Genomic DNA, 72089 nt, shown 5'->3' with positions numbered 1-72089 from the left:
TTAGTCTCCCAGGAGACTGACTGTGGTAACCCGGTGGCTCCTTGTTCCTTGATTGCTCAGGAGTGCTTGTCGAGAGGCTGTCAGGAAAATCACCAAAGTATACACTCGAGCTCAGCTCTCAGTGACTTTCAGCAGGACTGACCTTTGTGGCTCTGAAAATCTACCCCTTGTTCTCTGCAAAGTGGTGATTTTGCACGGGGTCTGTTTACAGTTGTGCATGTTTGGCGTTTCTGTGGCCTCCTCACTCATTACCACTGCACTTAATATCATGCCAAAAGAAGATAATAAATATATATTTTTTTCAATTATAACTACAGTGCTGCCATAGCAGAGGGGATGTGTTGTCCAAGGTCTTTATTATGCAGCTGTATGTAGATCACCGTGAATTGCATCATTCATCTAGTTCGGTGGTGCAGCACCAAGGTCATCAGGCATTTTTAAGTTAACGTTGAAACCATAAGTCTAATAAATATTCTTGGTAATCACAGCAAACATATTGTCACTGTTACAGATGTTACTCTTTCAAAATTGCTTGGCAAACATGACTAAAACGTAGCCCTTGTGCATTCTCTGACCTCTCTTAAAAATGCACCATCAGGAACCTTGAGCAGGTGAGATTGTTTAACCACATGAGTCATGGCCTACAGCTAGAAAATCAGTACTAACAGCATTGTTGTAGTTTGCTTAGAATAAACATGCAGGCAGCTAAATTAACATGGAATCAGTGAAGGACAAATTTTGACAGAGAACAGATTTTGAAAAGGAACATATCCGTTAGTATTGCCAACACAGGTAAAAGTCAGTTTCGTATTACAGTGATCTATTCAGATTGACATTAATTATCCAGTTTATGTTTGTAGACTTTATATAACAGTAGCCCATTCCTTGCCAATCCAGTGTTTTTTCATTATCTATCAGAAAATACAATAACCACCAAATGCATCATGTCACTGTGATCTTTGCCATTATGTGTAGTGACTCACCATAAGTCTTATCAGATGCTGCAACCACTGATTTCTTTGAAAGAATGTACATCATCTTCCAGGCTGGGCCACTAGATTGCTAATGTTATGACCTCAGAAGCAGTGTCCAGAACTTGTTGCAGCTTCACTGCCTTGCAACCTATCATATATATCCATATTTTTGGCTACCAGGCATGAACAAGCCCACATCAGTTTGACCACTAAATATGCTCCTGACAGTAGGGGAGGAAAAGGAAATTCAAAGCAGACACAATTTATTGAATTTTGCCTTCACTCATAGCCATTATGGATATGAATAAAGGTCAGTAATTCAACATTACTGCAAAATTCACTTAAGCTCATTTAGTGGACAGAAAATGCCATCATATAAAGACAGCTGTTTAGCAAGGGACTAAAAAAAACATGGTGGCATGAGAGGTCTAGGACAAGACACAGCTGTCATGTTTTGTTCTCATATGACATATTCAATGCAATCGTGAAATCAGTTTCACTGCTTTTGTATATAATCCTGTGTATATATATATATATAAAAAAAAAAAAAAATCACAGAAAACATTGCCCTTTGTCCCTTTGTTAAGGGAGCTATTTCACCAAGAAGTGCAGCATGTGCCCAATTTACTGTGTCAACAGCTTTCAATCGTCAATTCAGTTCACCAACAGTTAAACTATTCTAGGCCTGCGTTATAACCTTTTAAAGATGACATCTGACAAGATGATTTTTGATAAATAATAGGACCTTGTTACTACTAACCTGGGCCTTGGCTTGCCAAGGAGACCAGTTCTCTAGATGCAACCTGATGATTTGTCAGCTGTGGCTGTTCAGATACCCATTTTACCATCACTGCATACTCTGAGCCAATGATACAGTCTCCCCTTACTCACAATATGCTCACTTTAATACTCTCCTGCATTTTGACACAATACAACAGCAAAATGTTTAGAGTACAGCAAAATGCTGCAGGCTAGTTTCTGAGGGTGACCTTGAAGACATCTGGCACACAGCAAATGCGATAGAAGACAGGCAAATACTTTGTCCTCTGTACCACCTGGGTCCAGTGCTGGTACCACCATTTGAAAAAAAAAATAAATAATAAAAAAAATAAAGAAACTAAGTCACAACACATTTTTGTGTAAAAATTTCACATTCAGAATTGAACTTTCATGTGCATGGTGAGGAAAATAAAAATAAAAAATAAAAAAAAAAAAAACATAGACCAGCAACTTTCCCCCTCCAAAACTGTATTTCTTTTCCTTTTTCTTTGAAGCTTATGTTTAAGTCTTCTGTTTTTGTAAATTTTCAGGGTGGGAAGCATGAATTAAAAATCAGTCTTTGACCCATTACTATTTTATAATCCTCTCTTTGGCAAGTTGAAAGCAATAGCTTGCCAGGCTTGTATTTAAATTTTCATGGAATGATGTGAGGGAGTGAAATACGATGGCCTAGACAAGGTACAGAAAAGCTAGGTGGCAGTGGGAAGGCCTGCTCAAAGAGATTGTGTTACTGAATATATATGTTTTGAACTGGTTTTATTTTAGATCAAAATAACATTTATTTTACAGGAAGTAACGGCTTGTAATAGTGACCATAATATTTTTAGATTGAGGAACCACAAGAATACTGGGGCCAAAAGCAGCACCATGGCTGTGTTCAACTTCAGAAAGGTGAACTATGTTAAAAAGAGGACTCTTGTTTAAAATAAGTCAAGGGAGGATGGCTAAGAGAGTTATATCCTCACAGGTGCCTCATGGGTGGCATAGAGACCCCTGAAGGACACCAAGCTGGGAGGTAGCACCAGTGCATATCACTTGGTGGAAATATGTTGGGAAAAGGTAAAAGGAAATTAGCATGGCTAATGAGTAAAGACAGAGAAATAATTAAAATTACGAAGTTGGTATATGAAATGAGACAAATGTATCTTGGTGACGGAAAGAAAAATGTTATAAATTCTGAGAGAATAAATAACAAACAACACTGTAGCTAGACTAGCATTTGCTTTGTAAATATAGTGGGAAATTTTCAAGGTGCTCATTTTCTTTGTAAGTAATTTGACCCATCTATGACATCAAAACACAAAATGATGGCTCGATTCACTGGTTCTCCTGCCATTCATATTACGTAGATTGGGATGAAAATGAATATAAAGTGCTGTAGAACAGAGGCATTTTATACTTGTTTTAGTCTGTATGGATGGTAATATGAAGCGTGGAACAAAAGTGGATCTAAATGTTTCTCAACAATCTTTTATGAACTCCAGAAGTGAAGCCATATCAATCTTTTCCTATTCAGAAGTAAGAATGCCATTAGTGCATAGTAAATCAAACTGTCTGATTTTATAACCATACCCTTGAGTCACTTGATGTGTTTTTCTGCACCTCATTAGTGGCAAATTTACTCCCTAATGCAGCAGGGCCAAATCTGTTGTGTTCACATATGCTGATCTTCTAAATTCGTGATGTTTCCACTTATATACAGCTAGATCCTGTGTAGTTATATCCAGAGTTTGCTAGGGTATATCCACAGTTTGCCAAGGTTATATGTCCAGCATTACTTCTCCGCACCTGTGTTCCTAGCCTTGCAACAAAGACATAGGTAAATGCAACAAATCCTTTTATATAAATGAGTTGTGATTTTTAAGGATTGGTTAAGTACACATGATCTTTTGTTTACTTCTTAAGACCACTTGTATGAATTAATTCCACTGGAGTTTAGTACAATGAATTCCAAAAAGGTTTCCACAAGCGCTCTTAAAAAAAAAAAAAACAAATATGGGAGCAATGGGAAATATTTTTTACCAAAGGCACTTTCAATTCAGAAACAGAATCACTAGTATGAGGACAAACTGATTATCTAACTTACCTCTGACCTGAAAAGGATGAAAAAGATTAGGAAGAGAGTTCTTTCCACATATTATTGAGCAGCTTCTTCATGTTAAGCTTCTGCATAAGTGCTTTTGCAGTACCAGGACTCTTTTACTGAATCATTGGTCCTCTGTCTAGACAGAGAAATATTTTGCAGGCATTTCACTTAACAGCTCAAAATAATGACTAAATTGGAGAATAATTAAAATCATAAAAATATTAATCAAGAGAGAAGACACACTAAAACACTGATGAAATAGTCTGCTGCCATTTATTTCCTTCATATTTCCCTTTATTTCATTTATTTCTTTTCCCTAGCCTTTTCTACAGCTACATTTATTTTCTCTACCACCGCCTGCTGGATTTTTCACTTGTTATGACTGCACTCACATCTCTGTTTCCTCTGGATGGCTTGATACTTCTACTATTATATTTTGAAACATCATCTTGTGTATTCTGTACTTGATTGCTGTTATAAAAATGTTGGGTTCCTGTAATACTGAAAGCAGCAAATAGATGGGGGGGGGGGGGGGGGGGGGAGAGGAGGCAGGAGAGCAGATAACATTGTGGAGGTTTGTATTTTGTTTGCTTAAATACAGTTCTGCCTTTCAGGAGACATTTTTAGGAGCTGCATTTGCTTTGTGTGGTGCTTTTCTGCAGTGACAGCAGGCGGTGGTTTAGTGGCAATTCTAAAATGTAACATTACTGTACATTAAAAACAGTACAATAATGTTTTGGACAGCAACACCTCTTAAAAATAAAACAAGATGACATTCCTAGTTTCCTTCCTCTGTTGTAGCAACCTGTTCTTCCTGTTGCTTGAACAATCCTTCAACATCACAAAGCAGAGCCACTCACTCTTCTGTTAAAAATAAAAATAATAAAAAACATATAAATTCAGTAACATTATTAATAATCATATAAGCAGGTTTTTTTTTTCTCTCTCTCTCTTTTTTTTTTTTTGTGAAACAAATGTGTATTTTCACTTGATTTACTAGGTCCATTAAATATTTGCATTATTGCTTCCAGTTACTCTCTGCTTAATATATTAGATATATTAAACATTTAGAAGACAACATATTTTTAAAAATTAACATTTATTTATTTGTTTGCTCTTAGTACCTTCTCAATACAAACGTTTTTCTTTACGCTGTAGGATTTTCAAAACATCAGCAATGTAGTCATATACCTGTTACTTATTTTTTTATTATTATTTTATTACAAGCCATTAGGCAAATAAAAGGTAAGTTGCATAATCTAATTTTGTTAATAGAACTTAATGCAATTCTAGGCAATCTAAAAATAAATAAATAACCTTTTACCCCTCCAACAACCATAAACAAACTGTAATAAGGCTATCAGAAAATACACTTCAGAAAACTGCCAGAAGTGCAAAGAGTCCATACAGTAAAGCACATGGGTATGCAATAAGAAGCTGCTGTCCTTCCATGGCCAAGGCAGAAGTAAAAATTTTGGACGCTGACAAACTGCACCATCCAATAATAAACAGGGCTAACAAAGTTCCCAGGATCCCCCTAGAAAATAAAAAAATAATAATAAAAAAAGAGTACAATTTTTAGCACATGTAGTATCAAATCTTACCAAACTTAGAAACTCAAGCTCACGTCTGGCAACTCATTACTGGTAAGGCTGAAGGCAGTGGCAGAACCAAGGACTGACTGACATAACAGAAGTCCAATCAGAAAATAAATAAATAAATAAATAAATTAAAATATTAACAGGTAATTTCTTCAGTGTGGATAAGAATAGCAGCTTCATCAGTCATACTGATGGAAGGAGAAGTGTATTTCCAGGTAAGTCTTCTGGGGCTCCATCAGATGCAGCAGCTGAAGATCTTTTTTAAGTTAGTGAAAATCTTATTGCAGCCAAAAATCATCAAGCAGAATTTGTTAGGATTTGTAATGGCACTACAAACCTAGTCTTCTATCGGCAGCCTGGTGACCTGGAAGCAATATATTTTTGTAATATGTGTCAAAGGTTTGAAGCGTGTCTCAGATTCTGAGGTGCAGCAGTGTGGCTCTTAAAGACTTACACCCTGGCTGACCATACAGTAGGTGTCAACTGGCTCCCAGGAGAGAGTCCAGCTGGTCTTTTGCTCATGAAGAAATCCTTCTCCACACTGTGGCTTTCTACACGGCCCTTTGGTGACAGCTGAGCTATTCTGAAGTTAAATTTTGCTGTTTCTCAGGTGCAGGGTGGCCAGGAGAACTGATAATTATGGGACTGTGGTCAAAAGCCCACTGAAAAATTCTGGCAGATTATAAAGACCTCACTATTAAACCCTGTAGGAGCAAGACCATGCCAATAAATAATGTTTCACATATGCTTTATTTGCACTCTGTATTTGCAGTCTTCTTCTGTAAAATGCATGAGCTCATGTGTGTAACATGCTGCTGAGGTGCATAATGAGATCTGCTGCATTACACACGTTCACTGTGTCAATCTCAAAGACCTTCAGAATGAATGAACCTTTGCCACTTGCTAAATGATTTCCTGGTGCTCTATTCTTTCAAACCATCAGCAAAACAGAAGCAGAAGTGAGAAACAGACTACATATACCTCCTTAGGCTCATTTATCAAAAATAATCTCCACTAATCTTGTTATTGCATCTAAACCATGATGAGTAAAGCTCTCCTTATTTAAGGACCTCAGTTTACTTAATGCAGTTGCATCACATAAAATTATACTACACTTCTTGGCAATACAGTTGCCAGGCCAATACTTGGTGTTCTCAACTCTTGTGACTTTGTGGGAGAAAGGAGAAAACTGATTTTAAGATGACTCAGCACCTCCTTGCAACTCCAGTCCATTAGAAATAAAACATTAAAGACTGTGTGGTTTAGTATTCTCAGCTGAAGTGTTCTTTTATACCTGTACAGTGGTATTCAGGGAAATTAGACTGGGCCCTGAAAACCAAGCCTCTGCTCCAAGTAGAGATTCTACAGTGCTCACTTAAACATCTAGCCAGAAATTCAGAGCTGGTATGTATGGCTCTGTGAGCAGGCACCCATGGTGTCAGAGGGTTAGGATGTAACAGGAACACACTGCCCAATGATAATTTTCAGCTAGTATAACGTCTGTTTATGGGGCTATCATAATAACGTCTGTTTATGGGGTAGCATAATTTAGAGCTGTGGCTGTTCGACCACAAGGCCTCTCATGGTTTGTTTCAGGACTGAAAGTGAGCAAGGATGGAAAGGTGACATAAAATCATTTTGCAGCCGAGATATGTCTGTGCACTTATATATTCAGTCCTTGATCTAACAGTGATTTAACTGCCAATGGGAATGGTCTAGCTTTAGCAAAGAGCATGTGTCTGGTGTGTCCATGAGGCTCAAATCCTCATGCACAGGAGAGGGACAAGAAGGAGGTATTGTGCTCACAGTGACCAAGAGGACTGAGGGTGTAATGACATGAAGGATGAGTTGGGGTAGGCAGACATAAGTGGTGCCTCTCCACTTTTCTCTCTCACAACTTTCAGATATGGTCACCACACGGGTCCTTTTCATCAGCTGGGTCTAAGAATTCCTTTTGCCTGTTTTACACTCACTTCCTTCACTGTTTAGTCAAGGAGATGCCACGGCTAGTCTGTTCATGGATTTGATAGTGAAGACTTACTCTTTTTTTTTTTTTTTTTCCCAGGAAAAACATGTTCTGATATTTCTCCCAAAAAGGTTGCCTAATCAGCTTGGGCTCTGATATGATATGAGCATACATGTATATAGGCACAAGTAAAGCTCTGAGGCAGTCTGTTTCCACACAAGTCTGAATAACAGAAATGGTCTTCTATTTGGTGCCATTCAACAACCAACATATGTCAACGTTTCATTTTTTTGCTTCATTCCTATTTAACACTGAAATAGCTAATCATAAATACCACAATTGTTGCATTACTATCTGTCTTTGCATTTGAAAAAAAAAAGATCATTGCTGTATCTCCTCTGCTATTTTAAATAACTTTTAAAATTAAAAATAATGAGACATTGGATTTAAAAGTTGCCACTTGATTTTAAAAGCCTTTTTGGAATAGATAACCTCAGTACTTGCTATGTTCAAGCAGTTTAATATAGTGAATGAGAAAGGACTGGAGAATGCTGTAGACAGCCACTAAACATTCATTTCAGAAATAATGGCTTAATTTTGTAAAGCCTACCTCAGTACACTATTTATGGATTTTCAAAAGATGTGTTTTCTCTAAATTCACAGCATTTTACAAGCAAATAGTCATGCTTGGGAATTCCTTGTATAGACAACAGTACCCTGTGCAGTTCTAACAGCTGGTTTCGAGTTAGCCCCATCTGTCCTATGATTACATATCAACACCTTTTATTCAGGTGGATTATTAAACAGGTTAATCAAGCAAATATGGGAAGCATAGGAGAACAGAGAGTGAGTGGTTTCTTTGGTGTCACTGCTGTCCATCTTGTCAAGGACAGCTCAGAAACACTTGAATACATGGAATATGGTCAGGCTAACCCATCATAGCACTGCAGAAACATGCAACAAGGATTGTGCTAAAATCTTGATACCACTATATCATTTCTTTAAAAAATAAATACATACATAAAATTGCTGCTTTACCATGTAAAACAAGGTCAAAACAGGGTCACCTTCTTGCTCATCAACTGGTAAGTCCCATAATTTGCAGACTGGAAGGTTTAAAACTTGTTCAGAAAGACTGAGGAGGAAAACCATTATTAACTATGTGTTAACTACAAAAAAAAAAAAGCACTGCTCAAAGCCTTCAGGCAAGACCTGGAGCTTCCTTGTACTTTGCTGTATGTGAACAGGGAGGTCAACAATCTGTATCTCAAGAGGTTTACAGAATGAGAAGAAAGGAAAGGCTTGCATGCAAATTTCCTAATTCATATGTATATTACTGAGAACTCCTACACACACACACACACACACACACACACAAATACATACAACACTGCATTTGTTTTTTTCAAAGCAATTATACCATTACTATTATGACTATTATATCTTAAGTGTTTGTCCTAATACTCCAGATCATTAAGGGTTGCCTGATTATTTCATTCTGTCACACAGAAGTCAGTCTATAGAAGGAAAGGAAATACAAGGATGGGAGCTTGATACTATGAACAACAACAACAACAGCAAAAAAAAGGATCAGGAGAATCGGCTATATAAAACCAAAGTCTGTGAATTGCTTTTAAAATTGATGCTGAGTTTAGACACTGTTGGCTCTTCAAAATAAAAAGCACATTTGAGGCTGCTGCAAAAATCAAAGCTACTCTCGATCTAAGTGGAAAACAATGGATTTAAGAACTTTTATTAAAATAATTTTATACAACCTCTCTCAAACACAGACACCCCACCCTCTTCCATTTTGCCCATTTTCATCTATTCACACATATTTCATCTATTCACACAGAGAGAGAATGGTGTTTTTCTTCAGTAAAACTTGGAAGCCCAAATTCACTAGACAACTATTTCCAAAACTTTTTGCATGACACTAGCCTTCTAACATTCTGTGCTTCATATGAATCCTGCTGCCATGCACTGATACTTACTGTAGTGAGAAGACAACTGCAGCAGTGGACAGAATCACCATGGGTAGCAGGCAATATCCCAAAACACTTGCAACACAGCCATGTGAGACTCCAGAGATGCTCATCAGGTTCAGTAGTGCATGTATAGCAAGGCACCCAATGGCACTCACACCATACACATAGCCAAAGTGAACTTTTCCTGCCTGGAAAAAATATAAGCAAGTAAGTGTAGGAAGTGAAAAAGAGATTGAAAGATAGTGGGCTGTCAGAAGGCAAGCACTAAGTTTGTTCCTTTTTCTTTTTGACAATCCCTTTCTCCCCACTTTGCCTACATTGGTTCAAATGTAAATCATGACTGCTCCTTTTGGGTGATTTTTGCATCAAAACATTCCAAGATGAAATTGTGAGAATGCGCTTGTCACTAATGTAAAGTTATAAAGCTGTTTCTCAGTCTTACTGTCTTTGGACTCTGAGGTACAACATGAGTTGGTTAGAGAGCCTTGGAAAGGTCTAACTTGGAACAAACTGAGAAGAAATTATGGACATGGAAAACACATTTTTCCATTAGGAAAAAAATCTATTCTTTACAATTTCAAAGATATTAGAAATTAAAATCTTTACAATTTCAATACACAGGGCTGTGGAAAAGCATCCTAAGTAAAATGATAACCCCACTGACTTTATATGCTTTTCATTTTATTACAGCTTTAAGCAGGCTTTCAAACAAACAATCAAAAAAAAACACCTGTGCTTTTTTTTTTTTTTTTTTTTTTTTTTTTACACTACTGTAGTAGTAACTGTCAGCTTGTGTTCTTTTGTGCTTCAGTGAAAGAAAAATTCCCCAGGTGTTTTGTTGTTGTTGTTTGGTTGTTTGTTTTTCTTCCAGGTTTTATTCCTTTGTGTGAGTTTAGTGCCTGTGAAAGGTACCAGTCTGACAGCCTGGAGCCTGATGTTCTATAATTTATACACAAAACTAGTACAACAGTGGCCACAACACCACCAATTTCTTCATCTGCTGCCATAGTTTCAGAGGATCACCTCCAGACATGAGAGCATTGCTCACTCCCAATAGATTGTTAAATCTTTTCCCCTCTCTTCAAGGTTCTAACAAATGAACTACTGAATGCCAGGTATGCAATACCGTGATTTTAACATCTGTACATCAGAAATAACCAGTGATCTGGGATAAATATGGTTTTGTTCGTTTTGTCTTAGAACTTTGTATCCTGAAGATAACAAGCATTTATGAAGGAGATAGATCAAACCTGGGGCTCAACTCTCAACTCTGTACTGTGAAATAAACTCCTCAACTTAAAAAAGAAAAAAAAAAAAGCTGGTGGCAGTGGTGCATCATCTCTTTAACACATAACAATACATATATACACACTTAAACCACAGGTGTGTTTGTGTATATACCTATATATTGCACATGTATTGCATAGGATAAAATTCATGAGAATCAAAACTAAGACAGGTTCCCAGCTTTAAATTAATTTTTTAGTTTAGGGTTGGATTCTCTTGTGACAGATAAGGTGGAAATATTATTGAAGATTTTTACTGGTTTGGAATATTTCCAAGTATCTTCTCCATGATGGTTAAGGAGGATTGAGAGGATCTACTCATCCACGTGTTTTAAATAATCCTGGGGGAAATCAACCATTTTTGAGAACCTTCCTTCTCTGCCCCACCTTCCTATATCGTTCTTTTGGTGGGAATCGATCACCATTTGCCAACAATATTTGAGCTGGGCAGATATAAAGCAATGCAGAGGAGAGAGCCTAATGTAGTGGTGACACAATATTGGAAGTCCTAAAGTTGCAGGTTTGTGCCAGCTCACTTACCAAGATAAGTGCCTCAGCTAGTAAGGCCTGCCACTCCATCAGCACTCTCACCCTGTAGTTTGACTCAGCCTGGCTCATTGCTGAACTCTCCTCTGGTTCCAGTCCTTGGGCTGAGGTTATGTACAGCCAGGTTGCCCATATCCTCACATTGTTCCAAGTGCTGGCCTTTCTCCTGACAGTGCATGCCACCATAAAGCATGGATAGAATAATCCATCCCTGAACTAGCAGCATCAGAAATCTTATTTAGGTACAGAGTCCTTTGCTTGCATTTCCATACTACTGGTCTAAAACATTTAGGAAAGAATTGTTCACCAAATAAAATTAATGACAACTAGAGAAGGTGTGGAAGAGCAATACTAGCTCAGACTATCTTCTGCCACAATTGCAGTCATTAAAGTTTTGTAGTAAGCATAACATCTGCAGCTGTTTGGGGCAGCATTTACTATCAACCTACTAAGAAAAGCTCTGCCTCAAAGAGATACAACTACTGTAAACTAATATTTTAAGCTGTTTGTTTCAGTGTTTTTAATTATTCCACACAGCACTGTTTAGCAGCTTAATCTAAGACTACCAAATTACCGAGAGAGGGATGGCAGTAGCAGGAGCAGCCAACTGAAATCTCCACTTGGTGCAATGCTTGATTTGTGGTGCAGGGAACCAAGAGAGTGAAAAAAGCAGCTGAACGTGTTGGTTCCGATTCTCGCTGTTCCTAACTTATGTAAATTCTACACTGACTCACGCACATGGGAATACTCCCAGTTCACAGCATTGTAAGCAAAACCCGAATCAGGCTTGATTAGCCTGGCAGGCTTTGATGAATTGAAAGCACTAAATTTGTCCTGCACAAGGAACAAGGTTAGAAGAAAGTCAGACCTTGTTTGCATCTGCCTGGAGTGGGTACTGCTACTCTTACTTTCAGGGTATGGAGAAGACCGATGACAAATGACTATGTAAAATGCAAAGCATGCTAACTTTCGCACTGCTGTTGTTTTTCTCCCTGCAGTGGGGCTGCCCTGCTTGCTGCCAGCATACAGAAGACCAAGTCTTGCTGCCAGGTTAACAAAGCCTTTCTCCTTTTCTCTGTGTTTCAGAAGTAGTGCTACTGTTTGAAAAATATCTTTGCATATTTTTCAAAAATTAAAAAAAAAAAAACACCTAAAAATAAATTATAAATTATTTTTGAAAATGAGCTCTCAACCAGATTATATTCCTGCTGTTATGAAAAAAGAATTCTTCAAGTACAGAAGGACATCATGTTGACATGGCTGAAGAGCCACTTTAGTATTCAAATGTATCCAAAATAAAAATGAACAGCATGAATTTATAAGATGGTGGTGGAAATCTCATATACATTTTTCTGTGAAGTTGTGGCACAAAAACACTAGACTGTGTCAGAGGAGCTCTTCTGACCAAAAGCTGGAGTACTGAAAATAGTTGTTTTTCTAATGACACTTAAAATGTTTAATATCTTAGAATAAATATCGTAATTAAAATGCTTTATTTTGATTATAGTAGTTAAATATTCATTACAATTTTTCACTGTCCATGAAGAAAAATCAACAGCAACTGTCTTTTTTTTTTTTATTTTTTTCCTTTTTGCTTTCCTTCCATCCTCCTGGCTATAATCAATTCAAAGCTTTTCCCATTATGCCTGTCTTCTCTGGCTTCCTACCTTCTTTTCCCTTTATTCCATTTCCTCCTGATGCTTTTACCCTTTTAAAAGATTTTTATTTTTATAGGGGCATAAATACTAACACTTGCCTTTTATATCGCAGTTCTCACATTCAAGGTACTGGACTGCCATTACAAATTGAGTAAGAACTTGCAGGAGTCTCCTGATTCAGCACTATTTATCATACAGGAAATGGAGAATTAGAGTCCCATTTCTCTCACCTCAGTTGTTAGAGCAGCAAAGCCCTTCCCAGAACAGTCCCATCTTATTCCAGTCCCATCTTATTCCTGTCAGACAAATTGTTGCCAACAATCAGAGCTGTACTTCGGCAGCACTGTAAAGCCCCTGTTGTCAGTGATAAATAGATGAATTTGGAGTAGTGTACAGTCTCTGTTTCAACATTCCTCCTGTATGAAAGCTCTATTCATAAAGACAAAAGAGGCTAAATCCAGGCTATCATATTTGTTTTTGCAGATGATATAAAAAATGAATATAAATTAAGAAAGTGATAGCAAAATTTATAGAAAGGTATTGCAAATTTGAGGGGGAAATGGAAGAAGTTTCTGTTTTATTTTTGGAATTATTTTAGTTACATAAAAGTATTTTTGATATTGATTTCTGAACTCCCCAGAATAACCATGAGGGAAGGTAATTTAAAAACAGTAGCAAGAGCATTAGAAAAACTGGTCTGGTGTGCCACACCTTTTTATTCCCTCCTTTGAAAACTCCCTGTAAGGTCCTATCTAGGTCACACTGCCATGTGTCAAGTGCTCAGAGCCTCTCCAATATATACACAGTGCAAATCTGTCCTTTGTTCATATCAAACACACTTCCCCCTCGTTCCCCCTCAAAAAAAAATAAATAAATATATTATTTCCACTGTAAGTGATGTAATACATCACTTCACTTGTATTACATCCACATTACAATTAAGCATTATGTACTTTAAAGCAAGGAGACCTTTTATATAAAATCTCAGGACAAATGGCAGCAAATGACTCATTTTATGCCAGTACTACATCTTCTGTTATTTCACATACATTATCACCAAGGTGTTATCTTGTTAGAAGAGGAATCCCGTAAATTTCTAGCACATCCTACCAGCAGCAACGTTGCTCCAAGGGCCAAACAGAAAACCATAGGTCCTGTGAGGTCCGTCTCATTCATAATGCTGCCATCTGCAGGTTTCATCGGATTTAGAACTGTTAAGGTTTTTTGCCATATATGCTCAAAATTGATCCCAAGTTCTGCAATGAGAAATTCCATGACATTTAATTGCTTACAAGAAAACAACACTTTTACAAAAACTCATTACATACCACAAATCCCCAAAAGAACAAAACAAATTAATCGCTTTAATGAAGATAATATTGTAGGATGACATATACTGTAGTATGAACATGTTGTACCTGCTCATCCAGTATATTTGAGAGTCAGCTCTGATTTCAAATTGGCAATATTTATTACATCCAGTGAACCAAAAAATGCCTTTAGCATTTTGGAGTTAATATTTGTTTTCCTACATATATTTTTTAAAACTTATATATATATAAGCTACACTAAGTCAGATGTTGAAAAATATGTTAATTAACAGTAACTGCAGAATTCAAGATACCCTGAAACACTGAAGACACAGATATATGCTTTAATTCTGGTAAATCTGACAAGAGATGTATCTTAAGCCTGAAGTGCCAGAGGCACTTAAAAATGGCATTCTTCCCTTCAAGGCAAGTTAATAATTCTTCGTAGACTGCTTTATAAGCTTTTTGCATTTAAAAAGTAATTACTGAGAACCCCTGAAAAGAGAACAAAATTCTTCCCCATTAAAGCCAATGGGAATTCTGCCACTAACTTTACTGGGGCAAAGATTTCTCTTAAAACTTCTGTGGAAACACTTCAGCTTGCAAGAACAATCATTTTCCTTAAGATGCTCCAACAAGGAAAAGCTAGGTTCAGAACTGGGTGCCAGAATTACTGAAACTGGCAATGTGTTAGAATTGTTTGGAAAGTTAAATCTTTACCTTATTCCACCAATTCATCATTTCAAGCTGAGCCAAAACATTATATAAATAAAGTTGTTCTGTATTAAAATGTTTGTCTTTAGTCAGATTTAGTTGGCACACAGTCATGAACATCTCTGCAGCACTGTGGATCAGAAGCAGTTGTATTTCAGCATCCTTTTCACAGGGTGAGCTGCCTCTGGAGTTAAACACTTGGAGAACCAAGAACTGGAGGTGTAGCAGCTACCTGTTTCAAATCAAATGATCTTGCTATTTTTAAGTGTTTAGTAGTATTTTTGAAGAAGCAAAATATTCATTTGTCTTCTAGAATACAAGAGCAGGCTGCATATGCTCTTTTTATATGATCCTGAAGTAAGCACCAACAATTTCTCTCTCTCTCTCTTTTTTTTTTTTTTTTTTTTTTTTAAATTTAATGCAGTACCAGTATTTTGTAAAGTAAATGATCATCTACAAATCAACCACTAACAGTAGGATGGTTCAATCATCATAAAGAATGATATTGTTCATGTAGATAAACGTTCAACTAATTGAAGCTGAATGCAGCTTTTTCAATTTCTTTCCCACTGAAGCAAACTATTTAGCATCTTTGAACTATTAAATTTATGACTAGATATGCAAAAGAAATTGTTATTAATGTTTATTAATTATAGATGTTCCAATATGCATGTAGAGTAAACACAGATTGGAGAAAATATTTGGAAATGTGAATGCAAAAATTGTTGTTATGCTGTCATCTAGTGGTAGTAAAGTATACACTCTATACGTCATAAGAACAAATGAATCCCTTCAGATCTCAGAAAAGAAAATGTAGGCTTGGGGACTAGGGACTGATGACTGAATTTCATACAGGCTGCATACACAGAAACAAGCTTAAGAGCCAGGCAGGGTAGTTCTGCTGTAGATGCTCTAGTGAGTGATGCAGGTTAGCAAACAAAAGCACATGTACATGCATCGTCCTTAGTTTTATTTTTTACCTTCTAGCAAAGGAGGTTCCTCGTCAAAACCATCAGTGTAGCTAAGGTGAGAGAGTGTGTTGGGACTGTATGTCGGCTGTAAAATCTGACCCGTGTAACTCTGAGAGGGCAGAAGCATTTCCGAGGGGACAAAAGCATTGGCTGGAGGTTGGTCTCCTCTCTGGCACCTGAGACAAGAAACAAATCGCAGTAAAACAAGTAATGGCAATGAGCAACTTCATGGCACCTTAGAATTGCTCAGCTGTGTGCCATGACTTACATTTTCAACTATTTTCAATAGTAGCACAGATACCAAAACTTTAGGGGTTAGAAAAGGTTTAATTTTAAGTAATTATGACATGGTGAAAGTCTAGATGATCTGAAACTTCTTCCTGCTCTATTTTCTGTGATTCCCTAATTATTATTATATATGATTTTATTTCTGTATGACCAGAAGGCACAGGGACAGCTAGAGCCAATCTCTCATCCTTTAACTTCCATCTCAGTGCTTTAGCATTCTTTGTTTCCTTAGATTCTTTGTTTCTATTCTTTGTTTCCTTAGATTTTCCAGAAGTGATATGCAGGTTCTGTAGAGCACTACCAGCACAGGCAAAAGTGACTAAAGAGCCTTGGCTGTTTAGCTTTAAGCAGTGTTTTTTTTTGTTCCTTTTTATTTTTTTTTCTTTTCTTTTTTTTTTTTTCTTGCCAGGATACCTAACAAGACAACGGGGAGGAACGCTGTTGATTTGACCTGGTCTGTGCCATTTCAACTCTCTGCAAGTCCTGGAACCAGCCAGATCCATCAGTTGCTGAACAGGAAGACTGTAGCAATGTCCAGACTCCTGCAAGTAGAAATCTCCTTAAAGGGAAACTCAGAACTTCTTTTCTTCAGTGTCCCTCTCCCAGGGACAGAAGTCACCAAAAGATTTCAAAAAAATATATGGAAAAATGAAATAATGGGATTCTTTCCATTTGTCTACTGCATTTCTATTTCTCCCTTAAAACTTCAGCTGTGTTGATTACACAATCCTTCTGTTGCAATTGCATGCTTTTGTCATTAATTTCATCTGAATTTTTAAATATATATAAATATATGTATACATAAGCATACTTACTTTCTTCTTGCACTAAGATTTTCGCTAGACCCATAACTGTTGTAACCTTCTTCTTGGTCATCTATGGTGTAATTGGACTGGTAAAAGTCACAGTGAAACTGCTCAAAATTTGACATTCTGGTGAGAAAAAAGATGGTGAATATTGATAAAATAGTATTTTGAGCAAGGAAATATCTATGTTTTGACCTTTCCTAACCTGAAAAGGAAATAGTAAACTTAAAAGTTTACTACTATAACTAAGCCACAAACTCAAGAGAGGTTTTTTTTGTAGAAACTCATGATAAATTGGAACTTACAAAAATGGACTCTCTATTTTTTTCTTATATAAAAAGAGAAATTAAACATCTGTTACCACATTACTGTATAAAAAATTTACATAGAATAAGAATGGAGAAATAAATTTACTCCAATAACTACCACTTGACATCCTGCTTTGTTAGTGTTATCAAAAATTACTTAAGTAATTTTGAAAGAATGCATATCGAGTAAACTCTTATTTTAAACCCTTCATTTTCTTATTTTAAAATAAAACTGTGGTCAAGTCTGAATGCTTACAAATTAGGGGATTTAAGAACTATTTTAGTTTTTAAAACCAATTACTATTTTTATCTTTCTGTGTTTTGCATTGTTACATATGACCATCTGAAAATACTGGGGAAAAAAAAAAAAATATATATATATATATATAGTCACAGAAATTGTGATTTACTTTCAAGGAAACTATATCTAGAATATTAAGAATACCAGGGAAACATTCTTACTGGTTAGCTACATGACTTTGAAGAGGATAGCATAGGAGGATTGTATATTAAAGAAAACAAGAAAAGATGTGGTAAACACATCTTTCATTCCTGCTGACCCATACTCAGCTCTGTATTCACAGGCTGATTAGACTAAGACAGGAAGAATTAGGCTGTTTTCTCTTCTATGAGGTAACCTAGGATATCTTTGAGGACTCACTCTTGTACATGAGGGTCCTTCCTGGTTTTGAACTATTTTAATTTTGCACACAATGGGACTACATTGCATATCCTGTGTATACGCAGGACTGGTTGTCTAGGTCATAAGTAAGCAGCATAAGAAATGAGGCACATTGGCTCTTGAAAACATCAGGTACCTTTGCTTTCATAGTCATACAGTGTCTTAAATTGCACAGATGTTTTAGTAATTCTTAGATTAGGTTTAGCTGTTTCTTATGTTATTAACACAGCTAACTATAAATCCACAGAACATCATCAAAATTACAAGGTATACTAAGATAATTAATTCCATGCCCTGAGTAAGAGTATCCATAAGATTAAGAACTGACTCTGTTTTACCTCATTGTTATCTTTATGATGGTCTTTACTTTTACTTCACTTTTTTTTATTATTATTATTTTATTTTATTTTATTTTACTTTGTGCTCATCTTTAGTCCCTCACATCAAGTGGCTAAGATCCCCTTGAGCCTTCAGACTTTGGTGTTTTAAGCAAAGTTCTGAGTGGGACCTTTGCCTAGATGTATACATCTATAATGCACAGATGAGGTATGTGTTTCACCAGTCAGCTAACATTTAAGTGGATAAACTCTGAAAACATATGAAGCTAAATGACCTGACTCATAACCATAACCATGTATGATTCACTTAGATTTTCACGTACGATATTACTGTCCCCTAATATTTCCTCTTTTCATTACTTTTGTCTTCTTTTCCAACATCCCATATGCCATTGGCCAAACACTCTTTTCACTTTTAGTGCATATCTACATTTATCAGGTACATAGTGCTTACAGAAAAGATCTTTGCAAATCTGTTTGTAAGGTAAAAGTTACGCAGATTAGTATTTCATCAGGGACCTTGAATACTGCATATTAAAGTTTCTAAACTGTATTCCATAGTCATGTTAAATCTGTGGTGTCCTAATTTCTTCATTTACCTGGAACATTCAAAGTAGAAATTAGACTTATATAATATTATTTTCTTTACTGCTGAGCAATCACGCAGGATTTCTAAATTTAGGAAAGAAAACAACTTCTATATTGTAAACATGAATTACTGCAAATTAATTGTACTAAATTATTGACTGTCATTTTATTTGTAATTTCAGACCAATTATACATTTGTTTAATAAAGATTTTACAAGGAATATATTTAAAAATTATAGTTGGTACTTCCAGCCTAATAGTTCAATTACAGTAAGTCTCTAATGTCCTTTGCTATCACTATGACGAATTAAATAATTACTTAACTAGGTATGCTGCAATCTGTGTGGTACAGTTCAGAAAAGATAAAAGTTATTTTCAAAAATGTTGGGGCTAAGGTTACTTACTTTTTAATGTATTCGATGGGAACTCCAGTCTGTTGAATTTACATGTTGGAAAACACCTAAAATATCCTCTTTCTTTTAACAGAGATGAGCTTAGTTCTATTTATAAGATTCTAAATTTGATCGTTGAACAGATGCATGCAAAGGAAAAAAAAACACACAACCTGTCAATATCATGGACAGCATTTAACAACACATGCAAAGGAGCTAACAACAATAAGCACAAAGGATAGAAATCTTAAAGGAAAGCAGAACAAAATGAGCAAACTGTGTTACATATATTTCAGCCCAATAATCTAGATTGCATTTTAGAGCTTCTTCATTATGTAGGTATTTATAAAGATCCTGCTAGAGCCCTCATAAGCTAAGGTTTTAGACATTAAACAATTAAAACAATACATAGTATTACCCCTTAAGGTAGTAGAGTAAATATATTTTTGGGGGGAGGGGGTATGCTTCTCGCAGTTATTCCTGTAGGGTATATTTTGGGCCTTGCATATGTAGCCTTAAAGCTGTTCTTTGTGGCTGGCAGAAGGACATTTTGTGCATGCATCTTGGAGGGAACATGATGCTTGCTGGGACCATAACAGCAGACAGAGAAAGAACAGAAGTGTTTAAAACACAGGTCCATCCCAAAGTCAAAGGCACATCGAGACACATTCCCCTGCCCCACTGCTTCAGCCCTAGGGTTGAAGAGGGTCTGTCACAGCACAGCACCCACCACACCACAGTTGTGGCAAGTCTTCATTTAATAGATGATGAACCCTCTTCATTACTATTAGAGGGCCTTTGATTGTACAGACATGAAAGCCTAGTTAATTTTATTTTATTTTTTTCTTCCCCGCACAGCACCCCTCCACTTTTCTGACCCATTATACACAAAGCCTTAGGAACTTCTCTTCTACAGTCCTAACAGCTAGAAAACCTACAGCACAAATTTTGAAACAGTACTTAAATTTCAAAGAAAGCTTTCTATTTCCAGATACTTTAATACCAGGTACTCAACCAGTCATAACAGGTGCTGCCTTTTTCACTTATTTATTGGATAGTTTCTCAATGAGCACTTAGACTGGTTAATTTAAAGAATGGGGCATTAAATGGGATGCATTATCAGACCGTTAATCTGTGCCTCAGGTGCATACTAAATTCTGTGAGGTTGAAGGCCAAATGACTTCCATTTCATTAGGAGAATAATCATGCCCTGGTGGTACATGACCTACAGACAATTATAATATAGGTGCATTTTCAAAGAATCAAAAATGAAGTATACTAAGTTTTAATTCAGTACGTATCCCCAAAAGAAACCAGAACCGAGGGACAGTGGTAAGTAGTAAAATAAAGCATCTATTTCTGCTAATTTGGGGGTAAGTTAACTATGGTATTTGTTATAGCTGTTGTTAAGAGTCCCTCATGCTGTTAATTTTTTTGTCACGCCATTTCCATGTTGCTGTAAGGTGAATTTTCAGTTCTTAGCAAATTGTTAATTTTGAGAATGGTTAATCATCTTTATTTAGACAGTAGTGTTTAATCTTATTTATAACAAATCAGGGTGGGGAATGATAAAGGATTAGCTTCTACCCTTGGGGAAGATAATTCTTTTTTTTTTTTTTAATTTTATTATTAAAGGGATAGAAGAATAAAGAATACTTGCTTGTTAGGGTTATGCCTCTGTAATTACAAATAATGGTACGGCTACTTTTACTACTTTCAATTAGAAGCAGCCATACAAATAAATAAATATGCACATACATATATGTATACATGTATACAAATATGTGCATACATATATGCATACTGGCTGCTAGATAAGGACTTAGAATAATTACCACACTTTGAAGAAGGAATAGCAATAGAAAAAAAAATACAGTGACTGGGAGAAGGGACTTGTTGAAGAATATTTTAATAGCTGTCTAACATATAAAAGTTAGAAAAGAAAGCCATGGGTAGATTTAAAATATACATATTTTGAGAAAATAAAATTGAAATATGTATATATTTAAATCAATATATAAAATTGAAATACTATATGCCTTATACATATTATACTTTAACTTACACTTACTTTAACTTAACTTACATGAATATCCCTGTGTATATAAACATATAAATGTACAACTAATATATAAACATGGAAAATGCTACTAGTTAGAAATGATGATGCAGAAAACTGATTAAACAATAAAAAGAAGAATAAGTATTTGATAGAAAAATGATCGACAGAAACAAAGAATTTCCAAGTTTATTAGAAACAGGCAGAATAGTACCAATACTGTCACTCTTCTACCAGAAGAAAAACTGATCAATAAAACAAAAAGACAGAAATGATCAATTAAAAACTATAAATGATGTTTTATATTCTATTTACATAGAGCATATTCAAACATTTTCTTTCAGATACATATTTTAAAATTCTGCATCTAAGAGTTTTGGAAAAAACTAATTAAGAACTTTCTACACTGAGAAGTTACAAATAAACAGAAAAGTTTGAAAAGACCAAAAGTAAGTAAAAATGCCATTTTGTAAAAGACTAATGAGATGCCCTGAGTAATTATTGGCCCTTCAACATGAGATTAATCCCAGCAAATTATGGGCTCAAATAATAAATAACTGAATCGATGAATCCAATCAAAGTGGTCTTTTGGAAACTAGGTAATTTCAAACTAATTTATTTTTTAAATGAGATTTGTATTTGGGAAAGGTAACCACGGATGACCTATATTTATACAAGACATTTTACTTGATTTTACTTCAATAAATATAGAACCATCACTACTTAATAGGAGAGCCATTATACTGATTAAATACTTGCTATCTGACATCTCTCAAATGCAATTGTAAAAGGGGGAGGTGACTTTCTAATGGTTTCTTGCAGGACAGAAGTTTTGCAAAACTAACTTTGCAAAACTTGAACCCTTGACACCTTGAAGCAAAATCTATTAATCAGAGACAGTTACAGGGTGATTTTGCCAGAATCTGTTAGGATAAAATAGACAGCAAATAACTAGGAGATTCTTTACTTTTAGAAGAGATTCTAAAAGTAAAATGAAACTCAATGAGTTTGGAAACTTTCACAGTGACACCTACATCTGACCACAGAGAAGTTTACCTCTGTGTTCATGTACATGTGTTCATGCTCACAACAGATGACTATCACAAACACTAAATACTGAAATTTGGTCTGAAAAGAGCACATACTCAATATTTATTGGCACAAGGCAGTAGACAGAGCAAAGGGATGCCTGAGCTGAATATTCCTTCAGGTGACAGATGTCACTGACCCACCGCAATGAGGAAGGCTGGCACACATAAGGAAAAAATAAAGTGCTGTACCTCAAGGTTTTAGAATACAATGAATACAACTGTAGAACACAAAGAATACAACGACACTTTCTTTGACTGACAGGTAGACAAGATGTTAATAATTCAGTGGAAAAAATAAATGGATGAGGTCTAACCATGAAAAATGAAAATAAGGATTGAAAATGGTGAGTATTAAAAAGATGACTAACATACATGAAATACGTGGAAAAAAAATCTACAAGAAAGACAGAACCTATTCTCTAGTTTTTTGTTGACTACTTTTCCTATGTATTCCTGATTTTTCTATCACACACACACAAAAGAATGAAAAGACAAAGCAGGAAAAAATAAAATAACATCAGTTTTCAAAGAAGACAACTTCATTTTCCTTTTTATTTTTTAATTAAAGTATTTTAAAAATTTGTAATGATTTTTTTTTTTTTTTTTTTTTAAATTTAGATAACACAAGATTAAATGGAACAACATAGCCATGGAATGGCTATAGAATTCTGGCTATATAGAATGGCCATGGAATTCTGGCTATAGAATGAATCAGCTGCTTAACCCTATATTTATTACTCAAATTTAACTGATGACCATGGCAAATCCATTATAATAATTAGTCAATTATTCTGTATTTTTTTAAATGTAAAAATTAATCACGTTAAGGATTAATTCAGTAAGCTTTAAACTGAATTACTTACATTAACAGGTCCTATGAATAATTTTATAAGTGGGACATTATTTAAATATGTTATTAAAGAAAAGAGGAAAATTTAATTGCTGAGAAATATACCATTTAATACTTCTACAAAATAATTTTTTACCAAATTAATTATTTAAAGTGTCTACTAAATTTTATGCATACAGGGCTCACAGCCATTTTAACATCCTAATTCTTTCTTATGATAGGTCTTCAGAGAGTGGGTAAGAGGACGAAGAAAAAAAAAAAAGGAAGTAAAATCCAAATGAAGTAGCAATTGCATTCTCTATGCTGAACAGTTTGTTACATTTGAACAAACAAGTGAGAAGTTATGTGTTTCTGCATGGCTGGTTTTATGTATCAATACTCACTAGCAGTCAAAAACAATGGAATGGTGTTTGAAATTATTAGGAAAGGAGAAGACAATAAAACAGAACATCATTACACCACTCTATAAATCTGTGGTTCACTGACAGCTTGAATAGTGCATAAGTCTCATTCTGCTATCTTATGTCCTGAGAGAAGGGCATGAGAGGAGGGGCATGGAATAGGTTCCACATGAGGAACAACCAGGTCAGCAAGGAGCTCTTGGCCTGGAAAAGCAAAAATTGGTGGAGGGGTTATATAAAGTGGTTTACAAAATTATGAGTGGCATGGTGGGTAGGGATAGACTGACTCTATCTTTTTGAAGAATAAAACCCACAAAGTGATAGTATTAGGTTAAAAAATAAAGAAACAAAAGGTAAAGGTGCATGGGTTTCACAGGAAGTTATGCACGTAGAATATTTGTATGAATCTAGAACAAGTCCATGAAAGATAAATCCACTAAGACTTACTAAATACAGACAAACAGTATGCAATTCAAGAAGTCCATGAGCTAGTAAGCGTAGAAGACTAAGAAAGTATTGAGAGGAAACACTCATATTCTTTCCCTTGCATCCAGTCACTGTCCTTAATGAAGACAGAAATTTAGCCTAAACAGACTTTCTCTTTTTACTCATATGGTCAGTCTTACTGTTGATAAGCAGCATGGTGCAGCAGTCTTTTATCTATAGAAAACAAGATTCTCAGAAAAGAAAAGCTAATAATAAATAAATAAATATATATTTGGTGTGTATGTGATTTATTTTTTTTTCCACATACTTTCTGTTGTGTCACAGTCTAGTGCAGTTTCTTTCAAATCTTCTTGTGGAGACATTAGAGAGGCATGAAAAGGATATGTATCTACACTCCAGGAGAGCTCAAATTTGAAATTAAAATAAATCACAATTAAGGAGGAAGAAAAGAAAACTCATTTTCTGAGGTATACTTTTTGAAGTGAAGGTATCTAGCATTATACTAACAGAATTTATATTTCTAGTAGTTAACACACAAAAATACATTAATCTTTTACCTTTTTCTGTAGTAACTTCTGCACATTAGACCACGAAGTTGTTCCCCCCCTCCCCCCCCAGGAAGCCAGTAATGTTACTGTTTTAGTTTAAAAGAGAGTTTAGGCAACCTATTAAAATGTACTCAGTCAACAATGTATGTGGGAACAGAATTTTAAACTTCTGAGACAGACCTAGGACAGACTTTTACTACTATTCATAGAAATGTTGGTTCTGTGACAAGTTTTCTATAAGACCACAAGCTTTAAAATAAAACGTCATGCTTTTTAACAAGCACAAGCTATTCAACATTTGAGAAGTATTGTTCCTTACTTATCATAGGGGTTTTCGTAGGGTAGCTAAACTGCAACCATGCATCCTACATAATCCCCATGAATCTTCTGAAACTGTACTGAGAAGAGGAGAGATGATAACATTTCAGCAAAAAGTTTTTTCTATGTGGAGGTCATAAAGCTCCTAAGGGCAAACTGTAATTATTTCTTTAGAATAAGCACACATGGGCTCATATGCTCTAAAGGTTTCACAGGAGCAGCTGCAGCATTTTGTGTCCATAATCTATGGATCACGAGTTGCCTAAAAGGAATGTTATCTCCAGAAAGTGAGTTTGATTTTTTGGAAAATACATAGATGTATTCAGTATCCTTACAGGGCTTCTCAGGCAAAATTTCAGTTTCCTTCCTGTGCCTAAAGTAATTATGCACAGAGTAGTGTAGCCAGGCTTGGAGATATATAAAAAGCAGAAAAAAAGTTGTTGATGATTTGTAAAACAGACAATTGACCTCTGGAGATATATGCTGCTTTGTTGCTGTTATTTTATGCATATAGTGGTTGTACAGGACAGAAATGATAGGAGAAGAGAAAAGCATGTGACAAAAGACTGAAAAGACTGTTGTTATTTTGCTCCCACAGGAAGGGAGGAAAGGGAAGAGGAAATAAATCCAAATCTTGGAAATAAACCTAAATCACAGGGAGAAAGCCTTTACAAATAATTAATCTGGGCCTCTTAATTAATTTCTCCTTAGCTGACCTTGCCAAAAGTCTGAGAGGTGTAACATAGGTCCTTCAAGCTCCTAACAGAGAAACGGGATAGTGGCACAGAGCATGTTCCCTTGTGCAGCAAAATCACACGTGAGGATGGCCTTTTTGGACCTTGTACAATTTGAATAGGAAAAACATAACCCATGTTTGTCCAGAAGTAAATTCCATACAGTGCCACAATGCTGGATACCAAATTGGAGCAAAAGAGATCTGAGTTCAGCATTCGTCTCAGCTAAGGTCATCCAGGGTACAGGCTTGTCGTGACACAGTGTGTGTTCAGTCATAATCCAAGCAACAGATTAGTGCTGTAACCCGTGCTGTAATTAAAGACCTTATATAAAGACCTTGTTGCTTATAAGTTTGTAAAATCTTAAGTATTGGGGCTTAGGTGCCCCATGCATCTAATTTTCAAGGCAAAGAAAATTCAGTGCAAAAAATCTTACTATTTTCTGATAATTATATTAGGAAAAATAAGATGTGGTTTATGAAAGAAAAAGTATTTAATCAAATAAATGTTAATGCATGAGAAAAAAAAAAAAAAAAAAAAAAAAAAGTGAATTTAAATCATATTTGTAAAGAGAAGCACACACCCAAACTTTTCAGCACCTGAATATCATTTAATATTTGTTTAGCCCAGTTCTTATGTGTTGTTACTTTTTACATCACTATAAGAGATGGATATAGAAAGAATATAAAAACTTAATGGCTAAGAGCCAACAGCATAAGTTCAAGAAACTAAGAGACTAAGGTATTTTTTCCTATCAAAACAGAAAAGATCCACAACAAAATAAAAACACAGTTATAGGTGTACAGATATCAGATACAAAAGTCTAATGGGAGAAATGCTTTTGGAAGTGCTTATTAAAATTATCACTATTCACTAGTAACTGCATTTAGAATTAAGCTGAGTAAGGAGAGAACAATAACTAGGAAGGGAAAAAATGTAAAAGTTTTATGGCAAGGTTTACTAGAATTCTTGTTGTATATCAGTTTATTCTTTTTGAATCCCGTTTTTGAAAGATAAAAAAGAAAAGCTTGTCATGAATTACATCATTAACCAACTCTTATTTATTGTTACTGATCGAAGAAGTACCCAGAAATATAACATGTAATTTTCAAACACATTCATTTATCTGGCTGGGCAAGTCAGGCAGCTTAGATATTGCTAGCTCAAGGGAAATCTACATGGACAATAATAATAATAATAGTAATAAACAATGGTACAGAAGACATGTATCCTTCTATTATTGTTGAAAATATAAAGTAGAGTTACAACTCTAATTCACAAGATATTAGGTTTTAAAAATCAAATCCTCAAAGCTGTCCTTTTGGAATATCTTTAAGTCTAATAGGAACAATCCTTTCTCTTCTGCTCAGAAACTTTTTTTTTTTTTAACTTGTAACTGTTTTTTAGGCAATAACCATCAAAAAGATTTTAATTGTCCCTTCTCCACAGCTGGATGAATCAAGCTTTCTATCACAGACAAGTTAATGGGAAAGAAAAGCAATTAAAATAGGGATTAATGACCTTGGCCTGATCTATGTCTGGAGGAAATTGAATAGAAATAGCAAGGAACATGGATTTTCTTCCTCCAGATATGCTTCATATGCCCTGCTGAATTACTGTTGTCATCCTCAGGACTGTCCCATATAAAGGGCCCTCATTTTTAAACATGTGCTAAATTGTCTTTTCTGCTTCAGGAAAATAGGGCCTTAAGAAGAGATGATGATCCACTAGAATTAAGAAGGGATGGCAATAATAATGACTAAAGGGATGCAGCTATTTTGTGTGTTTAAAAAGGCTGGGATTCTGCATGCTGGAAGGAAGGCAGAGAGGAGCATGACTGAAGGCAAGGGGATTGATTGTACTGTCCAAGCTTGCATGCTACTGGTAAATAGTATGTCCTCCTACTGCCACTGGGCAGCACACTGGGTTGGGCAAACCATTCATATCGCCCTGTGTGAGTTATCTTATGCTCTTATTCTGTTGAACTGCTGTGATAAATTACCTTAAATAATATATCTAATTAATTAAGAGATAGGTGTGAGTTAGGTCTGTCAAGTTATGTAAAGTCTTGTTCTATTAGACAAATGGGGAAATTAAAGTGAGGCTTTTTCTTTTCTTTTCTTTTCTTTTTTTTTGAAAATAAAATAAGCTATATTAACCCGTATATACGCAAAATATGACTTAAGAATTGACCTATAAAAATATGACTTAAGAATTGACCTATTTTTTATTTTATTTATTTTTCTGAGAAACCTAGTTGCTGCTGTTTCACTACAGTTTTGAGAAGTCACGTAGCTGCGATGCTGGCTGAGGTGGCAGGAATGTAGTGATGAAACTAAGACACTACACAAACCTATTAGATATGTTCTCCACAGGCAACTGTTGCATAGGTTAAATTAAGTCACGGGCTGGCCAACTTTCCCTTTTCTAGGAGAATCTAAACTCATTCTTCTAGCAGTCTGGCAAAGTTTGTTCCTATCCTTTTGAAGCTGAGCTGCTCCCAACTGAACACTAGTTGTGAGAAAACATTATTTGGTATGTCTGTCACGGGGAAGTACTGAGTCTTTGAGGTAAGCACAATGACTGCAGTACCACATTTTTACAATATTCCCAGTTAATGCAATTGTGACTCCAATTATTTTTGCTAGTAAATACCAGGGAAGGGTAAAACTCAAGTAGCAGTTGGGCAGCAGGTGAAATGGATCCAACTAGAAAACAGAAGACCTTGGGGTGGGGAGAAATGGGGATGTGACAGTATGTTACTGCGTGACACACTTCATGTGGCATGCAGAACATTTATTCCCAAGGCAAAGAGTCAAGCGATCCCTGAAATGAGGACAGAGAGCAGACGTGTGTCTTGGAAGGAAGCCTAAGGAAGCCTGAGCAGCTGCAGCAGACAGCAACTGGCATAATCACAGTGACACCAAAAGAAATACCTATTCCCCAGGGATCTTAGTAACAGAGGAGTTCCTCAGACTTCAAATGCAAATTGGGCTTAGAGAAAGTGAAAAGTTTCTCAATAGACTGTAGTAGCTCAGAAGTTATTTTTTGAAGGTGGACGTGGACCAGGAGCACATGATAGGATAGCTGTCCTATTAACCATAAGCATACTTGAATTGCTTATGGACACTCAGGAAAAAAGTTCCCGACCTGTCTTGAAACCTGAGCTTGGGATTTTGACAATGTGCCTGTAGCTGCTTGACATAATTTTCTTAGTTAAACTATTCCATATATATATATATATATATGTATATATATATATATATATATATATATATATATATATATATATACATATACCTGTATAAAATTTGTAACAGACATTTCAAGTTAAATAGTTAAAATTGATATATTTCTGGATATCATAGTGAGTGGTCTTCCTCTTCTCTCTTTTAGGTGTGTCCTTCTCTAATGAGACCTGGCTGTCTTCCATGCCATCTCAAAGACAAACACTACTGCAACAAAATGAATTATCTCCTTTGCAGACTCACACTTCAGAATCTTATTGTTTTAGTGCCATGGAAAAGATGCTTTAGGGATATGTAAAATGCATTGATCAACACATCACTGAGTAGACCTCTGGTATTCTAAAAATACATCTCCAGGCCTCACATATTACAGACATGACAGAGTAATACAGGTTAGCAGTGTTTATTCTCACCAAAGCAGTGGTAATTAAAATCACTGTGTGTACAGAGATATTGACAGTTTCATATCCAAAGCAAACTTGAAAAAAGCATTTTAATATGAAAGTCAGAATCTATTATCACTCTGATGTTGCAGGTTCTCTACTATTCAAAATATCAGTAACTAGTATGTACTCATTCTCACGGATGGCTGGAGCTGAAAGGTGTTCCTGCTTCAGTGACTTATTCACTCTTTGCCTGACTGGAGTAATTTTAAATAAAACTATTTATTTATCTTTTTACACAGGTATGTGGTGGTTTTACCGTGCTGGGCAGCTAAACCCCACAACCGCCCTCTCACTCCCCCTCCTTTAGATAAGGAGGGGGAGAAGTAAAGCAAAGAACAACTCACGGGTTGAGATAAGGATAATTTAATTAAAGGGAAATAATTATAATAATTAAATAAAGACTACCATGAACTAAACAACTTAACTAAGGGGAAAATAAAAGGGAAAGGGGAAAAAGGGAGGAAAACAAACAAACAAAATAAATGAAAGCTATATGGAAGTGCAGAGGAAAGAAATTACTCTCTACTTCCCACAAATGAGCGATGATTGACCACGTCCTTGAAGCAAGGCCTCAACGCACGCAGCCGGTGTTCGAGAGGAGGACCGACGTCTTCTCAACGAGAGCCCACCCCTCCCCTCTTCTCCCTGTTTCCACCTTTTATTGCTGAGTGTGACACCACATGGTATGGAATATCCCTTTGATTGGTTTAGGTCAGCTGCCCTAGTGATGTTTCTCTCCTCACTTTTTGCCCACCCCCTAGGAGGGTTAGAGAAAGGCCCAATGCTGTGCCACTGCTGCTCAGCAGTAGACACAACACTGGTGTGATAACACTGCTGTTCCAGCTACAAGTACAGAGTACGGCACTGAATGGGCTGCTGCCGGGAAAGTTAACATTCCAGCCAGACCCAGTACAAGGTAACATTGGTTACAAATATTTTATATAAATATAATATATAATAAACTTATAAATATATAAATATAATTAAAAAAATAAATTTTGTGCTGCCTTCTGTTAACCATTGAATCACCTGTTTTCCAGGTAACTATTGTGAAGATATACATGTAAAATAACATTATACTTGTTTGTTTTATACAAACAACAAAGAACCGAATTCTGTCCTGAAAGACAGTTCACACTGACTTATGTTGACTGAAAGCCTCTGTAAAAAGGCAATATCAGAGCCACTACTTTGGAAATAAATAAATAAATAAATAACTCAGGTCAAACTGGAAGCAGTATTAACAAGCCTAAAAAAGTTGTATACAGGGCTGAGACATGTTGATGGAAGATATGGGAAATGTGTGGTATGAAAAGTTTTTTTTTTTTTTTTTGTAATGTTTATGAGGCCCCAAATCATTAAAAGAGTTTATTGTTATTTTCAAAAAGTTTAAGCAATATATTTGTTAAATGGTTAAAATAAATGGTTATGACAGATGAGGGCTCACTTTTATGTTCTACAAGCTAGGAGTACAAGCACAGAAGATCGATCTTCTATAGGAACAAGCAAATCTGTTGCCTCTCCTAGCTCTGTTTGCACTCATACCTAATTGCAGAATGTCTCTTGCAGTATTGCTATTACTATTAAATTTTAACTCAGAAAAATAATCACTGAATTACATTAACAAAGGGAAAGACAGCAAAAATGGTTCCTGAACTAAACAAGCTAAAATATTCTGCTCTGGGGACTCTGCTTCTAATACCCATTAACTATAACAGAACATAAATGTGGGCCTAGGGTACAAGGCTCTGTCTGAAATCCAGAACCAACAAGCATTTTGTTAGCTGTTTAAAGAACCACAGTGTAGTCCCTGAAGACAGAGGCTAGTTAAAGCTAAAGATTAGTCTCAGAGGGGAAGTGAAGGTATGTATTGGGTGTACATGGCAAAGTTGGTAGCAGGTGAGGCACTGCAGTGGTGGCCTCTATGAGAAGAGCCCAGAAGCTGCCCTATGTCAGAAAAAGGGACCAGCTGCTGGCCAGAGCCAAGTCAGTAAGCAATGCTGGATAGGACTCTGGGAGAGCAGATTTAAGAAAGGGGAAAAAATCAAACTGCTGCACAACAGCAGCTGGGAGAGCAAGAAGTGAGAAACAGCGCTGCAGACACCAAGGTCAGTGCAGCAGGAGGGCAGGAGGTGCTCCAGGCACGCAGCAGCAGTTCCCCTGCAGCCTGTGGAGAGGCCCCTGGTGAAGCAGGCTGTCCCCCTGCAGCCCATGTGTCCCACATGGAGCAGATTTCCCCACTGCAGCCCATGGAGGAGCCCCTGGTCGAGCAGGTGGATGTGGCCTGGAGGAGGCTGTGGCCCATGGAGAGCCCCCACAGGAGCAGGCCCCACTGGAGCTACAGCCCGTTGAGAAGAGCCCACACAGGAGCAGGAGGTCTGGGGGGAGCTGCCACCCATGGCAGTCCCGTGCCGGAGCAGTTTGCTCCTGGGGGATGGACCCTATGGTACAGATTTGTGTTGGAGCAGTTCTTGAAGAGCTGCTGCCTGTGGGCAGCCTGCGCAGGAGGATGGGATCCCGTGGAAGGGACCCCACAGGGAGCAGGGGCAGAGAGTGACCGTGAAGGAGTGGTGGAGACAAAGTCTTAAGGACTGACCGCAGCCCCCATTTCCTGTTACCCTGCCCTGCTTGGGAGGAGGATGTAGAAGAGGGTGGATGAGGGGGAAGATGCTTTTAGTTTGCTTTTAGTTTCTCAACACTCTATTCTATTCAGATTATACTAATCAGCAATAAATTATTTTTATCTCCCCATGCTGAGTCTGTTTTGCCCGTGACAGTAATTGCAGAGTGATTTACCCGTCCCTATCTCAACCCTTGAGCCCTTTTCATTGTACATGTACATGTATTTTCTCCTTTTTTTCCTTTGAGGAGGGGGAATGAAAGAGCAGTTGTGGTTCAGCTACCCAGCTGGGTAAAACAATCGCAAGGTAAAAGAAAAAAGTAATCCAGAAATTAAAGAAAGTGAGTTGATAATAATTACTGTAAATAAGGAGATAAGAACAGTAGACGCATAAGAGAATTGTTTAGCAGAATTAAAGACGGTAAGTGCTGACTTTTTAAAGTTTTCAAGGAATGAAGTCTATTCCTCAGGAGAAGAAGACTTCCAATCATATTGACCCATTAGGTGATCGACTTTTTGGATGAAACATAATATTTTTTATATAGAACAGTTAATTTCTGTCCAAATACAAACCAGGAAGATACACATACATACAGAATCACAGAATCACAGAATTTCCTAGGTTGGAAGAGACCTCAAGGTCATCGAGTCCAACCTCCAACCTAACGCTAACAGCCCTCCACTAAACCATATCCCTAAGCTCTACATCTAAATGTCTTTTGAAGACTTCCAGGGATGGTGACTCCACCACTTCCCTGGGCAGCCTGTTCCAGTGCCTCACAACCCTTTCAGTGAAGAAGTTCTTCCTAACATCTAACCTAAAACTCCCCTGGCTCAACTTAAACCCATTCCCCCTCGTCCTGTCACCAGGCACGTGGGAGAACAGGCCAACCCCCACCTCGCTACAGCCTCCCTTGAGGTACCTAAAAAGAGCGATAAGGTCACCCCTGAGCCTCCTCTTCTCCAGGCTGAACAAGCCCAGCTCCCTCAGCCGCTCCTCGTAGGACTTGTTCTCCAGGCCCCTCACCAGCTTTGTCGCCCTTCTCTGGACCCGCTCAAGCACCTCAATGTCCTTCTTGTAGCGAGGGGCCCAAAACTGAACACAGTACTCGAGGTGCGGCCTCACCAGAGCTGAGTACAGGGGGACGATCACCTCCCTAGCCCTGCTGGTCACACTGTTCCTAATACAAGCCAGGATGCCGTTGGCCTTCTTGGCCACCTGAGCACACTGCTGGCTCATATTCAGCCGACTATCAACCATCACTCCCAGGTCCTTCTCTGCCTGGCAGCTTTCCAACCATTCCTCTCCCAGTCTGTAGCTCTGCTTGGGATTATTGCGCCCCAGGTGCAGGACCCGGCACTTGGCCTTGTTAAACTTCATGCAGTTGACCTCAGCCCATCGGTGCAGCCTATCCAGATCCTCCTGCAGAGCTTTCCTACCCTCAAGCAGATCGACACACGCACCTAACTTGGTGTCATCTGCGAACTTACTGAGGGTGCACTCGATGCCCTCGTCCAGATCATCGATGAAGATATTAAAGAGGACCGGCCCCAGCACCGAGCCCTGGGGGACGCCACTAGTGACTGGCCTCCAACTGGACTTGGCTCCATTCACCACGACTCTTTGGGCCCGGCTATCCAGCCAGTTTCTAACCCAACGAAGCGTGCGCCAGTCCAAGCCAAGAGCAGCCAGTTTCTTGAGGAGAATGCTGTAGGAAACAGTGTCAAAAGCCTTGCTGAAGTCAAGGTAGACCACATCCACAGCCTTTCCCTCATCCACCCAGCGCGTCACTCTGTCATAGAAGGAGATCAGGTTCGTCAGGCATGACCTGCCTTTCATAAAGCCATGTTGACTGGGCCTGATCGCCTGCTTCCCCTTCAAGTGCTGCATGATGACTCTCAGGAGGATCTGCTCCATGAGCTTTCCTGGCACTGAGGTCAAACTGACAGGCCTGTAGTTTCCCGGGTCTGCCCTCCGGCCCTTCTTGTAGATGGGCGTCACGTTTGCTATACATACCTACACACGTACATCTGTCTATCTATATATGCAAAAGATAATGAGGTTTGAATTCTTTCAACCCTCTTTCAATAGCAAACCAGAAAATGTTGTAAAGTTAAATTTCAAAAATCACTGTAGTCAGGTAATTTGCATACAAAACTTTTTAAAGTGCTGTCTGATAAGACTCTGTGCATTGCTCTTCAGTAACTCTTGAAATTCTGCGTCAGTTCCAGAATGCTGGTAGACAGAAAATGTGTTTCAGCTTTAAAAAGAACAATTATACGCCTGTCAGCTTAATGTCAATCATATGCAGAAAAATGGAATGGATATAACGGGACTATAATTAAAAATTAAAGGAGGATAACATAATTAACGCCAATCAAGCTGGATTTGTGAAAAATATCCCATCAGAGTAACTTATTTTTTACTTAAAGTGAGGTTACAAGTTGGGTTGACAGAGGTGGTAGACAACACTCGCAATAGAAAAAGTGTAGATCTCTGTAAGGGAGAGGAAATGACAATTAAGTACTTGTGCTTCTAGTGGAAGTCCAGCAGAGTTTTTCCTTAGCCATATACATTTGAACAATTCTGTCTATTGTCTCTAGAATACACTTCTAATAGACTTGAAGATAACAATAACTTGAAGGTCATCTAATAATAAATAAATGACTTGAAGGTCACTCCAACAGACTTGAAGATAACACAAAGACAGAGGATTGTTTAGATAATGAGAAGGACAAGTGTTACAGATGCAAAGCAGACTGAATTCTACTGTTAGGCAAGCATAACCAACCTGGGTATTTTTGAGGTTGTCAAACAAAAAGTTACTAATCCAGGAACAAAGAAAGCAGGCTTTGCTTTCATAGTGGCAGCATTAACTTCAGAAACTTTATGGCAAAAATTTATCCTTGACACATAAACAGGTTAATAATGAAGGGAAGATTATGCTACCAGCCTTTTCTCATTGAAAAACAAATAAGCAAACAAATAAAGGGAAAACTATCCAAATATGATAAGAAAAATAACTAATTAGGAAATAGAGAAAGAAAAACAGTAAGAGAAATGTAATTCCATGGATCAAAAACTCAAGGAACTTAGTCTGGTTTACAAAGTGGAGATTAAAGGAAGACTTCTAACCATGTAAGAACTTATATGGGAGAGAAACTTTGATGATGGTCTTGGCAACAGGCAACTGAAAGTACAGTCAGAACAGAAATGAATCCCTTTATAAAAAGATTTAAAACTAGCTAGCTATTAGAGTAATTCCCCCATGTGGAAAAAGATTCTATGTCACTGACAGCCTTCTAAATCAAGATGTCATCCTTTAATTACTGAATGTATTCAAGGGAAAAGAAGAACTAAATCCAGAAAGTCTTAGAGACTTTTTTTATGTTTCATTAGAAATAAAACTTCTCTCATCAGTAATCTTTACTGTTCACGTATTTTTTCTCAATATGCAGTTTGTTAAAATGATGCTACCTATAAAACATTATTTTGTAAACCCAAATCAAGTGAATAGAATCACAGAATCATAGAATGGCTTGGGTTGGAAGGAACCTCGAAGATGACCTAACTCCAGCCCCCCTGCCGTAGGCACCCAGTAGATCAGGTTGCCTAGATCAGTAGCCTAGTCCACCCAGTAGATCAGGTTTGCCAAGGCCTTGAACACCTCCAGCAATGAGGCATCCAAAACTTCACTTGGCAACCTCACTACAGTGAGTAGTGCCTCACTACAGTGAAGTATTTCCTCCTAATGGATGAGAGTCCATCTAACATTCATTAAGCCTCCTCAATAAAACCTTAAAGCAGGCAATTTTCCATTAGACTAGTAAACTCATGCAAAGCTGCTGTTATTTTAATAACCTAATTTGGGGGAGAGGTAGGAGAAGAAATATTCATCATTACTGCTTAGTAAAATGCATCGGAATTATAAACCCAGGGAAGTATACAGAACTAAAGCATTGTCTTTCTAGTAAGTAGAGTGTAGAAGATGAATGTCTTAAATGACAAAGCTATCCGGTATGAAGAAAACTAACAATTATTCTGTTAAATTATGTATTTCACTATACTCTTTTTCCTCCGTAGGCTATGGCCTAGAAGCATGTAATTTGGCATGACTTATGGGGAAAAAATGAAGCTGTTTTTTTTTTTTTATTTTCTTTCCTTTTTTTTTTTTTTCTTTTTTTTTTTTTTCATTAGACAGACTATAATAATCTCAGGTGTTTACTTTCAGAGACTAAATCACTGTTATTTCACTCGGAGTCTGCTATGGCTTTTGAAGATTAGACAGGAAGATTCTAACTGCCTTTTCTATTTTATTTTTAGGGCAAGAAATACATGTGTTTTCTACTTCTGTCAGCTTGGCTACAGCAGAAATGTTTGGCAACTGTCACCACAAAGTGCTGAGAAATAGAAGTTTAAGCTGCATTTTCAAGCACAACTTGAGAACAAGTTGACATATTGCAGTAATGTGACAAGTTAATGTCAAGAAAAGGCTCCAAAACAGAAATTCACTGTCAACTTGAAGAGACGAAATAGTTACTCCAGCCACTGCCTTCACTTTGCACCATTGTCCCTTCACCTTAACTTTGGCTGAGAAAGGTATACAATGGTATAAGGTATACAAAGGTATACAATCACAGATACAATGGCAAGTATTGTTTGGACATTGCACTTTACATTTCTGCTTGCAAGAGGAAAAATAAGGAGAAAAAAAAAAATCTATTTTTTTGTCCTCACAAGAACAACAAGGACTTGTCAAACTCAAACAGGTAACCTGAGGCAAACGGAGTGACTCTCCTTCTGGTTAAGAAACTCTCTGGCTGACCAGATTACTTAATTCAGGTGTCTCTTCAGGCACCTCACCCTGCTGTGTAGACATACATTGAGAAGTTGAGTATTAGTGACCTGTCATATGAAATGTTTAGAAGTTCCAAGGCTGAAATTTATTAACTTTGGTTTTACTTGTGTTTTGCTGTTGTTGTTTTTTCCCCAAGGTAAATTTTATTCTTTTAATTCAGTTCATTACTATGCAATTGAAAGCCTGTGAATTTGGCTTAGAAGAACACATTCTAGAGAAAGGGGAAAGTTCTGCCAAATTTATCAGTAAGGAAATCACCCCTACTCACAGCTGTGCCTCCCAGTGACAGAAAAGGTTTTTGGCATGGCTATTTAATGTGCAGTTAACTACAGGTGGAGAATAGAAATCTTTGATCTGCTTTACCTACCTTCTTGCACAGAAATCCTTACAAAGGATATACAGAAACCCTTCCCCCCCCTTTTTCTTTTTCTTTCCCTTTTTTTTTTTTTTTTAACAACCACCATGAAATCTTATTCTGTTTTCATTTCTACATTTCCACAGTCCCATAGCGTTATCAAAGATTGCTTCTAAATTTGATATGTTCCCGATTGAATAGAAAGTGTTATACTTTCTGCTGTGCTTCATAGATACCGTTCATTATCAATCTTGTGCATGTATATATATATATATATCTTATGCTAAGAAACCTAGGCTGCATTTTATCATCTCATATTTTCCTATCGAGGGAATGCTTGTTTACCTTTCCTATTCTTCACTGCATTGTGATATGCTATTCCATTCTGTGTGACCGTCACACTTAAGGAAGTTTAGCAGATGACTAAAATCACTGAATGTGTAAACGCTTACTTCTGCAATTTTGTCAGTTTATAGGAAAACATACAGCCCCTATTAAAATTCAGGCTGTGATACCACATCAATTAGAGAACATATTTGCTTCTATTGAGCACAATTGCCAGGAAATAACACAGAATACTGACTGATCTGAAACTATGTCAGAATTATATTAGCTCTTAAACTGAAATAATTATTGATAAGACTGCATTCATGCTTAGCTATACTAAAATTCTTGTCTTAGGAATTACACAAGAAATTTATGTTTCTTTCTCTCTTTTTTTTTTTTTTTTATTTCTTCTCATATTTTCAGTCATGAATTGATAAATATTTGAATTCATCATTCTATGTAGTTGGCTTCAATGTTAGTCAATACAGCTAATGGTAGCTACATTTAATTTACCCTCATTATAACTAATGGCTTTTGGAGTACAGGAAATGTTAATTGTGTACATCCATCCATCACATTTTGACACATAAATGGATCACTTGAAAATTCATGTTTATGCCACTAATACGCTGTCCTGTAAATACTTTAACATTTATTATTTTGCTGAACTGTAAGTCTTTCCATAAGTGTTCTAGTAAATATACTTCATTACATATGGAGCTCAAAGCAAATAGCTGAAAAATCTTTACATTTGCTTCACATATTTGTGCAAGCTGAAAAATGAAGGTAAAGACAGGTGACATTTTTACTTTGCTCTACTGTGGCTTAATGAAAGATCAGTGATCTGAACTTGTTTAATATATTGTTGTGGCATGACTAGGAGTCATACTTGAAAAGCAGGCCCATTCCTGATTATCCTAATTTATTTCAGAATACTAAAATAGGTCAAGTTGCCAATAGCTCACTATTAAGGACCAATCTCTTTCTGCATGGACCAGCACTCACTCCATAGTTGTTGACACCATGCCACCAAGGGAGGTTCCAGCATGAAGATGCAGCATCTGAGCTCATACAGCAACATCTCCAGCACACCTCCTTGAATCACAGCTATATTCAGCCAGCCTGGTGTGCAGGTTCTCTAAGGAGCAGGTGTGGAGTGTAAGTGCAACCTTAGTCACACTATTTGGTTTGTAATAACTTTTGCTTCTGCGGGTATTTTTGTGACTACACAATTTTGTGTGTGTCATTACACATAATGAAAAACGTATGCTGCTATTCTGAACGTGCGATTTAGCTACCTCTGAAGGGTTTTCCTTTTTTGAATTCCTCAAACTTTGTCTGCATTGCTCTGTAGTGGTGACATTTCAAGATATTCTATAAAGCATAGTTTAATTCCTACTAATAAAGAAATTTGACTATATAACAAAGATTTAGATTTGTTTGTATTCCCGTCTCTTAGGATAGCGAAGATAATATCCATTTAGCAGTTACAGGATTGCTATGTATTTAAGTTCTTTGTTACTACACTTTGGTAAGTCAATGTCTGCAGTGCATCAAACATCCTATGTTGAGCCAGAACAAAGTTTTTCTCCAAAAATGGCTGCTATACTTCTTTGTATGCTATGGACCATGGCTTTGGATTCATGGATCTTGTCACACTCATTGTACATTCAAGAACATGCTTCTCCTTCCCTATACATTTTCATGAATTTGCTAAAGGTCTCTATCCCATTACTACCTGAGTTCAATGTGATCAGCACAGCATAGTAAACTATCCTAGCAAATGCATGCTCCTACTGCATGCTCTCTGGCTCATATACATAGAAGAAGTCTTGCGTCGTCTGGACTATTTATCAGATACTTTTATGCAGCTTGTTGAAATGAAATAATTGTAACTTAAAATGAATTTATGAATTTTGTATTTATATTCTGCTATTAAACTTCCTTTAAATGGTTTTAATCTCAAAATACACTATATCTTGCTTTATTTGGTATGACTTTAGATTGTGAATCTGACAAATACATTTGTAGTTTTCTTAGCTAAGTGACCTATTGGCATTTCCGAAATATTTTATGTAGCTACAGCTGAAATTCTGATTATATTGCCCAAATGAGAAAGATAAAGCCAGCATATGTAAGCTGAGGAATGACCTTAGGCCTGCATATATTTTCCCAAGTCGGTGAAACCTTAATGCAAAATGTTCAAATAATAAAAAAAAAACAACCAAAAACAAACAAACAAACAAAAAAACATGCAGGTAGTACTACAAGCTAAATTTGGAAAAATATAGACTAGAAGAATATCTGGAAAAGGCAATGTTAACCCATGAAAGTCTTTGATAAAGACTAATGCATGAAAAGCAGCTCTGAGAAAACACCATTCTTCTGTTCCTAAAATTTTACAAAGCACAACTGAGAAGGCCAGAAAGCTGTATGCTGACAATGCAGCAGGCATTGACAACAGATCCCTCTGTAAATAAGTATTTCAGGAAAAAAATATCATAGAATCATAGAATTCACAGAATCATAGAATGGCTTGGGTTGGAAGGGACCTTAAAGATCATCTTGTTCCAATCCCCCTGCCATGGGAAGGGACACCTCCCACTAGACCAGGTTGCCCAGGGCCTCGTCTAACGTGGTCTTGAACACCTCTAAAGATGCGGCATCCACAACCTTTTCCAGTGCCTCACCACCGTCTGTATGAAGAATTTCCTCCTAACCTCTAGTCTAAATCTCCTCTCTTTTAGTTTAAAGCCATTCCCCCTTGACCTGTCATTGTCTGCCCGAGCAAAAAGCTGTTCTCCATCTTTTTTATAAGCCCCCTTTAAGTACTGAAATGCTGCAATAAGGTCACTCCCGAACCTTCTCTTCTCCAGGCTGAACAACCCCAGCTCCCTTTGCCTTTCTTCATAGGAGAGGTGCTCCATTCCTCTGATCATCTCCATCTGGGCCTGCTGTATCTACAGATCAACATCTTTCTTGTGCTGGGGGCCTCAGACCTGGATGCAGCACTCCAACTGGAGCTTCACAAGGGAAGAGTAGAGGGGGACAATCACCTCCCTTAACCTAGTGGCCATGCCTCTGTTGATACAGCCCAAGATGGAGTTGGCCTTCTCAGCTGCAAATGTGCACTGCTGGTTCATGTCAAGCTCAAAATGGAACCGTCTAGTTTGATCCTTAACCTATCAGAGCTTTTCTTTGCTGCTTCTTGCTGAACTGCCTGCATAAAGCATATCTGAAGAGCAATTCTAAAATCAGTATTAACAGCTAGAGGCCCCTCTGTTGTGAAAGCTAGAATTTGGACAAAAAGACAAACATATTTAAACACATTTTCCTTGTGTTTGAAGAATAGCCAGTAATGATTACAGTAGCACAGTTCCTAAGGTATGAAAAAGGACTGTTAGCAAAAGCAAAAAAATAATGGAGACAGTTCTGTGGTATGCTTGTAATATTTGAGATTAATAAAACAAAATATCATTTTGATAATGAATAAAATTTATGCTCTCCCTCTCTCTGAGTACTTCATGGAGGTTAGAAAAAGAGCTACAGAAAAGAAGTCCAAGGAATGTTCTTGCTAAGACTTTGGGTACAGGACTCAAATGAATACTAACTTTGCAGACAACACTAAACCAGGTGAAATTGTTAACTCCCTTGATGGTAGAGAGGCCTTGCAGAGAGATCTTGACAAATTAGACGGCTGGACAATCACCGGCTACATGAAGTTCAACAAGAGCAGATGCTGGATTCTGCACTTGGGACACAGCAACCTTGGCTGTATCATAGAATCATAGAAACACAAGGTTGGAAAGCACCTACAAGATCATCTAGTCCAACCATCCTCGTATCACCAATACTACCCAATAAGCTACTAAATCATCTCATAGCACCTCGTCCAGGTGCTTCTTAAACACTGCGAGGGAAGGGATGGTGACTCCACCACCTCCCTGGGCAGGCTGTTCCAGTGCCTGATCATTCCTTGAGATAATTTTTTTTTCCTGACATCTAATCTAAATCTCTCCAGGTGCAACTTGTGGCCATCTCCTCAGATCCTATCATTAGTTATCTGAGAGAAGAGGCTGACCCCCTTCAGGAAGTTGTAGAGTTCAGTGAGGTCTCCCCTGAGCCTCCTCTTCTCCAGACTAAACAAGCCCAGCTCCCTCAGCCGCTCCTCATAGGACTTGTGTTCCAGGCCCTCACCGGCTTTGTAGCCCTTCTCTGGACATGCTTCAGGGCCTCAATGTCCTTCTTGTCATGAGGGGCCCAAAACTGAACACAGTACTTGAGGTGCTGCCTCACCAGAGCAGAGTACAGGGGGACAAACACCTCCCTGCTCCTGCTGGCTACACTATTCCTGATACAGGCCAGGATGCCATGGGCCTTCTTGGCTAGAGCACACTGCTGGCTCATGCTCAGCTGAGCATCAATTAACACACCCAGGTTCCTTTCCTCTTCACAGTCTTCTAGCCACTCTGCCCCAAGCCTATAGCGCTGCATGGGGTTATTGTGGCCAAAGTGTAGGACCTGCCACTTTGCCTTGTTAAACCTCATCCCATTCAGCTCAGCCCTGCAGTCCAGCCTATCCAGATCCCTCTGAAAGGCCACCCTTCCCTCAGGCAGATTGACACTACCTCCCAACTTGGTGTCGTTTGCAGACTTACTGAGGGTGCACTCAATCCCCTCATCTAGGTCATCAATAAAGATATTAAACAAGATAGGCCCTAGTACCAACCCTTGGGGGACACCACTTGTAACGGGACACCAGCTGCACTTAAGTCCATTAACCACTACCCACTGGGCACGTCCCTCCAGCCAGTTCTTTACCCAGAGAAGAGTATGCCTGTCCAGGCCATGGGAAGCCAGTTTTCCCAAGAGAATACTGTGGGAGACCATGTCAAAGGCTTTGCTGAACTCCAGGTAGACTACATCAACAGCCCTTCCGTCATCTACCAGTCTGGTCACACAATTATTGAAGGAGTTGAGGCTGGAGAAGCACGACCTGCCTTTTGTGAACCCGTGCTGTCTGGGCCTTATCCTTTGGATGCCACACAAGTACCATGTGATCTCACCCAAGATGATTTGCTCCATAACTTTCCCTGGAACTCAGGTCAGGCTGACAGGCCTGAATGTACAGAATGGGGGTTGAGAGGCTAGAGAATAGCTCTGTGGAAAAACCCCTGGGGGTTCTGGTTGATGTCAAGTTTAATAACAGCTGACGGCATGTCCTTGCAGCCAAAAGGGCCAACCATATACTGAGTGCATCAAGCATGGCACTGCTAGCTGGTTGAGGGAAGGGATTGTCCCACTCTGCTCTGCACTGATGTGGCATCACTATGTGCAGTTTGGGCCATCACAGTATAAAAAAGTTGTAACACTATTAGAGAGCATCCAATGGAGGGCAATAGATGTGATGAAGGGTCTAGAGTGCAAGATATGTGAGGAGCAGCTGCGGTCCCTTGGTTTGCTCAGCCCCAAGCAGAGTACGCTGAGGGGAGGCCTCATGGCGGCCTGCAGCTCCCTCACGAGGGGAGCGGAGGGGCAGGTGCTGAGCTCTGCTCTCTGGGGACAGCGACAGGACCCGAGAGAACGGCATGGAGCTGGGACAAGTGAGGGTCAGGCTGGGAGTTACGGAAAGGTTCTGCACCCAGAGGGTGGTCGGGCACTGGGACAGGCTGCCCAGGGCAGCGATCACAGCACTGAGCCTGACAGAGCTCAAGAAGTGTTTGGACAACGCTCTCAAACACAGGGTCTGATTTTTGGGTGGTCCTGTGTGGAACCAGGAGCTGGATTCGATGATCCTTGCGGATCCCTTCCACCAACTCAGGATAATCTACGATTCTGTCGGTAACTGCAGCGGGACCGAACTACTTTTTACTTTATTTATTTATTTTTTTTTTCGCGAGGGGCGGGCAGGAGGCGGAGGTGTTTTCCATATAGCTTCCTCCACCACCTATGGGCGCTTCCAGCGGCTCCTGTGGCGGCGGCCATCTTAGGCGCCGGCGGGCGGGACGTGAGGCGGTGCCGGGGCGGGAGGTATCAGGGAGCCGCGGCGCTGAGGAGATCGAGCGGAGGCGGGCCGCCATGGGGGCTGAGGCCGCGCGGTGAGGGGCTGAGCCAGCGGCGGGCGCCATGGCTTTCGGCAGCCGGGCGGCCTCGTGGTGGGCCCGGCTGCTCAGCCCTGGCCCCGGTGTCGCCCCGAGGGGCCCGCCAGCGGGGCTGGCTGCGGGGCTTGCGGCGTGCCGGCGGCCCTACAGCTCCGGCGGCAAGGTGAGTCCCCTCCCGTGGCGGCGGAGTAGCGTGCGCGGGGTTTGCTTGGAGCGGGTCCCTGATTTAACGGCCCTGCGTGTAGAAGGCGGTTTTTCCAAACAGGTGGTGTCTTCTCGAGTCAGACTTCCCGTTGCAGGAGCCCTACCCCTTCACTCTGGCAGTAGGAGGACTTGGACTTGCAAGCCGAGGCACCTGCAAGTGCTTAAAACGTATAACGTGCCTTTATGCTGTGCACTGATGCTAGCATAGGTCTCGAGGCTTTGCTAAAGATCTCCAGACATCTGTTTCTGTCAGGCCTGGAGCTGTAAGCATGGTCTGGGTAAGAGAGATGAGTAAGTGTATCTCTGAAATTAGGGATCAGTTTTTTCAGCAGTTGTTACTAGGGGTCTCCTGGTACCTGATGAAAAAAGGTCTTGCAAAAGCTTTGAAAAGCAAAGCTGCCAGTCTTAAAGGTGTTGTATTACCTGTAATGAGCAGGAGTAACAAAAAAGAAAGTTTTAGTGCTGGACCTCTTCTGTGTGTGAGCCAAGGTAGTCAGGCTTTTTCTAATTTTATTTATTTATTTTTACGTTAGCCAAAGTGCATGTTACCTCTAGCTTCCTTTTCAACGAAGGTGCTTCTTATCATAAGGCTGTCATTGCTATCTGAATTGTCAGGTAATGTCACAGCATTGTTCTGAAGGAGTTTAACAAACTGTTTTAAGTTTTCCAACTTCCTATATTCAAAGGAACATACTACTTTTCATAACACATTTTTGCATACTCTTTGATCAATAAACTAGTAAATCACAGTAATAAATATATGTTTATGTATGACTAAAATGCTAGTATTTTAAACACTGGTGACAATTTAAGGTTTTCCACCTGTGCGTATTCTAGAGAAAAACTACATTTCTTTTAAAGGTTTAGTCATATTGAACATAGAGATCGTATCTGTGGTTTGTGAAAAGAAATTTCTGTTTTTCAGGAAAAAATAGATATGTCAACATATCCTGTGGAAAGCATAAGAAACTTCAGTATTATAGCTCATGTAGACCATGGCAAAAGTACGTTAGCAGACAGACTGCTGGAAATTACAGGTAAGTGTTCTAATTTCATCCACACTACCTTCTCTTAATATGTAAATTTCTGTAGCTTTATTACTAAATTTGCTATTACCTTTGTACTTCTTACCAGTAAGTTGCTTGTACTTTCAGGCTGCAAAAGTTGTAGAATTATATATGTGAATATAAAGTACTTCTCCTTCTGGTTGAGACCTAGTTAAAGTAGGGGTTAGAAAGTGTGTAATCTTCTCAAGAAAGGAATGTATTCTGGAAAGAGATTGAAAAGGAGTGTAGTTCCTAGCTTAAGATGGTACTCCTGTCATTCCTGACTGGTCATCCATTAGATCAGTACACAGCAAGTATAAGGCTTACTGCCAGCTTTTGGGATGGACAAAAGGGGACCGATCATGACCTAGGCATTCTGGTTAAATTAGTTTTCAGAAGTGCGATTGAAAGGAGGAACTAACTGTTTTTACTTAATATGTAAGTGTGCTTCCCTCTTGAAAGCAAACTGTAGACAACTGTCTTACATGGTGGAGCAGCTCACTGGTACTGAAGCTGATAATCCTGTATAAGTACAGCTCTGTTTTGATTTAGATTTAGTGTGTAGAATAACTGCTAGTAGTCAAGTGTAAATTTTATGGACTCTCAACTGATTCATAGACTTGCTTTTTCCTCCACCCTAAGTGTTAGTGCAGTTGTGTTGCTTTCTTCTTCAGAGGTATTTATTTTGGCCTCCCCTGAGATACTGTCTTCAGTGTTCTTATTTTTGTGTCGTTATTCAGGGAAGGAAATCTAAATCCCCTTACAAAATGAAAATATGACAGAAGTGCTAAGCGATCTCTATAGATATAACTGACACAGAAACTAGGCTTACCTTGGAGGAGAGAGACAAAGGTTACCTTAGAGGGTGCTTTGAGGTAAGCTATAAAGCAGTTGCTGTGTCTACCAAGAAGAGCCCAATTTACGAGTAGAGCTTTACTTAGTTACTCAGAAAAACCCTTTGGAAGAGTCTTGCTTTTCCTCATTTAAGGAGTAGGTAAAACAAAACCTGGGAGAGAAGCTTTAGATCAAAGTTATTATTTGTTATTACCTTATAAATGTCACTGTGGGCATTTTTACTTCCTATAGAATGCTATAGAATGGAGCTTTGAATTTGGGTCTTCCAGACTCTGTGATAAACCTCCTTTTGCCCTTGAGATGAACACTGTTTGGAGCCATGGAGCTACTATCCAGTGATAAGAGTTAAAGCTTACTTAAACATCAAAATTATTTAGCTACTCCTGAAGATCCAATTTAGACTTAACATACTGTTTTGTATCCTGTTTATTCAGGAAGCTGCAAGTCCCATGTTCTTCTGGTTAGTGGCATTTTCAAGAGTGGATTATTTGCAGAGCCTGTCTCTTAAATGAGGCTAATGAAACTTTTTTCATCTTAGGAACAATTGCTAAAACTGACCGTAATAAACAAGTGCTGGATAAACTGCAAGTGGAACGTGAAAGGGGAATTACAGTTAAAGCACAATCTGCATCTCTCTTCTACAATCATAAAGGAGTAAACTACCTCTTAAATCTTATTGACACACCAGTAAGTTAAGTACAAACAGTGTTTCAATCACACAAAGCTAAATGTCTTTATATTTAAAAATGATCTATCAGACTTCTGGCTTTTTGTGTTTATTCAGTGTTTTCTTTCCCTTTTTTAGCTTTTATTTTTTTGTTATTATTTGTTGAATTGTGTTTTAGATGGACAGATACACAAATTAAACTGTTACAATATATAAGCCTTTGAAAAGGACTCCAGAAATATGTGAAGTAATAAACTTTTTTTTTTCCACAGGGCCATGTAGATTTCAACTATGAAGTATCCCGGTCACTGTCTGCCTGTCAAGGTGTTATACTTGTAGTGGATGCAAATGAGGTAGATTTCTTACTTTTTTTCTGCTTAGAATTTCAGCAGTTTGCTTAAGGAAACCAAAGTTTATTTAAGGAAATTATTTTAAATATGGACATATTCTCACAGTGTTTAGACAATGCTTACTATGGCATATTTATGATTGTACCATCATTTATGATGGTCAAATGACTGCTCTTTTTTCCTTAATGTGGCGTTATCTGTAAATAATTGCTATCTTTAAAAATGTACTTACACATACATTATTAATTTTTCTGCTTTCAGATAATGAGAAATGATACTTGGGAATTTTCTTTCTCAGCAATATGTATAATGAATTAACCACTTTGCATCGCCCAGGTGAAGGAGTAGGTAGCATATGCCAAAAAAGAATATGCAATATGCTTAAAAAGAAACAGGGAAATTCTGTGTTATATGTCTCTAATGTATATTTTCTAGGGTATTCAGGCTCAGACGGTGGCAAACTTCTATCTTGCTTTTGAAGCACAACTTGCAATAATTCCTGTCATAAACAAGGTAATACAGTTTTAATTTCATACTAAATAGTTCAGTTGTAATGAATAATGTGTCCTTAAATCGGAGCATGTAATGAAAAAATAACTAGTATGTAATAAGAACTTTTGTATTTGTTGTCTTTGATATTTTACAGTAAATACTGGAAATTTCATTTTTATTTCCTAAAATACATGCAGAAGCATTTTTGTAACCAACAATGAGAAATTGCACAGTTTTTAAACATGGTAGTGAAAAGTTCTTGATACATATCTTTTTCTAAAAACGTTTAGTATTGTGAATACACTTGAAGATTCCTTTGTTTGTATGCTTTGGAACTACATTGCTGGATTGTGCATAAGATGCCATTGCCTGTGTATTTGGCAATTTGTTGTTTTTCAGATTGATTTGAAAAATGCAGACCCTGAAAGAGTTGAAAAACAAATTGAGAAACTGTTCGATATCCCTGTTAATGAATGTATAAGGGTAAGATCTCTTAAAGGTTTATAGTATAGTTGCTAGTATACCTGTATCTACTTCCTAGCTAAGGAAAGTTGTGTACGCACAAGTAATTCAACAGGCTGTCATCTGTCTACATGTATTTATCTGATTCATTACAGGCATTTATAATCAAGTAAGCATTTCATAGTAATAGCATCCTGTGCTTCACGTTGCTGGTATGGGTAGTATTGTCTATGACCAGCAAAACTATCTTAAGTAAAGACAATGCTTTTAATGGATACTGAATAAGTGAAAAACACATTTCTGATAAAATTACTGTTGGGTTTGTTTTAGATTTCTGCTAAACAAGGGACAAACATTGAAAAAGTTCTTGAAAAGGTCATTGAGAAGATTCCACCGTAAGTTACAATACCTTGTAAGGTTATCTAGGGAACCACGAGTTGTATTTATACAGTATATTGGCAGTAGCTTTACACTTACTATTAACTTATAATCAGGTCTATATTTTATAAAGAGGTGGTAGGGGGAAAATCTAATTTTTGAGCTAGAAATCTAATTTTTGAACGGTAAATCAGAAAAAATGGCACTTTACATTTAAGATACCTTTTAAAAAATGAATGTGTCTATCTATGGTGAAGTTTTTAAAGTAATAATGGATGTCAGCAGGGAAGACCTCTTTTCTTAAGAGGCAGGGGAGGGAAATGAATTCAATTCATAACGAAAGTTGAGAGGAAAGCCACTAAAGATGTTTTCATTGAATATATAGCTTCCATTTAAAGACATTGATTTCTCCCCTGAAGCTCAGTATTTGAGGGTATATTATTTCTTTTGAATGTTATGGTGTTAGTGATAAAGGCAATTTAAGAGTTTAGTGTTTCATATCCTGAACTCAATATTTAAAGTTAAGTTTCATTTTAAAGTTAAGTTTCATTTACTTTATCTAGGAATTTGATGACAAAACTTCTGCATTACAGTTAAGTTTCAAACCAGCATTTTGCTTTTTTCTATTACTTAATATGAGAACTACAATTATTAGCTAATTATCGTTTAAAAGAAATCACAATGAAATCCAAGCTTAAGCTTCCATGAAAGATAACAAAGTGTTGATGGACTTTTTTTTTTTTTTTTTTTTTTTTAAGTCTGATCGTTGGAATATAACAGATCTTGTTTCTAAATAATAAAATATTTTATGCATCAGTTCCATTTGTTGTGAAATGGGAGTGATGGGTATGTGTTTGGTTCTCTTCTATTTATACTACTACTGCACACAGGAAAAACTAAATGTAAAGACCTGCTGCATAATACATAATGAAACAGTGAAATGAGGTCTGGTATGTGTTTGTTTACTGAAAATTACTCCATAGTTTAGCTATATTAACATGGATGCTTTTGGAGTGGGGGTGCTAGTTCATTTCATATTGAATGATAAATCTAACTGTATTGTTTTAAATCTTTTGTGGCAGACCCAGTTTTAATACTACTGATCCATTGAAAGCTTTAGTATTCGACTCCACCTTTGATCATTACCGAGGTGTCATAGCTAACATTGCACTCTTTGGCGGGGAGATTGAGAAAGGGCATAAAATTGTTTCTGCACACACAAAGAAAAGATACGAAGTTAATGAAGTAGGAATTCTGACTCCAAACGAACAGCCAACAGATAAACTGTAAGTAAAAATTTCTTTCAATTGAAAAAATCATAAATTGATGTAAGATGCAAAATCCTGCATTTCTGTTCTGTTTTTGAATAGTGAGGCTGGGTTTTCTGCTTTTTATTCCTTTTTTTTTTTAAATTTTTTCTTACTGTTTACAATTGAATGCTAAATGTCAGTCTTTTTCATTGTGGGTGTGCTGACACAACCTTTAAAGGACTGTTTTTCAGGCACTACCAGGGGGAGGGAGCCATTGTATGTACCTGTACATGTACCTTTACATGTACCTGCAGTACATGTAAAATCTGGACAGCTAGTTCTTTTTAAAACTAGCATTTGATACTCTTATTTAGCTGTCCAGTTTATTTCTAGAAACTATCTTGTTTGAGAGTAGAAGGGAATGGGACTTCATCTTAGTAATTACTGCAGCATATTTTGAGGGTGGAAAACTTTAAATCCATGAATGCAACAGCTTCCAGAAACTGGCTCTTCATGGCAGCAGTGGGAAGAAAATCAGGCACTTCAGAATTAGTGGAGAAGCCTTATCAGTTTCTCCAAGTACACATTGACTTTCTCGGGGGATTCTCGAGTGAGAGACTATGTTACTATGTATGGCGGGTTGAACCCAGCCAGCAATTAAACACTCAATCAGCCACTTGCTTACTTCCCCAACACCAGCAGGGCATGGAAGAGAATCAGAAGTGAAAATGAGGGAAAACTCATTGGCTGACATAAAGACAATAAGTGAAAGGGAAGGTGGTGGTGGGGAAAGTAACATAAAATCAGTCATTACCACCACCCACAAGCAGCCTGATAATCCAGCTAGTCAGTGAGTGGCCACCTTGAAAAGATCATGCAATTTGTTTTTTCTTAGTAAGCATGGCATTATGTGGCATGGAATATCCCTTTGGGCAGTTTGGCTGCCTTGGCTGTGACACCTGCCAGCCTCTCACCCACCTGCTAGCCTGGAAGGGTCAGAGTGAGAATTGGGGCGGGGGGGGTGAGAAGACTTATGTTACCAGCACCATTTTTGTCATGAACCCAAAACATGGCACCGTATGGGACTGCTGTTAGGATGGAGTTAATTTTCTTATCAAAAACAATTCTGTTTTTTTATCTGCCATGGGTTCCTCAACATAGTAGCGTACTGATGGAGGGTGTTTGTCTTTGTTTTAGTGTATGAGAGTTGCTGTGGTGGCAGCTAAGAACTGTTCTGCCTTCTGCATCTTAGATCCTTGACTAGCTCTAGCTTTCAAATTGGGAATAGCACATAATTCAAAGTCCAGAAGTAAATGTGCTGTTTAATTGTAACATAAGTACATCTACTTGAATCAACACGTGGTTCATCCCCTGAGATGAAGTTCACAACTCAGATCAGAAACAGCATAAATGTGGTTTTGGACTCTGCATGGGGGGTGATTTATTTGAATACCTGACTGGACTGGGGAAAAATAGTGGAAATAGTGATAATGCAAAGAAGCACGTCCATATAATCCCAATTTTATTCAGATATGCAGGACAGGTGGGCTACCTGATTGCTGGAATGAAAGAAGTAACAGAAGCCCAAATAGGAGACACACTGTTTATGCATAAACAGCCAGTGGAGCCTTTGCCTGGCTTTAAGTCAGCGAAGCCAATGGTTTTTGCAGGTGAGGAGTAAACTAATTAAAGGGAAACCATTTTTTTTCCAGCAGCAAGAGCAGGAGAGCTGTTAAGGCTTCTAAAAGCTATTAGAGCTTCTAATGTCTGCATATATTAAGTGTTATAAGGATTAGAATTGTAGCAAAATTAAGCTGCAGAGGCACACACCATTTATATAGCTTTGTGTAATTTCCCCTTGTGTAATTTTGCCTGTTTGTGATTTAACAGGTAAGATTAATAATAATTGCAGGCTGGTTTTAGATGAATACGAGACTAATGTGTAATTTTAGCCATGGTTATTGCTTCTAATGTCAGTAGTTTTTGTAGCTGGAAAAGGATTAACACTTCGAAAAATTAATTCCGTTTTCTTGGAATAGACTTTTTCGTCTTGATAATAATTAATTTCTGTATACTTACTATGGAATCTCTATTTCTTTAAAGAAATGAGCAACTTTTTCATTTTTGTTAAATGTGGTAAAGTACCAAAGCTAATATTCAAGGTAATTAAAAAATATTTGACTTGCTAAGGTCAGTCAGTTCTACTGAGTTGTTGCTGCCACCTTCAGTAACTACTACATATGCTGTGTGTGTATATAGAAGGGAAAAGTGTAATCCTGTAAATAATGTGTTTTTTCATGTGTACATGTGTTGCATCCTGATGAAGAGGAATCTACATCATGTGAACACATGATGTGAAAAGTGGAACCTAGTTCAAGCAGCAGTTATACAGGCAACTGCTTTTATTCATTTAAAAAAATACATGTTGAAGGGACATCCCTGAGATATGTCTGCTCATTTACTTATGCAGAAGCTGTTTGTTTACATTGTAGGTCTGCACAAAATTGAACTCAGTTCTGCATCTTTCACAGCTGTGAAGGATTAGATGATTATTCTACTATTAGATGATTATTCTACTGTTATGGTTTGAATGTTAATTTCTGTTTCTCCAAGGTGATCTAAAACTTTCTTCTGAAGACTTTTTAAAGTACAATAGCATAATATTTTTCAGAATAAAAAAAAAAAAGTTAAATTTCTAGTTAGAACAAAGTAAGTTATTCCTGATTTTATTATTGTGTTCATAGTAAGAGGCATATTTGAAAGGTACACACTACAAGTGTGACTAAGTAAAGATAAAGCTCTCCATCACAGCACTTGTGTCTAATATGTTTTGACAGGAATGTATCCTGTAGATCAAACAGAATATAATAATCTAAAGAGTGCTTTGGAAAGGCTGACATTGAATGATTCCAGTGTGACAGTTCATCGTGACAGTAGCCTTGCCTTAGGAGCTGGATGGAGGTGAGGCTTTTATACTCTTTTCATTTTTGGAACTGTTCACAAATTGAGAATGCAGATTTAAGTCAACTGAAAATTGAACTAAAATGAATTCAAAATCATAGAATGGTTTGAGTTGGAAGGAACCTTAAAGACCATCCAATTCCAGCCCCACTGCCATGGGCAGGGACACTTCCCACCAGACCAGGTTTACCCATAGCCCCATCCAGCCTGGCTTTGAACACATCCAGGCATGGGGTACCCACAGCTTCTCTGGGCAACCTGTTTCAGTACCTCACTACCCTCAGACTAAAGAACTGCCTCCTTGTAAAAGATTAGAAGCTTTAATTCAGTTTAATGATAGGTAAAGATCAAAAGTTTTTCTAATGTTCTGTATTCACATGGAGTATGTAATTTGTTGTGATACTGTTTGTTTTCAGAGACTGTGTTCATTTTTAGGACTTCTATTTAATCTCTTAGATGTTCTTTCCTGTGCCTGACGTTGCCAAACTATCTGTGTAAACATATCAGAGGGAAGAAAAAAAGCACTCTGAAATTTCAGGTGATAAAGAAATACTTAGACTGACAAGACTTCTTTTTTTCCCTAGATTAGGTTTTCTTGGTCTTTTACATATGGAAGTTTTTAATCAACGTTTGGAGCAAGAATATAATATGTCTGTTATTTTGACTGCACCTACTGTTCCATATAAAGCTGTTCTTTCTTCAGCAAAGTTGATAAAGGTAAACAGCAGCTTAAAAGCCTCCTAATAAGCATGTACACTTTCTTACATAGACTAGTACTTTATTTTATGGTAAACATTAAAAACATAGATGTTTAATGGTTTTCTTAAGACTGTTAAGTTAAAATAGGTTTTAACTTTTTTCTCTTTGCACTTGAAGTGCTCACCTGTGCACCTGTATTTGAAGACAGAGGACACAACATACAATATACCTTATATATGACACTATATACAATGCAACATTTCCTGCTATATTGTTTTGAGTGCATACTGACTGGGCTGAGTTTAAAGCAGGGAAAATAATCTTGAGACTTCACCAGTCAGAAGATGTTAACGTTTTTAGGAATAGCTTGTAACACTACTGCAGATTGGCAGCAGGAACTGATGAGTCAGTTTTTTTTATCAGAGTGATACAGCTATATGCAAAGCTCATTGAACAGATTGCAGTGAAAATTCCCATGTTTGAGGCAGACAAAGCTGGACTTCAGAACATCTGTTGACAGAGTAAACTGCAAATAGGCTAACTCCTTAATATTCAACGTTCTTCTAAACAGTATAGAAAATCTGTGAATTCTGAACTTGAATGAGAAACGTTGCAGATACAGTAACCTCTGAGACGTAGAACTTTTCTGCAGTTATTTTGAGCTTTTTTTTTTTATTTTATGGTAAACATTAAAAACATAGATGTTTAATGGTTTTCTTAAGACTGTTAAGTTAAAATAGGTTTTAACTTTTTTCTCTTTGCACTTGAAGTGCTCACCTGTGCACCTGTATTTGAAGACAGAGGACACAACATACAATATACCTTATATATGACACTATATACAATGCAACATTTCCTGCTATATTGTTTTGAGTGCATACTGACTGGGCTGAGTTTAAAGCAGGGAAAATAATCTTGAGACTTCACCAGTCAGAAGATGTTAACGTTTTTAGGAATAGCTTGTAACACTACTGCAGATTGGCAGCAGGAACTGATGAGTCAGTTTTTTTTATCAGAGTGATACAGCTATATGCAAAGCTCATTGAACAGATTGCAGTGAAAATTCCCATGTTTGAGGCAGACAAAGCTGGACTTCAGAACATCTGTTGACAGAGTAAACTGCAAATAGGCTAACTCCTTAATATTCAACGTTCTTCTAAACAGTATAGAAAATCTGTGAATTCTGAACTTGAATGAGAAACGTTGCAGATACAGTAACCTCTGAGACGTAGAACTTTTCTGCAGTTATTTTGAGCTTTTTTTCCCTTAGGAAGTGTAGCAGCTATGAATTAAGCAGTTGACACCTCTGTTGCATAGGTGATTCTTGGTTGCTGGTATGGGACACTGGAATGAAGTTTTCAAACAGTGCAGAATGTTGGGTCCTTGTTCAAAAACACTGTCTTCCTGAGGAAAGTGATATAATCACTTGCTTTGTTGTGCAGGTGGGTTATACACATACAAATAAGAAACACAACCTTCCTTTTGTCCATATTTCAGAAGGATAACTCCTGTTCGTAAAGGGATGTTGAACTGGAAAAGCTAGATAATGAAAACACCTGCACAGGAGTCAAAAACCTAAGTTCTAAGCCCACTGTTTAAGTTCTAAGCCTATTTTTTGTGAATACCACTGGCTAGCTCTGAGCACTTCTGTTTAAAAAAAAAAATAAAAAAAAAAATGGATAAAATGCTTAGTTGGCTATCCTAATGAACAGTAATTTCTATCATTTTTCCCAAAAACACTTTCAGGAACCAGATCTAGAGAAGAGTATTCAGTTCTTCCAACTTTGCTTGAGGGATACAGAGGCGAGAGTGTTATACTGTCAAGATTCAAACTTATTACAGTTGTTCTCAAAGCTCAGAAGTGAAAAAATGTTATTTAATAGTAAATCCAACATGGAAACATTAAATTCTAATAATCTCCAAACAAGTTAATCTTCAGTCGTTTGAGTCTGAACTCTACGTATACTTGTGTTTAAAACAGAATAATAGTTTCTAGGCTAATTAAATTTATTATTATAATATTAACACTGTATTTTCTCTTAAGCTATTCCTGCAAAGTTATTACATGGACCAACTTCCTTATACTGCATGGGATTCTAAGCTTTTAGTGTCAAAAATTTTGATGCTAGTAGCTGAAGAGATTGAGAATAATGATTTCATGTTTAGGGCAGTGGGGGAACTTACCAATGGACAATAAATAAGAGATATCAGTGAAGGACAACCAAAAATGCTGGACAACAGCTGCCTCATTGATGACTTCCCAGCCATAACATTTATATGTAGCTCCGTATAAAATATTGTACTTTTGATCCATACAGACTCCAGTTACCAGTGTACATAATAAGTTGTGCTATTTACATAGCTAAAACTGGAAAGGTGCCCTATTTTTTAAGGACAATTAAATTAATGCGTGAAACTAACCTTTTGAAATTGATACAGAACTTAAAAAAAGAGGAAATGGAATATCGTGTTTTGTTCTTGTAGTCTTCATTTTCACTGATTTCAGAGAAAACAGTTTTTCTGGTTCATTATGCAACTGATGATCTAGGTGACATGTTTAAAGATATGCTAATCCAGGAACTGCTGTATGTGATGTAGAAGTCTCTTTTTAAAGTTGTGCTTTGTGTGAATTTGGGTTCCGTAATTCACAGTTGTCCCCAAATAATTGAAACACTTCTTAGCCTTTTCCAGTGCTGTATTTGTCTCGTTTCCTAAGCATGTAATTCACTCTGCTTGTGAAATAACAGTATCGGTTGCTTTTTGTGTGTCTGTTTTTCAGGAGCATGGTAAAGCAGAGATTACCATTATCAACCCTGCTCAGTTTCCCGATAAACTTTCAGTATCTGAATATTTGGAGCCAACTGTTCTTGGTACTATTGTAACACCTCAAGAATATATTGGGAAAATAATTGTTTTGTGTCAGGTTGGTATACGGTTTTAGTTTTGTCATAGGCATTTTTAAAATCTTCATATCATACTTTAAAAAAGTGAAGATTCTAGATGTCACTGTTATCTAATATATTGCTATCTTTGACAGTAATTACTAAATTATTTTGACGGAAAATATTTTAAACTGTATCTTACACTGTGTAAAATTACTTGTATGGAATCCCTGTACTGAAAGTTCAAGCTCGATGATAATCAGGTACCTGCTTGAGCACTGTGTAATAGAAAAGTTCATAGCTAGTTTTCTTTTTCTGAAAGAATGGAATCTGCAGCAGGAGAGTAAGATCTTAGGTCTTTTAGAAGTAAATTAATGAAGTAAGATACTTGTCAACCCTTACTGAGGCTTCGTATTGCTTTACAGTGCTTCTCTGGAGAGTACAGTTACAATAGTGATGGTAAAATGCATTTCCCAAACTGCATTTGAAATATTTTTAGTTAAAACTATTTCAACTACTAGGTCTATTGTCTTTTTATAATTTGTTCACAGTATTTTTATTAACTTCTAACATATTAAGATACAATTATACTGTTTTGTATTATATATATTAGCACAGAGAATTATATGATCTATCGAAAGGAATTCATAAAATATTTTTAAGAACAGATAGTTGTTCATTTTAATCTGCTCTGCATTTATTTGTAGAAAATGTTTCAAGGTCACCTGAAATATTTTTTTATTGTCTAGGACCGTAGAGCAGTCCAGAAAGATATGCTGTACATTGATGAACACAGGGTTATGCTAAAATACCTTTTTCCACTGAATGAAATTGTGGTGGATTTTTATGATGCTCTTAAGTCTCTGTCTTCTGGTTATGCAAGGTAACTATATTCTTTCCCTCTTCCTTTTCCCTCTGCCCTGGACCATGAGGAGGAAGTGGAAAAAAGAAAACATGGAAGGGCATAAAAAAGAATATTCCTTTGTTAGTGCTGCAAATCTAGTTCTACTTCAACCCTAATATGTTAGATTCAATGTGAAGAAGAGTGGAAATAAATCTGAAAAACAATTAATATGCATTACTACCTAATAATCGTTTGCATTTGTGATACTTATTTATCCAGTATGACTTACAGAATGTCACTCACTTCTACATGGGTCTTTCTCATCTGTAATGACAGAGTGGGGCTCCAGCCCTTGATCATCTTTGTGGCCCTCTTCTGGACCTGCTCTGTTCTGCATCCTTCTCATGCTGGGGACACGGTACTCCAAGTGGGGCCTCACAAGGACAGTGTAGAGGGGGACAATTTCCCTTCTTTCAGAGGGAAATGTAGTTTTCAGAGATTATGATAATATGGGTCATATAAACAGTGTATCAAAGGAGAGGGGTAAGAAGAAGAAAACAGTCTAACGTTAGTGTTTGAATCATTTGACATCTACAATACTCAGTGTTTAGAGGCTGTATTGAAGGGTTTTGTTGACTGGAGTTTTAAGGAATTTCCAACTGACACTTCCAAGTGTTTGAATATATTCTTGAAGAGATTGCAATAAGCGTGTGGATATTTGATTGATTTGCCTTGGTTAGTAGCTGGAAGGTAAGATGTTGTCCTCTGCTGCCTTGGAGACGAGATTTATCTGTGCTGAAGTCTGAGTTGTTTTGGATAACAGTGACCTACTGTGAGACTATTAAACATTATGCTCAAGTGTTGCATTAAGAATTGTTTATAAAAGTTAAAATTTAATGAACAAAGAATGCAGAATATATTTTTTACAAAACCATCACTAATGTTTAAGTTACTTTTTGTTTAGTTTTGATTATGAAGATGCAGGATACCAGGCAGCAGACCTTATCAAAATGGATATTCTTCTAAATGGAAATCCAGTTGAAGAACTGGCAACTATCATACACTGGTAGGTTGACTGGATTCTCTATTCTAAAGAACTAAGACTTCTTATTAATACACAATGAAAACATGTATTACTAATATATGATAAATGCTTGCTAAAATGATTCAGTTTACATAAGTGTCTCAGGAGTGAGTTCCTTGCTTTGTTTTCTTCTCACAATGTTAGTTCTCCTTTCTGTAACTTCTCAGGATTATTGGAAAGGGATGGTGATCAACTTTCTTGTTTTTTGTCCTCCTTCAAATGCTGTCTTGTAATTCTCTAGACTTCTTGTCATTTTTCTCTTTCCAAAATCTTATGTATATGCATAAGCTAAATATGGTTGGATAACTTTGATTAGCAGGTAGCTATAGTACGTTAAAACACCACCCAACTTTCATTGTAATAAGATATTTCTAAAATGTAGGTATGAAAGGTCAAATGATCTACTTATTACAGAAACAGTAAATAAAATTTCCCCTTGAAATTCCCCTCTAGTTCAAAATAGCATTTTAAAGCTGTGAAATTTTTCAGTACAGCTTCAGTGTGATAGATGATTGGGATATTTATTACAAATATTTTAAACTTACATGTTGAAAGTTTTCTGTAATTGGTGACATACAGAGACAACTCATTAGAAGTAAATTTGTTATCTGGTCGGTTTAACTTAGAAGATAAAATGAAAGCCTTTGTTATAACTCTTTTCTCAAACACTTTGTTCTACGGATATATTTGAGGAGTTACTGACTTTATGAAAACTTTCTGCTTCAGTGATAAAGCTTACGCTACTGGTAAATTCTTGTGCGAACGTTTAAAGGATGCTATACCTAGACAATTGTTTGAAATAGCCATTCAGGCTGCTATTGGCAAGAAAATAATTGCAAGAGAAACGTAAGTGAAACCATTGTTTTACTTTTTTTAAAGCTATTTAAAACTTGAACTTTTAATGTCCTGCCTAGTTTTACATATTAAAGTACTTTTTTTTTTTTTTTTTTTTACTGTAGAATCGTATTTTCCTTGTATGTGCTACCAGACCTCTTGGGGAAAAAATAAATCATACTTTTGAGCTGTCACTATGAATAAGAACTTAAATATTTTCACTTAAATGTATACAATCTTATTTTAAATTGCCTGTGGTCAGCACTTAATGGCCAAAGTATAACTTGCCACATGTGTCTACTTCCTCTCTGGCAGTGGAAAAAGATTGAGTGTTGAAAAAGATTATCTGCCTTTGGAATAATGGATTTTCTGCTTGAGTCAGCAAAATGAAGAACTGAACTGTGCTGTTGCAAAGGAAATGTCTTGCAAGCTGAGCACATACAGTTATTTCTAAACAGCACTCACTTTTAGAACAAACTGTTTACTTCATTGTTGTTTCATGTCACGTTTTTGCTGTTGATGTCTAAATTAAATTTAAATTGTGCTTTAAAAAAAAAAAATAAAAGTGGGGATCCAAGCAGAGATGCTGTAAGAACTCATGTGCTACATGTGCATGTAGGAAACCTGAATGTTAAAGAGTTATAGCAGAAGTCCTAAATAAACATAAATTTAAATTTTACATACGTGTTATGTACCTGAAGGAAAATTTCTCAAATTGAGAAATGTGAATTTAAATCTTGTTTAAAGCTTCATCTTCTGTATACAAAATATGGAAATGGTTCTGGTGCTTTTTAAAAATCTAGCAAAAAAGCAATGCTCAGCGTTTTGACAACTCACTCTTTAGCTTTACCGGAGATGCTCTACTCTGTTAATGTATGTATGGTATTCTGTTTTACAGACTGAAAGCTTACAGGAAAAATGTTGTGGCAAAATGTGTAAGTTTTTTATTTTTGTTTTTTATTATTTCTAATATATGTAAACCCAAGAGTCTTGCTAAGATGGGCTGTATATTCCCTTACAAAACCCCACAAAGACATGTTCTGCTTGCGTTCCAAATAGAATATTGACAGACACTTTTTTAAAATTTTACTTCTAACTTCGTGTAACATCTAGTTGCTTCCAGTAAAAGTGGGGATCAGAAGGAGTAATTGGCCTTTTCAAAGTTTCCTAGTGTCTGTGTTCACTCCATCTTACTAATAGTAGTAGACGCATAATGTCTAACTTCACACATTTCCTAACTAGTTTTTTTCAGATGATTAATGTAATTATAATGAAGTGCTTCCTTAGAGACTGGTTGCAACAAAACTTCTGTGTAGGTTTTTAGTAAGAAATCATAATGCTGACAAGACTGGACAAAACTATAGGGGAAAAAAAAAACATGATGCCTCAATTATCTTGTCCTCAGGTCTCAAGCTAACGTGTTAAAGATTAAGCGACTGTCCCTTTCTCACAACTGTTAAGAGTTCTGACAACTGATGTTGGATGGTGTTTAACATTGTATAAGGGTTCAGTTAATTTATCTGGATGTAAGTGGTAGTCAAGATGCCCAGTGTATTAGAGCCAGCATCCTACTGCTGTTCCAAAAATATCTGGATACCTTATTAGATACAACCATAGTTGTATGTAATGTCAGCCAGGCTTATGTGATTAAAAACATGTATATAGCTGAATTTACCTGTAATTGTCCAAATGAAAGTGTTCAGTTGCTCTTATTCTTTGTAACTAGTGTTTTTTTGTGATAACTTTGCAGTATAAAATATTTTGTAATATAACAAGGCTTTCTGAGTATTGGTTAAGCCCTTGAGTTTAGTGTTACTGTGGTATACTGTAGTTGCATTTAAGCTTAATAAAATATTTTTCCTTTTCTTAGTATGGTGGAGACATTACAAGACGAATGAAGCTTTTAAAACGGCAGGCAGAAGGGAAGAAGTTGATGAGAAAAATTGGCAATGTGGAAGTACCAAGAGATGCCTTTATACGTGTTTTAAAGAGACAGCCTGACAAATAGATCACTGCCATGCAGCTGATTATCTTCTTACAGACAGTAGCATACTTGAATTAATGTATACTTTATAACAGAGAGAGATTAATTTATAATTTTCTTAAAATGATGTAAATGTAAAATATGTGGGAATATAAGCTTTGTACTTATCCAGACTGTTGCAGATTATCATGAAGTTAGTTATTTCATTTTATTTCACTGAATTTAAAAGTTATCATTGTACTTTCACCCAAGTTTGATATTCTTAACACTTGCAAGCCTTTGTATGACAGAACAGGAAGAATCTGGCAGAAAATTATCCCTACCTTTAAATTATTTCAAATACTTTATTAAAACAGTTGTTGCCACAAAAATGTTACTTCCTTTTTTATTTGCTGAAGTTGCTCTTTTCAGGAAATCATAGCAGGAAAAGCTATACTCCTAGCTTTTTCCTACAACTATGAGTGATTCAGGCTATAACGACTTCCTTCTGGACATATCCTAACAACATATTAATGCTAGTGCACTGTCAATATGCAATTTATGTTCTTCATGTTAAAGTTTGAGTTCTTACTTATAAAAACTAGTTAAATGCATTTATTTTTCTGTTGCTTTTGGTAATGTACACCAAGCAATCAGAGACAGAAGTTAATGACCATGCTCTATACAGTGTTTACAGCTACTTGCCCACCTCCCAGAGGATTCAAGGCTTTGCCATTCATCGATATTCAGGACTGAAGTGGGGCTGTGGAGTTCTCTATCTAGAATTCCATAGCTTACTTAATTTGTTTTACCTTCTATATATATATAGCATATACTGGACATGCCAGTCCACAGGGGTTTCTGAAAGACAGGTCCTGCCTGACTAACCTGATCTTCTATGACAGAATAACCTCTTTGGAGGATCAGGAACAGGCTGTGGATGTTGTTTACTGATACTGTTTCCCACAGCCTTCTCCAAGAGAACGTGGCTGTTCAGGGTGTGGGTGTACTTTTTCGGTAGGTAAAAATGTGGCTGGTGGTTTACATACACACACAATACACCAAAAAAAGAATTCAAATAGAAATCTGGTCAAAACACTAATTTCGTATTTACTTGGTATTAAATATATACCTACATGGTATAAGCATATAACAAATATTTCATTTAACTTTTTGAGAGTGGTAAAGTCTTTCACAGTTAAAGCTGAAAATGTATGTGATAGCTTAAGATCTGTTTAAAGGAAGTTTGTTAGTAATTAAGAAAGATTTTGTTCTTCAGTAAGTATGTTGTAGGGCATCACCTTTTCTTATTTTTTACATTAAGCACAAACTGGCAGCAGGACGCAGAACAACAACCAAAATTGTGAACTTCAAGAATTTTCTTGTTCATCTAGATGTATTTATCTACCACTGGGGATCCAAAACAAACGACCCAAAAAAGAAACTACATTAAGTTCTTAACCTCTTTCTTATATGGAAGGAGATATATACTTAACCTCTCCATTAAATTTTGAAGTACTTGCACATTTCAGAATTTACATTAGAAACAAGACAATTTGGAAATGATAGCTTTATATTTACATTTTACTTTTTTAAAGTAGGAAATAACATTCCTTGTAGCAGTTCAATATTTATAGTGATACAATGAGAGGTAATTATTACAGTGGTTAACAATGATTTTAATACATGATAATTTAAACTAGTAGACATTATGTTCCTAGAAATTAACCTCTTTGCAGGCATTTAATGGTAACAGCTGATAGTTAAACATGTACCTCCAGAAAGGAACACTTAAATTTCTCCTTATGGATAAAGCTTAATTATGAAAAATTGAAAAATCCTAAGTTAAGTTGAAATACATGAGAGGAGAAAGTGCTATGACAGAAGCTTAATGTTTGCAACTGGAATAAGCTATGACACTTTCAACAATTGGGTGCATTTATAGGCACTGTTTTTTTTTATTTGCCTGAATTGTACAGCAGGACTTGAGATGCCCCAAAACTGTTTGTATAAGATAAATTTAAGGCAACCAAGTGCAAAAGCTCAGTGTGCATTAGATACATGTAAACAAAACATTTCATAGTAGAAATTGTACAGCTATTACAAGTCCATAGTATTTAACAAAGGCCAAAACCATTCTGCCTAGAAACACAAATGCAAAGTGTAGTTGCACTAATGGAGCCAAAATTACAAATTTTTAAAAATAAAATATTTTCTCTATCAGATGCATTACATTGCTGTGCTAAAATAAGTGCTCTGCGCCCCCCCCACACCCCCACCCCCAAATGTAACATGCAGTCTCCCACAGGTTTGTTCTGTTCCATTTAGTTTTTGTAACAGCCAACAACGGAGTTCCAAATTTTAAAGCAAAATGCATGACATAGCAAATAGAGATGGAATGTGAATGTACAGATACTGGACCTTTTAAAAAATACAGTACATGGATTCCCCATTTTAAACAGTTTTCAACATATTGCATAGCAGTGAACTCATCTGCTACCTAAAACTGTTGCTGTTGACCCACATGGAGTTCTTCTTCAATTCTTCTTTCAGTTTTCTTTCATACTGTACAGTGGGTCCACAAGTTTATTGTGCACATGCATTAAACCTTGGGGGGAAAGCAACAATGCCAGCTTTACAATTGTTATACTTTTTCAACATGTCTCTCTATCCACATTTTTATTTGGGCTTTACGTCAAATTACACATTTTAAACAGTTTACTGAAAAAAGAATGGCTATTCAAGGTAGGTTAAAATCAGAAGTAAATAAATTAAGACAGCATGCATATATGTGTGTGTGTATATATGTATATATATCACTTAAATACTTATTGACATCTTCAGTATAAACTGAACAGGGACAAGACAGCTACGACAACCAGTCAAAAAGATCTGGAATACTTCCAAATCAATTCAACACATAATGAGAGATCCACCCATCACTCTTTTGTATTAAAAACTATAATAGCAACATAAAATTATTTACATCACATTTTGTCATAAAAATTAGATTTATACATACTAATACTTTTACAGCTTGAGTTGCGACATTCTAGCATTGTGTTATCTTTGTAAGTATAATCATATATATCTGGTCCTAGACAGGCAAAAATCAAACAGACTATTAATGCAAATTTAGAACTTGACTAGTTCAACTGGGAACTTGATTTAGAACTTGACTAGTTCCTATTCTTTTTCTGGTCATATACAGATTATCCACAGTTGTGACTTGGAATATTGCTTTTATTTTCTATTCAGAAAATATTGGAGAGTGATGGGAAAAATAGAACAATTTAACAAGAAAAAAAAGTTTTACATTATTTGGTTATAACTCAGTAGAAGCGTTACCTACCAAGTGTTAACCAATACATGCTATTCAGTCACTAGTATGTTTTTAAACTTTATTTCACCTTACAAACTAGTAATAACAACTGATCAACATTCACATTTTGCAAAGAGTCCAGTTTAGCACCAAACTAAAGATTAACTTCTAAAACTATAAATTTAAGTAATATGCAACATTAAAAGTAGAGATTTTCTTAAAAAACGTGGAAGAAGTCTGACAGTAAGTGCATATTTGAGTGATCATCAGTGGCAAAGAATATACCAATACCTTTGCTATATCATGTATCCTGTGACAAACTTCCCATCACTGCAGCAAAGCTTGAATAACTGTACAGTCTGAGCTCATTACTTTAGGTGACCACAGCAAAAAACATTTTATTCAGCATCTATTTCTAATTTTTGTGGTTAATTAAAATAAAATTCAAATTACTATTCCTTTTTCTATTAAGTAACACATTCAACCATACTAAAAAGCCAACACACCTAGAACAGACTAAAAAACCCAGGTCATTTTTGTCTCTGGAAGTAATGACTGACTTAGCTGCAGATCTTTGTGCTAAAACAAAACAAGACAAAATATCACAACCCTTGGAAATCAACATAACTAAGGTGCAAAGGAAGTATTTCTTAAATTTCATGAAGGATAACTATTTGTCTGACATACCTAGGAAAGATCAAGTCATTAAAGTTTTCTAGGAGTTTGACAGTAAGTGGGAAAATGTTAAGTACAAATTTGAAACAAAAGGGATTTGTACTGAAAGAGCAGTAACAGCTTCACACATTACTCAGTCTGGAACCATGTTTTGAACTTTAAAAGCACAACACTTCCAACCAGTGTTTTTCTTTTCTAAAAAAAGAGAAAAGAATTATCCACTTCCTGAAGGCATGAAAAATGCCTACAAAGTACTGCCACTTCCATATGTAACGAAATATATTTAAATCCTGTTAGTTGATGTGTTTCAGGAAGTACAGTTAGAAACAAAAGTTGTTTTTTTTTTTTTAAACAAAGGTATGTACCAGAATCCCTTACTTGATAGATACCAAAGCAATTATTTCAAATGAAGAGTCTTGCTGCCTACTCAACCCAGATCAAGTTAAAATATTACACAGAAATTTAGGAGCATATACAAGTACAGAAAAGCCATCCTGAATTAACTTTTCTTCAGATTGATTAGTAAATTCAAAGTTTATTTTCTGCTTCCTTCTGCAAGAAAGTAAATGAAGGGAAAAGTAAAGAAGGTTACTTTTCCCCCTTTCAATAAAAACATTTAATATCCTTGATAACTTTAGCTTCTAACAGTTTCAACAAGTTAAAAAAAACAGTGAAGGGGAGCTATTCTAGTTACCAGCCAGGGTGGTGATTTATTATCAGAAAGAATTTGAAGTTTCACATAGTACCTTGAGATTTTTTTAAATAGTAAAAAATTGCAGTAAATAGCTACCATGACTAGCAGTCAGTCATCAAGAACTACCCAGCTTTCTTAAAACAAAGATCTGTCCAACCTGGAGATCAAGATTCAGAAATAATTCCAGGTTTGATTTGTCCTCTACCTTAAAGCAAGAAAACCTGACTGATTTATGAACAGGAAAAATTAAGCCAGTCAATAAGAATTTTGTCACTTTGTATGTGCTTACAGGGTAATAATACGTTGTGACACAACAGCACATTCACATACTGTAGCCCTTGTTTTTTTTTTTTTTTTAAAGCAATGTTTAATATCAGCATCATTCATCAATAATTGTACGTTAGTAGGTTTATATCTTTCTCAAGCAAAGCTTTTGTTTATATGAACACTGGATAATGTTTAAAATTCACCCAAGCAGTTAAGGAGGTTTATCTTTGAAAACAGTACTATCCAGCAGTGTGACACAGGGGAAGACCACCCCTCTCACAAATATGTAGCAAATAACAATATACTGAGAAATTCAAAGTTAGAGTTAGCTACAAGTGATATCAGGATCAAACCACAGTAAAGCCAGATTTTATAATCTAATGCACCTAAGGACAGTAGTGATAAAATGCTCAAAAAAAGGTCATCAATGACAGCTTTGACGTCAGATGCCTCAGCTACTACGAATAACCATTCCAGTAAGATGACTGACATATATAATCACAATTTGCTGTGCTAATATAGTTAGGAGAAAACTATTTTTCTCAGCTTCTACAGACTCAGTTAAACTGAAGTAACCATGTTCATGGATGTTAATATCAAAAATCCAAACTTTAAGCCTGCCTCAATATACTTACTACAGATATAAAGAGCAGAGTAAGTGCAATGCATTAACAATCAATATAGACTGTTATGCAAATTGCACTGTATGAAAAACATCCTCAGTTGACTTCAAACCCCATATCACACATCTGAAGTTTACTAGATAGCACTTGAAAGACACTTAAGTGGAAAGACACCATAGAAAAAGCAGTATAAAATTTATCAGGCTTAAAAGAAAACAACGCAAATGAAACTTTTCCACTTTCTATTTAGAATCAGTATTCTGGAATACCAGACAGCTGCTGTCTTATATATGTCTTATGTCTTATATGCTGAAGTTTATATATTATCATGTCCAATAGGAAGCAAAGGAAATATTCTATTCAAAGAAGATTTGTCAAGAATGTATCAAGCAACTGTCCTTTCAGATGGAAGTAACATAAGTCACATCTCCTAGTGCTTTTCCACTCACAAGACATAAGTTAACATTTAGTATTTTGAATAAATAACATTATACATTGGGCCTTCTGACACATTATGGTAGCTAGACTTACTTAATTTTAATATAGGTAACTTCTGATTCAGTGCTCACCTTTAAAGTACTTCACAGTTTTAACTCTTAGTTCTAAAGTAGCATCTTCATCACACACAAAGATAGTACGAGGGTGCTGCTGGAAAGCAGAAACTGTCCACATGTGATTGACACCTTCTTCAATCGCTTTGTACAATGCAAAAGCCTTATGTGCACCTGTTATAAGAATCATCACCTGCAAAACAAAGGTCTCTACTTTCAGTCCTCATATCAACACAAACAAGTCTTGAAAACAGATACATGCAACTAGAACTAAATGAATTCTTACTTCTCTAGCATCCATCACTGTACCCACACCAACTGTTAGCGCCATAGTTGGTACTTTAGATAAGTCTCCATCAAAGTACTTAGCATTTGCCAAAATGGTGTCCATTGCTAAAGTCTTTAATCTTGTTCTTGAAGACAAACTTGATCCGGGTTCATTGAATGCAATGTGGCCATCTGGACCAATGCCTTTTCAAAGTTAAAGAGAGCAAATCATTCCAGACCTGCGAGTCAACAAATATTCTCAAACATTGTGAAAGAATAAAAAGGTTTTAGGATTCATTCTTTTGTTTTGCTTTCTCATTTTCAATTTAAAAAAAAAAAAAAAAAAAAAGCGTTCAAAACTTACTTAAACTACGTTATCATTAGAAAACTGGACACCAAGCATTCTGTTTTGGTATCTATACCAATTCTTTGTCAGTCACAGAATTTTCTTACACTACAATACGAAGTAGTTTTAGCTATGTTCTGAAGATCATGTCTAAAGAGTCAATATTTTGTTTGAACCATAACTAACCACAGAGCATTTCCTCATACCTCCAACGAACAGATCGATCCCCCCTGCTTCTTCAATTTTCTTTTCAAATGCATCACATTCTGCCTGTAAGTCTGGAGCATTCCCATCAAGGATATGAGCATTATTTGGGTCTATGTCAATATGCTTAAAGAAGTTATTCCACATATACGAATGATAGCTCTCTGGATGATTTCTGGGAAGCCCTGAAATCATTTAAAATCAAATTAACATATTGCAAGACTTCAGCAATTAGCCTTAGTTCTAGCCTACATGTAGCCAATATGGGGCATGCAAGACAAGGCTTTCTTGAGCAGTAAGAAACGAGACAAAGAAGTATTTGAAATTATACTAAGATAGACTTCCTGTTGATATACATGAGACAATTTGTTTACTTTCACTTAGTATACATCATATCACTAAGAGTATTAAGTCTTCAAAACAAATGTAATAATGCTATGGAACAACACTTTCTGTAGGAAGGAAGTGATTTGTGATTACTTAATTTAGCCCAGGATCCACACGGACTAGTTACTTGTTTGCATTTTGGTATATAAACAGATCAAATGCTTCAAATGTCCCCAGGTTTAATGGAGAAGCATAACAATAAAATGCTAGTCTTGTGCTTTGTGGAAGTGTACAACTGTTAATAAAGGAAAAAAAAAAACAACAAACTGTATACAGTCTTCTCAAATAATTAGCACTAGAGCTTACCCACATATTCGTCCATGTTGAATGTCTTTACATATTTGAAAGAAAGATCTCCATTCTTGTGATATTCTATCAGCTTTTTGTAGCATCCCAGGGGTGTACTCCCTGTTAAACAAAGTTTTTCCACTGTTCTATATATCCATACACTTTGTCTATTTAAGTATCATTATAGTCACATTTTGCTATGATGCTTTTCAACATAATTAAAAGCACTGTTATTTCTCATCTACAATTTCTCAGTTTCTCAAACCTTTTCACCACTTTTTTTTTTACACACAACCAAATCCCTATTAAAATAGAAACATGTTGAAGCATTATCAGAAGTACGTTTGTGTTCTTTTAAATACAGTATCTTTTAGCAGTGATGTAAATACAGTTCTAAGTGTAGTCAATTATGTAGGCTTTGAATAAGACTTGCCTGTTGGTAGACCAAGCGTGAAATATCTTCCTTGACTGGGCTTGAATTGGATAATACGATTGCAGATGTATTTTGCTGCCCATTCACTTGCCTGATCGTAATCTTCAAGAATGACTAGCCTCATTATGGCAGCGAGGAGCTTGTACAGTAAAAATGAACTTAAACCTAAAGAAAAAGTTTTAAAAATAAGCACCACATCAATAGCTGTAAAACTCCTGGACAACAGACAGGTAAAAGTCCTTTTTTATAATGACAAGGTATAGTACTAATTAAATAGAAAGGGTATTTTACCTACAGCAGTGTACTGTAGTCTTGCAGTTCTAGTTCAAACTGGACTGCCAGACACTCAAAAAACAAGCTACAAGTGACACATGCCAGTCAAAAAGATGCATTAAAAGTTGCACACTAATTTAAAGGAACTCATAAAGAAAAGTTCAAACAAAATGGGAGCAAGTCATTTTGAATTTCAGTCTTCTCACTTTTACGAGAAAAAAAGGAATATATTCTGCTTGAAATATAAAGCAAAGAAACACAAACACTGAGATTAAACCTTGTTTCCTGTTACCAGCTGAGTGCCAAAAATGTCAAAACCAACTCTTCTTTCTCTGCAGGCCATAGCGTGCTTGGTATCAGCACAAACCCCACAGCACTGTCAGGAGCCTGAGGCCTCCTAGGTGCCAAGCCACAATTAACACATGCTACTTGTAGCTAACCAGAGACGGGAGACCAGTTTCAGAAGACACACACATTAAGGTACTGTAGCACTCCGCAGGGCAGTACCTGCTGCTCTCATAAAAGAAGGCAGGGAGGCACAGCATCTCTTGCTGGCGTAAAATCATAACAAACCAAACTCACCTTTGCATGGGAAACGCTATCATACAGGTGCTGAAAAACACAAACACCGCCTCCTCCAGGAGGACACCCAGTAAACTGAGACCCCGCAACTCTAGGGCTGCAGGCCAAAGCTTTACCAGGACGCGGCGATGTTAAACAGGAGAAGGGCGGCCGGAGAACGGCGCTTCAGGCGGGCCCCCGCGGGACAGACAGACCTACAGACAGACCTACAGACAGACCTACGGCCCCACCGACCGCCTCCACCGCAGCCCGGGCCCAATCCTCCCCCCCCACCACCAAATGCGCCCCTGCCCCGGCGCCGCTCACCCCCGGGAGTGGCCTCAGCGGCGCCGAGCGGCAGCGGGAGAAGGGCGATGGAGCCGCCGCCACCGCCGCCCCTCCGCAGGCCGGCCGCGACCCGGAGGCAGCCGGCGAGGAGCGGAAGCGGGCGGGCGGGAGGCAGCCTCCGCGCATGCGGCGGGGCAGCGGCTGCGGGCGGGGCGGGGCGGGACGGGCCATCAGAGGTTGTAGGAGCACCAAAATCAATTGGTCCAATCATTCCACCACCACCAATGTCACCCACTAAATCGTGTCCCTAAGCACCACGTTCAGCCTTTCCCTAAACACCCCCAGGGGCAGTGATGCCACCACCTCCCTGGGCAACCCGTCCCAGTGCCCGACTGCTCTTTCTGGGAAGAAATGTCTACTCGTTTTCAACCTCAAACCTCTCCCGGCGCAACTGGAGGCCATTCCCTCTGGTCCTATCACTAGTTATCTGTGAGAAGAAGCTGACCCCCAGTTCTTCTCATAGGGCCCTATGGTGAGGCTTTTGTTCAGAGCCCCTGTCTGGGGCAAAAGGGCTGTTAGGGAAGCTCTGGGGTCTTCAGGAGGGAAACTGATCCTTTTACTTGAACTCTTTTTACTTGAACTTTCTTGAGGCAGTGGTAAAAGCTGCTGATAATTGTTATTGTGAAAATAATGGGTACAGCAACCACTGCTTTCTCTTCTTTCTGGTTTAAAGGCAGATTTGCCCCATCCCTGGAGGTGTTCAAGGCCAGGCTGGATGGGACCTTGGCCAACCTGATCTAGTGGATGGCATCCCTGTCTATGGTGGGGAGTTGGAGTCTTTCAGGTCCCTTCCAACCCGAACCATTCTATGATTCTACGATTTATACACATAGCTGGTCTGTATTCTGAACAGTTATGGTATGGTGGGTGTTGCTGGTTGGGGCAGGGCTCCTCATCTTGAAGGGTGCTTCAAAACTGAGTGGGGAAACTGAAGAAAAGGTAAAAGCAAACAGCGCAATTGTGTCTATGTGTACGTGCTATAGGGTTCATTGAGAATCTTGGTCTTATAAGACCAGGGTAAATCTACTGAGCAGGAGTATAACTGCCTAAGAAAATCACTGTGATTAAAGTGAGGGAAGCTGGTAGAAGTGAGGGAAAACTTAAAATCAGGAGTCATGTTCACGTGAGAGCAATGATATGTATTTCTGGTAATCTTGCTACAGCATGGTAGCGTGGAAGGATTAACAGTTTGCCAAGGTCTTAGAAAGTTCATTTGCAACTTCAGGACAAAAATAAATCTTAAATCTTTGGGGCTTAGCAGAAACTAAAATATTTTATTTGAATTTAACTTTCAAATATCAGCAATTTCTCACCCCTTTGATTTTGCTCATGTCTGTTCTTCCTATAGTATTTATCTCAAAGTTTCCTGGACCACAAAGAATGCTTTTTCTTACGCCATTTCTTGAATCATGCTCTGAACCTCCACTTCTATCAGTGTTGCCAGGAATATTTTAAAGAATATTACTGTGGAGGTTGTGATTTTCAGATCCTGTGTAACAACCAAATTTTGTCCATACATTTCTGTTCTGTTCTTTCCTACCTATGTGGAGCACGTGTAGCGTTTTCAAGGTAAACTGCATCTGTATACAGCAGACTATGTAATTCATTTATTCAGAACAAAACATCACTTAGTGTTACCTCTGTTTCCCTTGGCATTCCCAAGTCATTCAACTTTCTCTCAATACTCCCATCTCTTTGATCCCATTCCTAGCCCTACCTTGCAGTTATGACCCTACCATCTATTCCTGCTATAGTCCATTGACTTTGTTTATCACTCTGCAGAAGTTGTAAGAATCTGAGATCTTTCAGACAAGTTCTGCTGGTTTCTCCACCTTGAGATTGCACTATGTTCAGCACTTTTCAGATAGTATTTATTTCATAATAATAAAATTCAAATAATAGGCTCCCCATGTTGCATATTTTTGTGGAGGTCAGAGAATACACAATTCACCTGTTGGAACTTCTTGCACTTTTTCTTGCTGTTTCTAAATTCCAAACAACCTACTGCCTTTTAGCAAACATGGCAAAATTATCAACTGCTTTTTCTAGACATGTTCTCCAACAAATTTCTCATCTTTTGTGACTATGTTCAATTGTATCTCTCCTTGTCAGTATCCTAATGGGTAGGGTAGTAGGGTGACTTTTTCCCCAAGTAATTCTTCAGATTTTTCCCTTCTAATTGTTAGTAGATGC

General features: G+C 37.2%; 3 protein-coding genes across 7 annotated transcripts; 1 reads left to right on the top strand and 2 right to left on the bottom strand.

Moving 5' to 3' along the window:
- Positions 1-4859: 4859 nt before the first annotated feature.
- On the bottom strand, positions 4860-19326 carry YIPF7 (Yip1 domain family member 7). 2 transcript variants are annotated; one of them, XM_082760064.1, is made up of 7 exons: positions 19295-19326; positions 16984-17100; positions 15890-16056; positions 13996-14141; positions 9402-9583; positions 8446-8542; positions 4860-5377 (listed from the first exon to the last, which is right to left on the bottom strand). In XM_082760064.1, the coding sequence occupies exons 2-7, from the start codon at positions 17097-17099 to the stop codon at positions 5201-5203; spliced, it is 885 nt and encodes a 294-aa protein (XP_082616190.1). In that variant the 5' UTR covers position 17100; positions 19295-19326; the 3' UTR covers positions 4860-5200. The 2 variants fall into 2 exon arrangements, with proteins under 2 accessions (XP_082616190.1, XP_082616191.1); XM_082760065.1 differs by lacking the exon at positions 8446-8542.
- Positions 19327-43200: 23874 nt separating this feature from the next.
- GUF1 (GTP binding elongation factor GUF1) lies at positions 43201-62918 on the top strand. 3 transcript variants are annotated; one of them, XM_082759612.1, is made up of 17 exons: positions 43201-43426; positions 44816-44927; positions 46330-46478; positions 46731-46811; positions 47244-47321; positions 47700-47783; positions 48093-48157; positions 49223-49426; positions 50921-51060; positions 52228-52351; positions 52936-53068; positions 55830-55973; positions 56682-56815; positions 57741-57842; positions 58587-58706; positions 59593-59629; positions 60565-62918. In XM_082759612.1, exons 2-17 carry the CDS (start codon positions 44828-44830, stop codon positions 60700-60702), a joined length of 1833 nt encoding a protein of 610 aa, XP_082615738.1. In that variant the 5' UTR covers positions 43201-43426; positions 44816-44827; the 3' UTR covers positions 60703-62918. The 3 variants fall into 3 exon arrangements, with proteins under 3 accessions (XP_082615738.1, XP_082615739.1, XP_082615737.1); XM_082759611.1 differs by lacking the exon at positions 43201-43426 and adding an exon at positions 43621-43849; XM_082759613.1 differs by lacking the exons at positions 43201-43426; positions 50921-51060; positions 52228-52351 and adding an exon at positions 43620-43849.
- Positions 62919-62935: 17 nt separating this feature from the next.
- GNPDA2 (glucosamine-6-phosphate deaminase 2) lies at positions 62936-69999 on the bottom strand. Of its 2 annotated transcripts, XM_082759614.1 has the most exons (7): positions 69876-69999; positions 68711-68879; positions 68300-68397; positions 67609-67791; positions 67076-67260; positions 66808-66982; positions 62946-63265 (listed from the first exon to the last, which is right to left on the bottom strand). In XM_082759614.1, exons 2-7 carry the CDS (start codon positions 68836-68838, stop codon positions 63207-63209), a joined length of 828 nt encoding a protein of 275 aa, XP_082615740.1. In that variant the 5' UTR covers positions 68839-68879; positions 69876-69999; the 3' UTR covers positions 62946-63206. The 2 variants fall into 2 exon arrangements, with proteins under 2 accessions (XP_082615741.1, XP_082615740.1); XM_082759615.1 differs by lacking the exon at positions 68300-68397 and having other exon boundaries at positions 62936-63265; positions 68715-68879.
- Positions 70000-72089: the final 2090 nt, after the last annotated feature.

Source organism: Aythya marila (genome assembly GCF_965140915.1).
Source record: "Aythya marila genome assembly, chromosome: 4".
Classification (NCBI taxonomy): Eukaryota; Metazoa; Chordata; class Aves; order Anseriformes; family Anatidae; genus Aythya; species Aythya marila.
Note: the sequence above shows the minus strand (reverse complement) of the source record. Positions and strands in the feature narration are given on the sequence as shown.

Excerpts from the sequence above, each read along its gene's own strand:
- YIPF7 (XM_082760064.1), bottom strand. The coding sequence starts at position 17,099 with ATGTCAAATTTTGAGCAGTTTCACTGTGACTTTTACCAGTCCAATTAC. Across the intron at positions 14,142-15,889 it reads GGAACCTCCTTTGCTAGAAG|AACTTGGGATCAATTTTGAG; the intron begins GTAAAAAATAAA and ends TTCTCATTGCAG. Across the intron at positions 9,584-13,995 it reads TTGGAGCAACGTTGCTGCTG|GCAGGAAAAGTTCACTTTGG; the intron begins GTAGGATGTGCT and ends TATTTTTTCCAG.
- GUF1 (XM_082759611.1), top strand. The coding sequence starts at position 43,712 with ATGGCTTTCGGCAGCCGGGCGGCCTCGTGGTGGGCCCGGCTGCTCAGC. Across the intron at positions 43,850-44,815 it reads CCTACAGCTCCGGCGGCAAG|GAAAAAATAGATATGTCAAC; the intron begins GTGAGTCCCCTC and ends TCTGTTTTTCAG. Across the intron at positions 47,784-48,092 it reads CTGTTAATGAATGTATAAGG|ATTTCTGCTAAACAAGGGAC; the intron begins GTAAGATCTCTT and ends GGTTTGTTTTAG.
- GNPDA2 (XM_082759614.1), bottom strand. The coding sequence starts at position 68,838 with ATGAGGCTAGTCATTCTTGAAGATTACGATCAGGCAAGTGAATGGGCA. Across the intron at positions 66,983-67,075 it reads CAGTGATGGATGCTAGAGAA|GTGATGATTCTTATAACAGG; the intron begins GTAAGAATTCAT and ends TTTGTTTTGCAG. Across the intron at positions 63,266-66,807 it reads AACTGTGAAGTACTTTAAAG|GTTTAATGCATGTGCACAAT; the intron begins GTGAGCACTGAA and ends TTTCCCCCCAAG.